The sequence below is a fragment of the Malania oleifera genome, chromosome 5 (assembly GCF_029873635.1).
Source record: "Malania oleifera isolate guangnan ecotype guangnan chromosome 5, ASM2987363v1, whole genome shotgun sequence".
Lineage (NCBI taxonomy): Eukaryota > Viridiplantae > Streptophyta > Magnoliopsida > Santalales > Ximeniaceae > Malania > Malania oleifera.
Genome location: NC_080421.1, coordinates 13471313 through 13543401, shown reverse-complemented (window position 1 = coordinate 13543401; position 72089 = coordinate 13471313). Strand labels below are relative to the sequence as shown.

Sequence of the window (72089 nt, the reverse complement as noted above, 5' to 3'; positions counted from 1 at the left end):
TATATGTTCCCATTTCCACTCAGGGATGTAGAGTGGCTGTAATGGTCTCGTCGGTCTCTAATGCTCAGTTTTCACCTGCTGGCATGTCAAACATTGCGCTACGAACTTGGCGATCTCTTTTTTCATACTGCTCCACCAAAAATACTCTCGAAGATCCCTATACATTTTAGTGCTATTAGGATGTATCGTATACAGGGATCGGTGTGCTTCCTTCAGAATAACTTTCTTAATCTCAGGGTCGATAGGTACATAAATTCTAGTACGGAACCTCAAGGCTCCATCATCTGAGATGCTGAAATAGGCTTCTTGACCATCCTGTACTTTTCCCATAAGCTCTACTAACTTTGCATCACCCCTCTGAGCCGATTTAATTCTTTCTTGTAGGGTCAGCTGCAATACCAAATTGGCAATAAATGCCTAATGAGTGCCCTCTATGAGTTCCACACCGAGCCTTTCTAAATCCATCTGGATCGAATGTTGTATCACCACAGTAGACATTAATGATCCACTAATTTTCAGCTCAAAGCATCATCTACCACATTAGCCTTTCTTGAGTGGTAACTAATGGTACAGTCGTAATCTTTTATCAGTTCTAACCATCTCCTCTGTCTCATGTTTAATTCTTTCTGCATGAAGAAGTATTTTATGCTCTAATGATCAGTAAAAATCTCACACCTACCCCCATAGAGATAATGTCTCCAAATTTTCAGTGCATAAACTACCACTGCTAACTCCAGATCATGGGTAGGGTAATTCTTCTCATATTCTTTCAACTTTCAAGAGGCATGTGCTATCACTCTCCTTTGCCGCATTAGAACACAACCGAGCCCTTTATGTGACGCATCACTGTAAATCACGAAACCCTCTTCACCTAAAGGAATCGTTAACACTAGTGCAGTGATGAGTCGTTCTTTCAACTCCTGGAAACTCTGCTCACATTCGTCGGTCTACTCAAATTTCACACCCTTCTGGTCTATCTAGTCAATAGACCTGACAATTTAGAAAAGCCCTCAACAAACCTGCGGTAGTACCCAACCAATCCCAGGAAACTTCTGATTTCCTGCACATTCTTCGATTGTACTCAGTCTACTACCACCTCAATCTTTCTTGGATCTACTGAAATACCACTCCTGGATATAACGTGTCTAAGGAAGGTAACTTGCTCTAGCCAGAACTCACACTTTTTGAATTGTACATATAGTTTTCTTTCTCTCAGCACCTAAAGCACTATCCTCAGATGTTCCTCATGCTCCTCTGAGCTTTTTGAATACACCAGTATGTCATCGATAAACACCACTAAAAACTGATCCAAATACTGGTGGAATACCCAGTTCATCAAATCCATAAATACTGCGAGAGCATTTGTTAGTCCAAATGACATAACTAAAAATTCATAGTGGCCATATAGAGTCTTGAATGCTATCTTTAAAGCATCCTCTGCTCTAACCTTTACCTGATGATACCCAGACTGTAGATCTATCTTCGATAAAATCTGTGTTCCCTTTAGCTAGTCAAACAAATCATCAATGCGGGGAAGCGTATACTTATTTTTTATAGTCACTTTATTTATTTCCCTATAGTCGATGCACATTCTCATCAACCCATCCTTCTTTCTCACAAACAATACCGACGCTCCCCAGGGCAACACGCCGGGCTGAATAAACCCCTTATCTAACAGTTCTTACAACTGTTCCTTCAATTCTTTCAATTCTGCTGGTGCCATTCTATACGACGCTTTTGAAATCGGAGTTGTCCACGAAAATAGATCAACAGCAAACTCTACCTCTTAATCAGGAGGTAGTCCCGGCAACTCCTCGAAAAAAAACATCAGGAAAATTCCTCACTACTAGGATATCCTCTACCCTCAACTCCCTTTCTAATATCTCCTTCACAAAAGTCAAATATCCCTGACAGCCTTCTAACAACAACCTCCTCGCCTGAATGGCAGATAACAACTGTGGTGAGGTGCGCACACATGACCCCATAAATCTGTACTTCTGCCCTCTTGGAGATCCAAACACTATCTCTCTCTAATGGCAGTCAATACTGGCATAGTGGCCAGGTAGCCAGTCCATCCCTAGAATTATCTCGAACCCATGCATCTACAAAACCACCAAATTAACTGGCAAATACCTCCCTTGAATATAAACTAGACAGTTCCTAAGTACCTTCTTACATATCACTACAACCCCTGTCGACGTAGCTACTGACAAATTGACATCTAACTGCTGAATTTCTAACCCACACAACTTAACAAATTCTTGGGCGATAAAAGAATGAGTTGCCCCTGAATCAAACAAAGTCTTAGCTTTTTTGTAATCCCAAGAGGGGGGGGGGGTGAATTGATATTTTAAAATTTAATCCTTTAGGTCAATCCACTATCAGCAGTATTACACAATCTTAAGGTCAATCTAGTGCATATAAAATAAATCAATATATATATCCAGCGAAAATTAAACTACACAAGTGATTTAATTAAACATGCACGATAAAGCGGTAAATAGAGATGACACCAGAAATGTTATCGAGGTTCGGCAAACCGCCTACGTCCGCGCCTTAGCTCACAAGCATAAGGATTACACTATAGGCTCACTTAATGGGTGGAGTGGCACCTAAATACAACTAGGTCAATTAGCACAGGGCTGACCTCAACGTTTACAACCAATCCTTTCGGACTGGATTACTGCCCCCTCAGGCTACGCCTAGTGTAGACACCTTATTTTTACCCAAACCCAATATTATTATTATTATTATTATTATTATTATTATTATTATTATTTATTTTTGTTATTATTATTATTATTATTATTTTGTTATCATTATTATTTTTAGTATCTTTATTATTATTATTATTATTATTATTATTTTACTATTATTATTATTATTATTATTATAAAAAGAAGAAAAAAACAAAAAAGGAAAGATTTTTAGGGTTTTGGGGGGAGAGAGCCTATTTATAGGCTCATTCTCACAAGCCAAAAGGAGGCAGCGCACAGTTCTTTTTTTTATTATTCTCGTTCTCCCCAAGTAGCCTCCTGCTGCTTCGCACCAGCTTCCGCACAGCCCATGAGCCACAGCAAACACCTCCGGCCAGCCACAGACCACACAACCCCAAGCCATCCACCCATCCGTCCAGCCACCACAGGTGGCCGCCTCTGCAACTCACCGTCGCCCACTGATCCACGCCACCGCCATCGCCAGCAGCCACTAGGAGGACTCTCCAAACAACCACCGGGGAAACCTCCAGTTTCAGGCTATTCCAGCTACTCCAGCGACACCCTATCCTCTCCTCCTTTCTCTTTTCTCTCCTCTTATCTTCTTTCTCCCCTCCTTTATTCTTTAATTCCCTTCTTCTTTTTCTCTGTTCAGGTTGTCTCGCAGCACCGACCAGTCCAACGTCTCCTCATCCCCAGCTCCGACCATCTTCCGCAATGGAACTCCACCAGTCCGGCCACAACCCCGCAGGAGCAGCAACCCAGCAGCTTCCTCCTCCTCCTCGCCATCATAGTAGTCGCCGCTTCCCACCGTCCTCCATCGCTGCCAGCAGCAGCAACCCCCTGCAACTCCCCTACCCATCTGCACGCACACACTTTTACATACACAAACACACACATGTAGATTATATCATTATCATTATTATAAGTTTTTTTTTTATATAATCGTTTCAGTAATATTGATGCTTTTTTTTTTTTTACTGGTATTAAACATTTATTATTTATTATTGAAGGATCTTTATTGTTTGAATTTGTTTTAATATTTAAAGTGTTTTTTTTTTTTTTGCTGTGTTTATTATATGTATAAAATATTAATACTATTGTTGTCTGTTACATTGTTTGTTTTAATGTTTAATATCCATGATATATTTTTCTTGTTATTATTATTGTATACTTTAATATTGTTGTCATATTATCATTGTGTATTTATTTTGCATATTATTATTATTATGTTGCATATTTATTTTATATATATTTTTGCATATTTATGTGATTATTATTATTATGACCTTATATATTAAATTTATGTTATTATTGATTGTATATTTTAATTTTATATTTAATTTGCATGCATAGGTATTATTGTCATTGCCTTAATTATTTATTGGCATATTTATATTATCATTTAACTGTATAGTTTGCATCTTATTATTGTGATCACCTCATATGTTTAGGTGCATATTTATGTTACTTTTACCTACCCTTCTTATTGTATATTTGATTACATATTTATTTTCGTATTATTATTGTATTTCCATCTTAGATTTTGGTATATTTCCTAATTATCACATGTTTCCATATTGTACCCATATATATATATTTGCATAATAGATTATAATTTGAATTGTTCCCATAATTTCACTTGATTTGTTTCCAAATTGTATAGTTTACATGTTAATTATAGGATTAGTTTATTTCTTTAATTATTTCCATATTGTACATGTTATCATTAATTATATGCTAATATTAAGGTAGGTTTGTTATTATTAAAATACGCTTATTATTATTATTATTAATGTTATTATTGCTTTAATTAATACCTTTATTATTATATACATATACATATGTATATTTTTAGATATGTGGTATTATTATTATTATTATTATTATTATGCAGGTATATGTTTTGAATGGGCTGAAAATCTGGAGGAGAATACGAAAGAGAATAAATCTTGTTTGTCTGGGTAAAAAGCTTGAATTCTCTTTTGTACTTAATTCTAGTTGGAAGAATTCTTAAGGATTTTGAAAGACAATAAACATCTCATCCTAATAAAACATATATATATATATATATATATATATGTGTGTGTGTGTGTGTGTGTGTGTGTGTGTGTGTGTTAAAATAGATGTTATTATTACTATTAGTGTACGTATATATATTTGAGTTACGTATTATTATTGCCATATATAAGAGTATAGGTCATTCATTATTATCATACATACATATTCAAATGCTAAGGTAGCGTTATTATTATGTGATATTATTATTAGTATATAATTATTATACTTTAATTATTTATGTAGTGTCATTGTGGTATCATTGTATGTTATTATTACAATATAGCATTGCAATATTAATATGATATTATTAGTATATAAATATTATCATAGTATTATGTTTTCATTATTGTTACTATTGTTATTACTTTTTATTATTATTAATATTAAATATTCTTAGTATTTTTGTTTCTCAGGTATATTCAAATTTTGTATTATGTATTATGATATTTACTCTTATTATTTTATTTTATAGTACTATTTATTTTCGTGTACGTAAATCCCTATGATTTTAATGCTGGGGTATGAGCCTTCGGGCTTCACGTACCTTTAGTTCTGAGGGAATATGTAAATATTTAGATTTTACATATATTTTTGTATTATTTATTTACTTATTTATTTATTTATTTATTCACTTTGCACGTGTATTAATAAATTTACTAAAGGAGTAATTTTAAAGACTTTTTAGATTAACTTAGGGATAATTCTAAATTAATTAGGTACCGTTCGTAAGAACGGGTGCGTAGGGGGTGCTCGTACCTTCTCCTCGAGTAATCGAATTCCTGACTCCAGGTCTGGTAACGTAGACCCATTCTACCCCTAATGAGGTAGTAATCATGTGTTCTAACCACACTAAAAGGTTAGTGGCGACTCCGACATTCCCTATTTTTTCTTAAAAATTAAAATTGATTTTTATTTTGCCGCCCGGGGCACACTTGCGCCGGGACGTCGCGACACCTAGAATACAACAGATGTAAAATAAAATTTGCGTACAAACTATATGCTTCTTAATCAATCACATTTGCACCAATATAATCAACACACTACCAAATAATAAGATATGATAAGCTTAGTTTAGTCTTAATATCTACTCTCAAAGATTAATGCAAATATTGCAATCTGTACGTGAGAGTGTGTATGTGATGGCATTTTTGTGTCATGATAATAGTATCAATCACAATGCAACAACAAAAATCTCAAGCACACTTCAAATATCTTCAACAAATTTTTTTCTCAAAATAAACCACAAGATATATTTGAAAATCGGTTTGTAAAATATTATTTCACAAACAAAATGCAATACGAACTCTTGAGTATTGCAATGAAGATGCAGAACTCACGAGCTCTTAGACGTTTTTCTATGGAAGACTTATTAACAAAGTCTCCTAGAAAAACTTGAAACTTACTCTCAACTAAAATATCTCAATCAACAAAAACGGATGAGAGTGTAAGATGAGAAAGTTTCAAGAACACTCTTACTAGATGATTTTAGCAATAGGAATGAGTAAGAACGAATGTAGGGATCCTGAATATGAGAGTAGGGATTTTTGAATTTTAGAGAGTTTTTTGCTAATTATATTTGCTAATCATTTTCTAATCCATGCAAATAAGGGGGGTATATATAGAAACCCCTAAAATTATAACCGTTTGGGACCTATCCAGAATTTTTGGGAAAGTTTAAATGAGGTTAATAAAAAATAACAGTGTTTTAACCTTGATAAAATCCAAGCGTCCCGAGAGGGTCGGTCGACCAATTTCATGGTTCGGTCAACCAGGGTGCTCAGTTCGGTCGACCAGGACAATTTTGAACTGAGAAGATGGCCGACCAATCTTGAGGCGATTTCCAAAATTCTGAGGTTTGGTGGACCAGACTGAGTTCAGTTGACCGAACTTGGGTGTTCGATCGACCAAGTTAATTTCCTTCTATTAGTTCAGTCGACCAGATAGTTGGGATCTCCCCACGTGTCAGTTTGGTTGACCAAGGCATTACAGCACATTCTGTGGTCGATCGACTGAAGGGTCAAACTGTTGACCCTGGGGAAGTTCGGTTGACCGAGGTCCTCTGTGTATTAGAGTTCGATTGACCGAACATGCAACTTTGGGCATTTCGGTCCTATTCCTCTTATGCAATGTCCTTAATCACATGATAATTAGTTCTAAGTCAATAGGGAACTTTTTCATGCAAAGTTGTGTGTCCTAAGGTCAGTTTAAGGCCTCTAAGGTCTTTTCAGCTTATCTATCCTATCATGCAGGTAAGGCATTACTTATTACAGACCATTGAACTTAAATTATCACTAACCCGAATAAAACTTAATTAAATTACAATAAATAAAAGATCCGAGTCTTTGTCTTCTTCGAGTCCATGTGCACCAAAATGAGCCCTCCAATTGATCCTGCACACAAACTCATCAAACATTAAATACCACAGTGTTTGTCATTATCAAAACAGGGTATGACCTATAAGGTCAACATTCTCCCCCTTTTTGATGATGACAAATACATCATGTAAAAGTGGGTACAACCTTGAAAGACTCCCCTTGACAATATGCATAATGAGAAGTTTAAGGATTAAAGTTCACAAAGTATTTTTCAAAGTACCCAATTTTGCCCTTTTCTCTCCCTTTTGGCAACAGCAAAAAGGGCTATGATTTAAAACATGTAAACAAGGCATTGAGCATAAGTCATTTAAATATGGTTGGAAAAATTTTAGAAATTTTGGTAGCATGCCATTTGAAAATAGGGCATTTTCCCAAAATACCTGTATAGAAATGACCTGATTGAGTTTTTAAATTAACAATTTATCCACAACTATCAACTCAAACAGTTCAGTATGATCAAGACGAAAAACATAAATATAAATATTAAACATGCAAGAGATATAATAGTTATAGATTTGCAAGACACATACAAACTCATAAAGTATAATGCAATGATAGATTTAAAGTTCAAAGTCGTATGTTTTTCTATGTTAAGAAGCTCCCCCTAAGTTTGTGCACTTTATCCAAAAGTTAGGAGGCATCTCTACTATGCATTAGACCTAGTTCTCGTCTAATATGTATGAACTTATCTTCCTAAAGGGGTTTGGTCAAAATATCGGTCCACTGCTCATTTGTGCACACAAACTCAAGGGCCACATCCCTTTTTTGCACATGATCACAAATGAAGTGATGTCTAATCTCAATATGTTTGTTTCATGAATGTGAGATAGGATTTTTAGAGATATTAATTGCACTACTATTATCACATTTTATCGGAATCGTATCGTAGTGCAATCCAAAATCCATGAGTTGTTGCTTCATATAAAGTGTTTGAGGACAACAACTCCCACCCGCAATATATTTTTCTTCGGCTATGGATAAGGCAATTGAGTTATGTTTCTTGGAGAACCAAGAAACCAGAGATTGTCCTAAATAGTGACAAGTGCCACTACTACTCTTCCTATCAACCTTACTACCGACAAAGTCAACATCAGTATAACTAACAATATCAAAGGTCGTATGCTTAGGATACCATAAACCTAACTCTATGGTTCCAACTAGATACCTAAGAATTCTCCTGGCCGCTAATAAATGGGATTCCTTAGGAGTAGCCTGAAACCTAGCACACATGCACACACTAAACATAATATTGGGCCTGCTAACTTTAAGATATAAAAGATCCTGAATCATGCCACGATATAATTTCACATCAACGGGGAACCCTTGCTTATCTTTATCTAATTTGGAGGAAGAACTCATAGGAGTGCTAAGAATTTTACCATCTTCCATATTGAATTTCTTAAGCAAATCCCTAACGTATTTAGATTGACATATGAAAGTCCCATGCTTAGCTTGTTTAATTTGAAGCCCTAGGAAGAAACTTAGTTCACCCATCATGCTCATTCCAGATTCACTTTGCATGCATTTGGCAAACTCATTACACAAATCATCATTTGTTGCTCTATAAATAATATCATCTACATAAATTTGCACAAGGAGCACATCATCATTTTTAGATTTGATGAAAAGTGTAGTGTCAGTTTTGCCACGGGTAAACCCATTTTCCAAGAGCAAACCACTAAGCCTCTCGTACCAAGTTCTAAGAGCTTGTTTCAATCCGTACAAGGCTTTGGACAATCGGTATACATGATCAAGATACTTATGATTTTCAAAACCGGGAGGCTATTCTAAATACACTTCTTCATTTATATAGCCATTTAAGAATGTGCTTTTAACATCCATTTGATACAATTTAAAGTTCTTAAAAGCGACATAAGTGAGCAACATACGAATGACTTCCATTCTAGCAACAGGAGTGTAGGTTTCATCAAAATCTATTCCCTCTTCCTGATTATATCCTTGGGCAACTAGTCTAGCCTTATTCCTAGTTACCACCCCATTCTCATCCTTCTTATTTCTAAACACTCATTTGGTTCCAATAATTGTATGATCATTAAGCCTAAGAACTAGGGTCCACACTTTGTTTCTCTCAAACTGGTTAAGTTCTTCTTGCATAGATATCACTCAAGACTTATCTTCTATGGCTTTCTTAATGTTTTTGGATTCTTCCTGAGATAAGAAAGCAAAATGGCTAACTAGGTTTCTTAAAGAGGACTAGGTTGCTACACCATGTGAAGGTTCACCTATGATTTGATCTAAAGAGTGGTTCCTAATGAATTTTCAATCCCTAGGCAGCTTTTGAACCTCACTCTCATTTTTATTATCTTCAGATGATTTATCAATTATTTCTGAATTTTCATTCACATTGTTTTCAATAGATAGCTTGTCTAAGCATTTTCTAATATCAATATCATCTTCATCATCTTTCTTAGAAAATGGATTAGATTCATCCAATACAACATGAATAGATTCAATAACAGTTAAAGTTCTCTTGTTAAACACTCTATATGCTTTACTATTAAGTGAATAGCCTAGGAAAATACCTTCATTAGATTTAGAATCATATTTCCCTAGATGTTCATTATCTCTAAGCACAAAACATTTACAACCAAAGACACGAAAATAGGAAATGTTAGGTCTATGGTCGTTCCAAATTTCATAGGGTGTTCTATTAAGAGATGGCCTAATTAGAACTCTATTCATTACATAACATGCAGTATTAACTACTTCAGCCCAAAAATATTTACGTAGCTTATGTTCATTTAGCATTGTCCTACCCATTTCTTGTAATGACCTATTCTTTCTTTCTACCACACCATTTTGTTGAGGGGTCCTTAGTGTAGAAAAGTTGTGTGATATGCCCTCCAGGTCACAATAATTTTCTATGCCATCGTTTTTGAATTCAGTGCCATCGTTTTTTAATTCAGTGCCTCTATCACTTCTTATATGAGTGATTTTATAACCTTTTTCATTTTAAATTCTTCTGCATAGCTTAGTAAACTGTTCACATGATTCATTTTTATGTTAGAGAAATAGCACCCATGTGAACCTAGAATAATCATCAACAATAACAAAGGCATATAATTTTTCACCTAGACTTTGCACTGAATTAGGACCAAATAAATCTAAGTGAAGCATTTCAAGTGGTCTAGTGGTATATATGAATTTCTTTTTCTTAAAACTTGATTTTGTTTGCTTACCCATTTGACATGCATCACAAATTTTATCTTTTACAAAATGTGTTTTACGTAAGCCTTTAACTAAATCCTTTTCACAAGTTTTGATAACAAATCCATACTTACGTGTCCTAAACATCTATGCCATATTTAGCTAGCTTCATCTATCACAAAAAAGCATGTAACTTGTTGAGAAGCTAAATTATCAAAACTAGTTGTATACACATTTTCATGATGTTAGGCTGTAAAAAATACTTTATTATATGATTTACTCTCAACAATGCATTTATCATTTTCAAAAGATACTTTATACCCTTTATCACACAATTGGCTAATACTTAATAAATTATGTTTCAAACCATCAACAATCAATACATTATCAATGACGAGAGAAGGTTCTTTACCAACCTTACCTACGCCGATGATTTTCCCTTTTGTGTTGTCTCCAAATGTCATGAATCCTCCTTCCTTAGGAGTGATGGATACGAATTTGGCCTTGTCGCTGATCATATGCTGTGAGCAGCCGCTATCCAAGTACCACTTGTCCTTGGAAGAGGGCGACCTCAAGCATACCTGCAAAAATATCTAAGTAACTGACACTGGTCCCCAAATTCTATTGGGTTCAAATGGGTTAGTTCCTAATTCACCTTTCACTATCCACACCCTTTTAATTTTTACATGCTTATTTCTAACTGGACAGTCAAACTAAATGTGACCAATATGTTTGCATTTAAAACATATCAATTGACACCGAGGATCTTTAGGTGGAATTTGGGAATTTGATTTTTGAGTAAAATGTCCCAAATACATATTAGGTCTTCTCACATTTTTAATACCATTAAATCCAAGACCCTCTTTACTAAGAGAGTTCTTTGGGCCCCAAAGAGTTTTTCAAAATTGTGTTGGCCCTTAGTGAATTTATAAATAATCTTGGAGCTATCCTCCAATTTTCTTTCAAGTTCAGGCATTCTCACATTCTTTTCTTCTTGCCAAGCAGAATGAACAGATTTTCCCATTTCAACAAGCTTTGAATAATTTTTATATTTCTTTTTCAAAAAAGTATTTTCCTTGGTCATTTTATTTAGAAATTTTGTCACATGAATATATTCATATTGCAAATCTTTATAAGTAGTCATGCTATCAAAATTACAATCATCATCATCATAATAATATGAAGATAAGGAATAGGAAGACAATACCTCATCATCATGTGCCATCAAGCATAGATTAGCAACCTCTGAATCACTGTTACTTAGTTTATCCCACGAGGTACCTGTTTTCATGACTTTCTTCTTTTTCCTAGACTCCTTTTTCAGCAACGGACAGTTAGGTTTGATATGCTCGACCTTGTTGCAATTATAGCACGTGAGAGCATTCAATTTTTCTTTTCTTTTACTAGACTCTCCCTTCTCAAATGCAGACTCTCTATACTTTCTGTATGGTCTACTATTCTTCCTGAATAACCTGCTAAATTTTCTAGTAAGCATAGTCATGTCATCTTCAGATTCAGGTTCACTACACTCACTAGAAGTATTAGTAGACGTTTTTAATGTTGTCACCTTTTTCATCCTATTGTGCTCATTCAGTCTCTCATTAATAGCTAACTCATAGGTGATAAGTGAACCTATCAATTCATATAATGACATAACCTTAAGGTCTCTACCCTCAGATATGGCCGTAGCCTTTGCTTCCCAAACTGGAGGCAAACCCCTAAGGAATTTTCTAATCATCTCATACGTAGGATAGGTCTTACCTAATGCATACAGTGAATTAATAATGTGTTTGAATCTAGTGTACAGGGTTTGAATGGACTCACCAGTGTTCATCCTAAATGCTTCATACTCACTGGTCAACATATCAATCCTACTATCTTTTACATCTATAGTACCCTTATATGTGACCTATAGCTTATCCCATATCTCCTTAGTAGATGAACATACCATAACTCTATTAAATTCGTTCACATCAAAACCACAATACATTATATTCATGGCAGTAGCATTTAAACTAACAAATTTCATATCATCATCAGTATATTCCTCTTCAGTCTTAGGAACTCTAGTTTTACTTTCAATTTTCATAGGAACATAGTTCCCTTAGAGACAACTCTCCACACCTTCCAATCAATATTCTGAAGATATATGCGTATCCTCTATTTCTAGAAGGTGTAATTGACCTCACTGAAAATAGGAGGTCATGTGGAAGAGGGTCCCTCAGGGAAAGGGGTTACAGTGTTATGAGTCATCTAGATCTTTTGCAAAATAACTATTAAGTCTAAGCTACTAGGCTCTGATGCCAATTGTTAGCTTTACTGTAATACCAAGAGGGAGGTGAATTAGTATTTTAAAATTTAATCCCCTAGGTCAATCCACTAGTAGCAGTATTACATAAGTCTAAGGTCAATCTAATGCGTATAAAATAAATCAGTATATATATTTAGCGAAAATTAAACTGCACAAGTGATTTAATTAAGCATGCATGATAAAGCAGTAAACAGAAATGACACTAGAAATGTTATCGAGATTCAACAAACCACCTACGTCCCTGCCTTGGCTCACAAGCACAAGAATTACACTATAGGCTCACTTAACCGGTGGAGCGGCACCTAAATAAATCAGATCAATTAGCACAAGGCTGACCTCGAGCTTATTTCAAATATACAGGAAACCTCTAAGGCAAGCATAAGGGTCAAACATGTATCGAACAAGCAAAGAACAAATGACCATCAACAAATTTCAACATATGGCACATTCGGAACTCAACCACTCAAGTAAAGCACTTATGATTTTTACATTGCATATGTGTGTTGGGTTGTGTGTGTAAGATTGATATTGTAACTCCTGTGCACATGGTATGCTCAAGAGTATCTTGCAAGAGACGAGCAAATCACACATGCATATAGTTCATAATAGGTTAGAACATGATTTTGAGTTCACACATGCATGTCCAGTCACTTAAACTGCGTAAGATGTCAAAATGACCTTTAAACGTATTTTATCAAACAAAGACATCTTGAAATTGGCAAAAAATGATTCTGGAGAAGATGAAACCTTTACTTGAACGAAAACCAACTTTGAACTTGTCCACATTCATATAAGTAAAGGGGCTCATCGACAAATACAGGACATTCCTCGATGAATAAATGAAGGGATTCGTCGATGTACACAGGGGAATCGTCAACGAAAATATACCAAGACCACCTAAAATCTCAAAGTGGGTTCGTTAGGTGACGAAGGCACAGTAGTGGTTTATCAACGTACACAGAAAACTCATCGATGAAAATAAATCGAGACCTATTTGAATTCAGCACAGAAGGATCGTCGACGAACACATGGTTTCGTTGACGAAGGCATGAATTCATCAACAAACGTCGGGCTGCTGGTAGCATTTAATGCGTATTAACGGCTACTTTTCAAATTGTTTCATCTTCATTAATGCCCAACGACCCTCCAGCGCATTGCTCGTCCCTTTGCCCTTTAATATGAGTCTTGTGCATTCATTTTTAACTAGTTGAGCACTTGGTGGTTAGGCATATTGAATGAGCATTCATTTCTAGGGTTTTCATTCTTGCTTATACTCTTTTGCTCTTTACTCTTGTCTTACACCCCATTCACAAGAGAGTAGTGTGAGGTCGTGACTTATAATATCAGCTCAAAAAGGAGCAATTGAAGTTGTATCTTATTGTTTTGATTCATTGTGTTGAAGGGTTCTTTGTGAGCCTTTGTAAGGTGACTCTTGGTGAGCACCTTGTTGAAGCTCTTAGTGAGCAGCTGGATTGTAAAGGCTTCTCCGCCGGTGAAGGAGGATTGCTTAGTGGATTTGGGGAATCCTTGAGTTGGTCTCAAGGTGTGGACGTAGGCTTGGTGCCGAACCACGTTAATATCGTCATGTTAAGCTTTTCTTCTCCTTCCTCCTTAACATTGTTTGCTTGTTATTATTTGCCTTAAATATAAATTGTGATATAATACTCTTGCATCTTGTCAAGTTATTTTTGTGATTGTAGAAAAGGTTTTATATCCGCGAAAGACGTCTATTAACCCCCCTCTAGATGCACATGCAAACCAACAAGTGGTATCAGAACATTGCTAGACCTTCGAAGTAACATCTAGAGCGCAAAGATCCAATGGCAGACATGTTTCTCCAAGGAAAATCCCTTGATCGTCCACCCAAGTTCTATGGTGTCAACTATCCGGCATGTAAGGACCGAATGTCAATCTTCATCCAAGCATATGACTACAAAATGTGGAATGTAATCACCGAAGGAGATTACGTATTTAAGGATGACGATGGTGAGATCATACCGATTGGGAAACTCCCAGAAGCTTATGCAAAGATGGATCAACTAAACTTGAAAATGAAAAATTTTCTTTATTGTGTTGTGAACGATGAAGAATACAACTAGATCTGTGGATGCAACATTGCCAAAGAAATGTAGGAGAAGCTTCAGGTAACATATTAAGGTAAAACTCAGGTAAAAAAATCAAAAATTTATATGTTAGTTAAAGAATATGAAATGTTTAAAATGGAAGAAGGTGAGTCGATCACTTCCATGTTCACACGTTTTACACATATAACAAATGGATTGAAAGCACTTGGTAGGGAATATTATATGGAAGATAATGTGTAGAAAGTTCTTCATTCATTACCGGAATCATGGCACGCAAAGTCTACGACAATTAAAGAAGCAAAGGACCTATCTAAGGTCACTTTTGATGAGCTTATTGGATCTCTCATGACTTATAAGATCAAGTAGAAGAATGCTGCAGCTGAAGCAGAAAAGCCGAAAAAGACAATGAACATGGCTATAAAGATAGCAAGCAGGAAGGAAATTATGGAATAAGAAGAAGAGTGCGACAATGATGATGAAGTAGTTCTCCTCACAAGAAGATTTAGAAATTTCTTGCTAAACAAATGGGCTGGTAAGCAAAAGGAGAAAGAAGAATCAAGCATAAGATGTTATAACTGCAAGAAGACGGGACACCGAATGGCTGATTGCCCACACTTCAAAAGCAAAGGCAACCGGATTAGACGAATTGGATAGAACCTCAACCGATGAAGAAAATGAAGAAGAAGTTGCAAACTTTTGTTTTATGGAAAATGAGCAAAATGTGGTAAATTCTAATGACGAATACTTTCCCTCGTATGAAGAAATTGAAGAAAATTGTAGGAAACTTTATATTGAGTTAATTTCTATTAAAAATAAAATAGGCTTTTAGAAGAAACTCATTTAAAATGTAAACAAAAGCAAATATGTTCATGTGATGCTTTAAAAGATGAAAAATACTTCTCTCAAATCTAAAAGAGAAAAACTTGTCAAGAACTCCAAAAATGACAAGGAGACCTTTCAAAAAGAAATTGGAAATTTGAAAAACCAAATTGTTGAAATTCTTCAAGAAAATTCAAATTTGAAAAAGAAAATTGAAGATCAAAATAACATCATTTACAAATTTACAAATGGAAAAGAAAATTTTGATACGTTACTTGGAATCCAAAGATTTGAAATTTTCAAAGAAGGATTAGGGTATGGTTTGTCGTCATCTAAATCAATCAGCTTTGTAAACCTTTGTGCTAAGAGAAGCTCTTTGTCGAGAAAAAACGTAGCACCCAAACCAAACCATTTGCATGCTAACAAAGTTTGCTTGTATTGTGAAAGAAAGGGTCATATGTTCTTCACTTGCCCTTTTAAAGGAAATTGAGGAAAAGGAATGAAGTATGAATGGGTGATTAAGGATACTAACCCCCTAGGACCCAAGGCAATATGGGTACCAAAAAAAATTACTTAGTGTTGTGTGCAGGTTTTCTTGAAGACAAATTCTACAAGGAACAAATGGTTCCTAGACAGCAGTTGCTCAAGACACATGACGGGAGACACCGACAAATTTCTCAGTCTCACCTACAAAGAAAGAAGGGTTAGTGACATTTGGAGAAAATGCTAAGGGTAGAATCATCGGCAAAGGTAAAATAGGTAATTCCTCTTTATTTATTGAAAATGTTGCTCTTGTAGATGCACTTAAGCATAACCTATTAAGTGTTAGTCAGCTGTGTGATAAGGGACTGAATATTATATTTCAATCTACCCAATGCTTGATAAATGATTTGAATGGAAATACTATACTAATAGGTAAGCGTGAATCTAACATCTACACAATTGAGTTTGATGATGTTAAAATTGTGATGTTATATGTTTGGCTCCAACAAATGAAAATTGTTGGTTATGGCATAGGAGGCTAGGTCATGCTAGAATGGATTCATTGCATAGGTTGTCCTCTAAGGAGCTAGTGAATGGCTTACCAAAAGACAATTATGTCAAAGAAAAAGTATGTGATGCATGTCAATATAGAAAACAAGTTAAATCATCTTTCAAAACCAAGAAAATGATATCCACAACAAGACCATTAGAATTGATTCATCTTGATTTGTTTGTACCAAATGATATTGTAAGTATTAGTGTAAAACTGTATGCTTTTGTGATAGTTGATAATTTCTCTAGATTTTCATGGGTAATCTTTCTTGCAAACAAAAGTGATACTTGCAATGCCTTTATTTATTTTTGTAAAAAAATTCAAAATGAAAAAGGAATGTCAATTGTTCATATTAGAAGTGATAGGGGAAGAGAATTTAGGAACAAAGAATTAGAAGAATTTTGTAATGAAAATGTTTATTCACACAATTTCTCCGCACCAAAAACTCCACAACAAAATGGAGTAGTTGAAAGAAAGAACCAAACGCTCCAAGAAATGGCTAGGACAATACTTAATTAACATAATCTTCCAAAATATTTTTGGGCAAAAGCCGTTAGTACAACTTGCTATGTTAGTATTCATGTCATCATCAAATCCAAAATAGGCGAAACCCCATATGAGATATGGAAGGGTAGAAAACCAAACATCTCACACTTTAATGTCTTTGGATGCAAATGTTTTATATTAAACGATAGAGACCACTTAGCAAAATTTGACTCCAAATCCGACGAAGGAATATTTCTAGGGTATACAATGAACAACAAAGCTTATAGAGTGTTTAATAAAAGAACCCAAGATGTTCAAGAGTCAACACATATTGTTTTTTATGAAACCAACCCATATACACCCAAAACAGCAGTTGACCTGGATGATCAAGAGACTACCATGAGAGTTGAAAGGGAACTTGAGCAACCTAAGATAAATGATGAACAAAATGAAAATTCTTAAGAAATAAAAAATGATCATCAAGAATCATCAACTCAGGAAGAGTCTATGAAACTGGAAGAAGAAAATCTAGAACTCCCTAGAGCTTGGAAATTTGTTAAGAATAACCCAACCAATCTCATCATTGGTAGTCCATCCCATGGAGTCAATACTAGATCTCACTTAAGAAGTGGATGTAATCATATAGCTTTCGTGTCCCAATGAGAGCATAAGAACTTTGAGGAAGCTGAAAATGATGAAAATTGGATATTTGCCATGCAAGAGGAACTTGACCAATTCAAAAGGAACAAAGTATGGGATTTAGTCCCTAAACCCAAAAACACTACAATAATAGGCACAAAAATGGGTATTTAAAAATAAGAAAGATGAAAATGGTAACATTGTAAGAAACAAAGCTAGATTGGTCGCGCAAGGGTATAACCAACAAGAGGGTATTGACTATGATGAGACTTATGCCCCTGTAGCAAGACTTGAAGCCATTAGGATGCTGCTTGCCTTTGCCTACTATAAAAACTTCAAGTTATTCCAAATGGATGTAAATAGTGCTTTTCTAAATGGGTGCATCAATGAAGAAGTTTATGTTAAACAACCCCCAGGTTTTGAGAGTTATGCACACCTTGAATATGTATCTAAACTCTCAAAAACTCTTTATGGACTTAAGCAAACACGAAGAGCTTGGTATGAAAGATTAAGCAAGTTTCTCTTGGAAGATGGCTTCACAAGAGGAAAATTTGACACTTCCTTGTTCTTGAAACATAAGGAAAATGATATGCTAGTCATATAGATTTACGTAGATGATATTATTTTTTGTGCTACAAATGAGAATATGTGTAAAGAATTTGCCCAAACTATGCAAGATACATTTGAGATGAGTATGATGGATGAATTAACCTTCTTCCTTAGGTTGCATATAAAACAAATGAAGAATGAAATTTTTATTAATCAAGCCAAATACATCAAGAACATGCTTAAGAAAGTTGATCTTTGTTTAATTTTTGAGTCCAATCCCTATTTTGATGCTGATAAAGCATCATTTTCTTATGTATGTTTTTAAGTGCTTGAGCAGGTTTACTATTCAACACACACATAAGGCAAAAGGGAAATGGAAGCTAAAAGACTTAAAGCTTACTTCAACTAGCGCATTTCATGGGGAGAATAGCAATGAAGAAGAAGAAGAAGAAGAAGAAATTTAATTTTAATTTGTATTGCATTTAATTTTTTATTATTTGGTTTATAATAATGCATACATCTTACATGATATGATTTGAATGCTTAGACAAAACCATAGACTGACCGTAGGGAACCAAAGGTCATAGATAGACCTTAGGACATTGAATTTCTCATCAAAAACCTTTTTCATAAATGTCAAACATCATACAAAAGTTTTGAAATGTCTTTAGGGTTTAAATTGGGGCAAAAACAAGTCTTTGGTCAACCAAAGACCGACCGACCGACCTTGGATTTTTGGGCTTAATTTAAAAACCCAGTCGACCGAATCCTTGGCAGTATAAATGCCTTGGTCGACGAAACAACTCAAAAGTCAACATGTTGACTTCGTTCGGTCGACCGTTCTGTTTTGAATGTATCTTCCTCGGTCGATCGAACCAACATGTTTCTGATCCCCAACTACTTCGTTGACCGAACTCATACTTTAAATTGGCCATAGTCAACTGAACCTCATGAATGATCAACTGAACCTTAGCCATGGTCGACTGAACTTACGAATGGGTCGAAATTGCCTTTGGATGCCCGACCAAAACCTTAGTTCAAAAATGCAACAGTTGACCGAACTTAGTGATATGGTCGACTGAACCTTTAATATGGTCGACCGAACCTCTCAAGTTGGAAATTTTTTAAGGACTAAAACGTCATTAACTTTTAAATTAAACTTTTCCAAAATACCGAGCGTGTCCTTCAACGGTCAAATTTCCTGAAAATCTATAAATACCCCCTCCATAACTCAGATTTGTAACTTTTATTAACCCAAATTTTCTCTCTAATCCATTGTTATTCAAAGTTCTCCCAAAACGTTTTTTATTGCCAAAATCTTTCTTTTGGGGCAAAATCTTTTATACAAATTTCTCCAACTTCTTTCATGCTTTTATTTCAAAATAATTTTATAGGACAGTATTTCATTTAGGACATTTTATTTGCATATACTCTCACTTAACACTTAATCTTTGAAAAATATTTTTGAGAGTATTGCTTAGGTTTTCTCCCGGTTATTTCTTTGATAAATATTTTTGGGAGAAAATTATTTACAGCACAAATATTTGCTTGAGCTTAAATTCCAAAATTCTCTAAATATTCTTTATTTGCAAAAATATTTATATGAGAACAATAATACTCATTTTTCATATATTTTATTTGTACAAAATTATTTGATAACACATTTTCTCTACTGAGCATATTTCATATCATATTAGAGAGAGCATTTTATTAGCTTAAACGTGTATATCTTTGCTTGTATTTTTAGAAGTATTATCTTGTACAAAAATATTTTTAATGTACCAGTTAGGTTCATCCCATTAATTGAATTGGGGAGTCTCAGCCCCGTAAGTGAGACAAGTTGGGCTCAGCCTTATAATTGAGCTAGGGTTTACCTCACCCCGTAAGGAGAGGTTGTAATGACTTATGCTCTGCCCGTTTAAGTGAGTAGGTTTAGTGGAATCCTTGGGGGGTATGCCCAAGGCGGGGATGTATGTTGGTTTGACCGAACCTTGATAACAAATATCGTGTGTCGCTCTTTCCTTATCTCATTTAATTTATGCCCTTTAAATTCAGCACGCGCATGCTTATTCATTTATGGTTATAATTATTTGCATGCACACTTTTATTTAAATGAAATATGCTGCATGTTCACACTTATAACTTAATCATTTTTCATACACGTTATTATATTGAATGAGATATGATATGTGGTGAATCGGCGTAAATGTTTAATTTAGTCAAAATATTTTTAAAACCTAATTCACCCCCCTCTTAGGATCACACCAATTCCACCAGTCTTGAAATGGGAAAATCATAAGAAACCCCCATGAGCATAATAACGAAACTTGATAATGATGAAAAAGGGAAGAATGTTGACCAAAAACTATACCAAAGGATGATTGGTAGTTTGTTGTACCTCACTTCCAACAAACCTAATATTATATTCAGTTTTTGCTTATGTGCTAGATTCCAATCATGTCCCAAAAAATCACATCTTAACGTTGTCAAGAGAATTTTTAGATACCTAATAGGAACACATGACTTAGGGCTCTTTTACCCTAAGAATGCCCCATTTGATCTCACCTGGTACTCAGATGCCGACTATGGAGGATGCAAAACTGATAGAAAGAGCACCAATGGAATATATCACTTTCTAGGACATTAACTTGTCTCATGGTTTTGCAAGAAGCAAACTTCAGTTGCTCTCTTAACCACCAAGGCTGAATACCTTACAGTCGGTAGTTGCTGCGCTCAGCTTTATGTATGAAGCAACAACTTGAGGATTTTAGAGTTTTGATTAAGGGTACACCAATTCGTTGTTACCACACTAGTACCATCAATATCTCGAAAAACCCATGCCTGGACTCTAGGACCAAGCATATTGAGATACGACACCACTTTATTCGAGATCATGTTCAAAAAGGGGACGTTGAATTAGTATGCGTAAATACCGAAGATCAACTGGTTGATATTTTAACAAAACCCCTAAACAAAGAAAGGTTCAGAAAAATCAAGCATGAATTGGGCGTGTGCACGTCCAAGGACCTATCTTTGTTTTTTCCATAAGGAATGCTCTTAGATTAACAAGTTGCAACGGGCTCCTTAAACCCCTTTCTCGAAGGAAACTCTTTCAAATAGGGACCTTATCAATAAAAGAATAAAAGAAAAAAAAAATTTGCTCTTTGTTTTTGAAAGGGTGAGTGAAAATCTCTCTAAAGAACATCAACTTGCTTTTCAATGGCTCAAAACTCCCAAAAGTCAAAACGTAGTAGTTTTAACTAGTCTTGTCGACGAACAAAGGAGAATCGTTGACGATCGGTAAAAAGCCTTTCATCGATGAACACAGGGGATTCGTCGACGATCGGTAAAAAGTACTTCGTTGACGAACGTAGGGGATGTAGTGACCCAAAGAATAATAGTATTTAAATAATAACGAGGGAGAGAAATGGAAACAATAATAGAAGGAGACATCCGACTTCGTTGACGAACGTGAATAACTAGAAAGATTTTCCACAGGGTCTCATCGACGAACACAAGGAGTTCATCGACGAGTGCATAAGAGGACCTCATCGACGAAGTTATGACTCGTCGACGAGATGGCGTGGCTCATCGACGAAGCCCACAGTATAAATAGCCTTAAACTCATTTTAATAAAAAAAAAAAATCAACGCCACTCTTTTCTCTCTTTTCTCTCTTTCTCTCACCTACGACCTCTCCCTCTTCTCTCTTTGATTCTGGCCCCGTCAGTCGCCAGATCGACGATCTGAGGCCAACACGACGTTCTAGGCGAAGTTCTCTTCAAGTCTGTTGGAGCGAATCGTTGGTGAAACGAAGTTGGAATTCATCCCAAATTCAAGGTAAGGTCTTTCATTCGGAATTTGGCTTTCTAGCAATTGTAGAAAATGCTGTAGACGTAGAAATAGTGACATTTTGTTCTGGAGAAAATTATTTTCAGGGTGTCGAGTAGGAAACCCTGCGGGTGTAGGACCCGTCTTAGTAGGGGATTTTGGCAAGAGTCAAGTAAGGGAAATATGCTATGCTAGGCAATTTTACTATGTTTCAATATAAACCATACATTTTTATCAAATGATTATTCACGATAGAAATTTATACAGTTTATCATTTATGTATAATATGTTTAAAATTACTGTGTGGCTTAAGTATATGTGTAACATCCTCAAAATTTTCACCATTTTTTTTGAAAAAAATTACTCCAATACCTACATGTAATGGGCACTCCTATGCAGCGGAAAACATAAATCACATACCCACCATAGCTACATAGTACATTTCTCTTTCCAATGTCAACTACTCAAAATACAAAACCCTACACAAAACTTACCCTATTAACAACGGTGACCAAGTGATCTCTCTCCGCGAGCCTGATCTGCTCGCCTAACTAGCTCACTTGAAAAATGGTAAAGTAATAGGGTGAGTCGACACTCAGTAAGTAGAAATATGCTATTACTAGTGTGTGGCGACTGAGTCATAAATTATAATAATAATATTTAAAATTGCATGATTTGGCAAATCTACAAAACACATGTATAAAAGCTTAAAATGTTTGTATCATCTGAGCTTTCTACCATTCATACTGTTATAACATACTATATACAATGAAAACTATAAATTTGTATACGTATATATATAACTGTGTTCTTTCCCCGGGACTTTGTATGTCATGATTTGACCCCTTATGACAGGGTTGTGCGGCCCATAGGCAGGACTTAACCTAGTCGGCCCTCCAGGTAAGTCATCATACTCTACACTACCTCAGCCCGACCAAACTACATCCACTCCTAAGTGCGGGACTGGCTACTACCTTGTCTAATCGGCCCCCTCTACCTAGTGTACTGGGGAGCTGCATCCTCTCTGAGCACGATTAGACGGTACCCACACACTATCTGAGATATGTGGTTGCACTCTATCTATATATAGCAACGGTACCGTGCCCTGTAAACTATATCTGTCTGTAATATCTCCACAGGGATCTAATACTATATAAGTACATATATATATCTTTGTTGTTTTTATTATGTTTCCAAAATAACCATAACGCTATAATTCTGTACTGTAAATACTGAAAAATCTGAATAACCGTAGGATCTCGATGCTATAACTATATAATCTATCTTTATAAACTGTGTTATGGTATTTAGGAAAATAGAGCATTCTGTAAAAACTATGATATACTGAACTAAATAAAATCTATCTGTTAATCATCTGTGAATAACTATATATACATGCTATATAACATGATATGTTGAAGTACTGTATAAATTTTACATCAGGTAAATATCTACTCAGGCCACACAACATTAAAACATTCGTTCTGTAAACTCTATTAATATTCTTAAAATCCTAGTATAGTATATTTCCCTTACCTATTTCCTACTAAAAATCCCTTACTATAACGGGTCCAACACCCGCAGGGTTCTCCAATCAACACCCCGGAAATCATAAATCCTAGAACAAAACATCAATATTTCCTGGCCTACATCATTTCCTACAACTGTCAGAAGGTCACAAACTGAATAAAAGACCTTACCCTGGGTTGGGGATGAATTCCAACTTCGTTTCACCAACAATCTGCTCTGGCAAGTTTGCAGAGAACTTCGCCAGGAGCATCGTGGTGGCCTCAGATCGTCGATCTGGCAACTGACGGGGCCGAAATCGAAGAAAGAAGGAGAAGGAGCCGTGGATGAGAGAGAAAGAGAGAGGGTTTCGACTGAAATTTTTGCGTAAAAATCCAAGTTTACACTATTTATAGGGCCAAATTCGTCGACGATACACATCACCTCATTAACGAGTCCTTCAGTAAATTCGTTGACGAACCTTACGATTCGTCGATGAAATTCAAAGTAACCCAAAATCCTCGCTCGGTATTTTCTCGTCGATGAAATGGGACCTCGTCGACGAGATCCTGAAGACATTCATTGACGAATCCCTGTATTCATCGAAGAACCCTAGAAATTCTTGAAATTATATTCTCCAAAATGACAAAGTCTACTGCCTCCTTTTGTTAATGATTCAATTTCTCTCCCTCTTTATTATTTAGATACCATTATTCTTTGGGTCGTTACAATATGGGTATAGTAAAGAAACATGTTTTATAGTATTTTTAGAATATACAGCCAGTGGTTATGTTTTATAGTAATAACATAATACCATTATTATACAGTTTTTAGTATCATGATTATACAGTTTCAGTACCATGACTTACAAATTACAGTTCAGTTCAGAAATACAGATGATACAATTATAGTTTATTACAGTGTCATAGTTAATACAGTTATTACAGAATCATGATAAAATAGTTAGTTGTATATAGAAATATATTATATAGTATCAGACCCTGTTGGACCATATAGTAGAGCACGGTACCGTAGTTACAAATATTCAGTTCAAAGTGCAACCACCTATTCAGATAATACATGGTAGTAGGTCAATCGTATAGTGCCCTGATATAGACAGGCTCCCCATCAGATATGGGTTGAGGAGGGCAGATCAGAATGAGGGAATATAGTGGTTTACCCTGGTCGGCCAGCCAGGGTAGATCCTGCCTGCGGGCCGCACAACCCTGTCATGAGGGGTTAAATCATGACACACAGTTATCCACAGGGAAGTTTTCAGTTATTATTATATATATACATATTTACAGAGACATAGAATATACTTATATACATTAGAAGTATTTTAAATAATACCCTAAAATACTGATATGTTAAGCAACATGGAAATGGTGGTGGTCTCTATTACTTGTACTGTATTTACAGATCCAGTTATACATGATTTTATAGAAACAAATTTTCATAATATTGTAACTCATCTGCCACACACTAGTAATAGCATATTTCTTCTTACTGAGCGTTGGCTCATCCCAATTGCTTTAACATTTTTCAGGTGATTTAGGTAGGCGAGCAGATCAGGTTCGCAGATAGAAGGGCCTTAGTATTGCCCTGATATTAGAGTGAGTATTTTTGGGGGTATTTTGTATAACCCTAGGCAGTTGAGGATATTTTTGGGGAACAGTTATATATGTATATTTTGGGAAACAATTACGCACTCTAGTATTGTATATAATTACATATGATTATGTTTATTTGATTTCTGCTTCTCGCTACTTAGGTTGATGATTGAGTTTAAACCAGTGTGGTACCAGAGCATTTTAAATGTTATAGTATATATATATAACCCAGTTAAATAGCAGGTCGTTATAGGGGATTCATCAATGAATTCTGTCAGGGCAACTTAAAATACCAGCATACTAGATTGCTTTCTTCGTGCCCTAACCCTAGCTCTCATGATTTTCCCCCCTTTTCGTCCCTTTGATCTCCATTCTCCTCCCTCCATCCTCGTTGCACCTCTCCTTCTCCATTTTCCATCCTCCTCTAAGCCTCCACAACCCCCGCATGCCCAACACCCTCCTTCAATCTCTATTTCTCCATTCACAACTCCTCTCCCAGCGCACCAGCTCTCCTAGCCATCCAAGCCCTACTCCAACTCTCCCTCTTATGCACTTCTCTAACCCTCTCTTCATCTCACTCTAATGGCACCACGATCGAAGAAGAGAGCCCTCACTTCCTCTCAAATAAAGCCCGGCAAAGGATCCTTTCAAAACCTTCCCACAGTGCAGTCTCAGAAAGCCACAACTGAAGCTGACCAATGCTTCGTATTCTCTAAGATACCCATCGTTAGCACTCCGACATCTCCAAGCGACACATTGTCCATGGTAAGATCATTCCTTCCCCTTTCCTTCAGGCTAACTTCCCCACTATGTTAGACAAGATCAAAGCTATAGGATGGGAAGTTCTGTTCAACTTAGGAGAGCTCGTCTCTGAGGAATTAGTCCGTGAATTTTACGCTAATTTTGTTTTGTCCACTCTTGGTTGTGCAGCGTACCCTACAATTAGGGGGACCGTTATTCGGTTATCCGAACACACTTTCTCTCAAGTCTTGGGTTGCCACTTTTATTTGATTCATTGCCTTCCCAAGGCATTATAACCTACACGGTATGACTGGTTTGATTCACACGAGGCCCTAAAGTTAATCACTAGCGACCCTCATATTCCTGCAGTTGCCAAACCCAAATCTAAAGACCTTACTATTGAATTTCACATCCTGCACCACATGATCACGTACAACTTCTCACCACGGACAGGGGGGCGCAACTGGGTGACTTTGGGTGATATTTTCTCCATGTATTGTCTATGGAATGGCAAATGGATTTACTTGCCAACAGTCATTATTCAGCATTTGGAGGAAAATCTGAAAAGGCAACGGGGGTGTCTGCTGTACGGGCGTCTGCTCTACATTCTTTGATCACTTTGGTTTTATCCGCGTTGACATTCCTAGTATTGGACCCTCTCTGGAGGATACGTACACTGTGGCTACTCTTCGTAGGATGCATTTTGAGAAAAATGAGGATACCAATACCTGGGTGAAAGCCCATGTAGTGGGCAGGGCACCAATGGACGAGGTGCAAGCTACCATGGAAGAGGATGAGGAAGCCAATGAAACTTCAGTTGATCCCATCCTAGAACGCCTGGATAGCATACAGCTCACCATGGCACAATTGGATCAACACAATTGTGTCCGTTTCGACTCTCTTGATGCGGCTATGGCACAACAGGCTAATCAAAATCGTGTCCGCTTTGACTCCATTGATGTTGCTTTAGCCGCCCTCCTAGCCAAGTTGGATCGCCCACAGGAGTAGCTTTTGGGTCGAAACCCCCCTATTTTTTATAATGGAAAAGGGGGAGATGTATATGGTTGTATATGGATGCTAGAGAGAGTAGTACTTTTTTTTTTATTACGATTGATGGTCCTCTTTGTCTTTTATTAAGCATATTGCTGAGTTTGCATCAATTTTGGTGTCTTGATGCAAATTACCTTACACCCTTTATTTACTTTACTTTTGTAATCATAAATGGACTAATACTGAACATGATTGTGATTGAATGCCTTACTGATACTTCTAATGAAATAGTGAACTGCTTGTGATTGAATTGTGAAATACTTTATTTGTGTTGAATGGTAATACTGAACTATTTGTGGAACTACTGAACTGCTTGCATTGAATATTGAATTGGTTCAGGTTTAAAAATATGGAAAAATGTTCTACTTACAAACGGCATGCTGCCAAAATTTCTATTGGTTTTCCAAACATAAAAAGGGTCCTAAAGCACATACATTAAGGGGGAGAAAATGTTAAAACCTTTTAAACATGTATGCATATTTTGAGGGGGAGTATTTTTAAGAAATATTTTTTAAAAGAACACCAATGGTTTGCCATCATCAAAAAGGAGGAGAATGTTAGCCCCAGTAGCTAAAGGTTCTCATTCTAGCTTGTTTTGATGATAACAACCCATTAGTAGTTCTTAAAGTATGCTAACATTTTTCCTCAAGCTCAGTTCAGATATACTGGAAAACTCCAAGGCAAGCATAAGTGTCAAACATGTATCGAACAAGCAAAGAGAAAATGACCATCAACAAAGTCCAACATATGGCACATCCGAAACTCAACCACTCAAGCAAAGCACTTATGATTTTTACATTGCATATATGTGTTGGACTGTGTGTGTAAGATTGATATTGTAACTCCTGTGCACATGGTATGTTCAAGAGTATCTTGCAAGAGGCGATCAAATCACACATGCATATAGTTCATAATAGGTTAGAACATGATTCCGAGTTCACACATGCATGTCGAGTCACTTAAACTGCATAAGATGTCAAAATGACTTTCAAACGTATTTTATCAAACCAAGACATCTTGAAATTGGTAAAAATTGATTCTGGTCAAGATGAAACCTATACTTGAACGAAAACCAACTTTTTACTTGTCTACAATCATATAAGTAAAGGGGCTCGTCGATGAATACAAGGGTTTTGTCGATGAACGAATGAAGGGATTCATCAATGTACACAGGGGAATTGTCAACGAAAAGATACCACCTAAAATCTCAAAGCTGGTTCGTCGACGAATACAAAGGATTCGACAACAAAGGTAGAGTAGTGGTTCATCGACGTACATAGGGGACTCGTCGATGAAAAGAAACTGAGACCTATTTGAATTCAACACAGAAGGATCGTCGAAGAACACATGGTTTCATTGACGAAGGCAGGTGTAAGAATCATCGATGAAGACATGAATTTGTCAATGAATGTTGGGATGTTGGCAGCATTTAATGCATATTAACGGTTAGTTTTCAAATTTTCTTATCTCCATTAATGCCCAACAACTCTCCAACGTATTGCTCGTCCCTTTGCCCTTTAATATGAGTCTTGTGCATTCATTTCTAACTAGTTGAGTACTTGGTGGTTAAGCACATTGAATGAGCATTCATTTCAAGGGTTTTCATTCTTGCTCATACTCTTTTGTTCTTTACTCTTGTCTTACACACCATTCACATGAGAGTAGTGTGAGGTCTTGACTTGTAATATCAACTCAAAAAGGAGCAATTGAAGTTGTATCTTATTGTTTTGATTCATTGTGTTGAAGGGTTCTTTGTGAGCCTTTGTAAGGTGACTCTTGGTGAGCACTTGTTGTAGCTCTTGGTGAGCAGGTAAAGGCTTCTCCACCAGTGAAGGATGATTGCTTAGTGGATTTGGGGAATCCTTGAGTTGGACTTAAGGCATAGACGTAGGCTTGGTGCCGAACCACGTTAATATCACCGTGTTAAGTTTTTATTCTCCTTCCTCTTTAACATTGTTTACTTGTTATTATTTGCCTTAAATATAAATTGTGATATAATACTCTTGCATCTTGCCAAGTTATTTTGTGATTGTAGAAAAAGTTCTATATCTGCAAAAGACGTCTATTCACCCCCCCTCTAGACGCACACCCAGGCCAACACCCGTCATGTCACCTTTCTTGAACACATTCCTTTCTTCTTTATTCCAATAACTTCTAGCATCTTATATAAGTTTGATCTTGTAAATATTGATCCATTTACTTGTGATATTGATTCAAAATCTTCCCTAGTTACTCTTGTTGATTAAGGTGTAATCTCAAGAGGGGGGGTGAATTGGATATTAAAAAAATAATTCACTTAATATTCTTTTGCACACTTCTTATAAGTTTACCAACTACTTCTAGTTACTCAATTATGTGTGAGTGTGGCAATCCTATATATGCATGCAATATACTCAATTTAAATATAACGTGGAAAATAAAGAGTAAAAGGAAGAGAGAAGACAAACGCGATTTTACGAGATTCAGCTGACTTGGCCTACGTCCTCGCCTTGAGCAACCACTCAAGGATTCACTAAAAACCTTGCTCCTTAAAGTGGGACGGAGCTTCCCTTACAAACCGCTGCTTACAAGAGGTACAACTCCCTCCTTATCCACTGCTCACAAAAGGTACAGCTTCCTCCTCACACCCGGTTCACAACCCGAACTGTGTTTACAATGAAATCTGAAAATAACACTCAAAACAATGCTTATAACAAAAGCTTGTGAGTACAACTCAATTTCCTAGTACATTAACATATGATATAACTTGAAGCTCAAGAATGTATGAAAAACGATACAATCGTTTGATGTGTGATATGTGTTAACACACAAATTCGTATTTAATCAAAACTCCTAAGTGAAAATATATTTGAAATGCTTTGGAGTCTACTAGGGTTCTCAATTCACTTTGTAAAGATGCTCAAGTATATTTGAAGTGAGCTATTTAACAAAAATTTGACTTGAATACAACTCAATCAAAAATCACAAAGTTTTCCTTCAAGTTCCAATATTTTAATCAAAGTAGGTTTTTCAATAAGAAGCTCAATGAACAATATATATGAATATGTGTTTATGTACTTCTTGAATTTCAAATCAATCAACCAAGCTAACAAGTTTTTCTCAAAACATGATCTTCCCGAAAATCAGTTTTTATATGTGAATACACACTTAAGATCAAAACCTCCTTCTAATGATAAACACGTAAAGAGATGAGAGATTCTTGAAAAATAATAAATTGACAGATCAAACCTTAATACTGGATCAAAGTTTAGTTGGATGAATGAATGCCCTTTTGATTTCAGTAGAGATTTTCCCAAACAAAGATGGAAGAAGATTGAAGTGCAGAAAATCGGCTCTAGGGTTCAAGTTTTGCAATGAGAAGTATATCTTTCTTGTTGTGTCCCTTAGCTTGTGTTCTAGGGTTTAGATATTCATAATATATATTATATTACCCTTAGAATTAATCTCAGCCGTTGGATCAATAAGATACTTAGCGTGCCTTTTTTAATAAAGAGCTGATTTTTAGGCTTTCCCGTGAGTTTAGGCAACCGAACTCGACTTCAGGCTCCTTAAGTGTCAACTTCAAGCGCCTGAGGTTCCAAGGTCAGGCGACCGAAGAGCCTCGGCCAGGTTCTGTCTTCTCCATTTAATTCTTCAGGAAACTGAACTTAATCTTCAGACAATCGAAGAAATTCTTCAGGCTACTGAGGTTTGAGTTCAAGCGACCAAACTACCCATTCTTTCAAATTTTTATTTCTAATTAAAAATCTGCTTGGCTTCTTTTCTTGGATCTTTCATAAAATATATTTTTCATGATTTTGAAAACATTTCAAGGTCTATGAGAGTTTTCTAATGATGTACATGAAATGCATGAATCTTAAAACCATTCTAAGTTATAATAAGCCTCAAATTAAATCATATGAAAATGTTAATACATGAGTTCTAAATACCCTTTCCCAAGATATTCTTAAACTCTGCCTCTTGCATCTTGATTCCTGTACTCTTTGAGTTTCATGGATCTTGCCAAGATTTGTTAACTTTCCGTGCATGCTTAGTGTAAGTCATGTTCACAAACTCAATGCACAGATCAAATATCAAGTGATTTGTCATTATCAAAACAAGATTAGACTCGTAGAGTCAACAACTCCCATTTCTTTTCCTTGTCCTTCATTTTCTTCTGCAGGTACAAATCCCCCATCCTCCTTGATAGAATCCTCTTCATCTTTCGATCATATGGACCCTGCATATTCTCATTATCCAACACAACTTCGTAAGCCCCCTTCTCATCTTGATTCATATGTTCTTGCGTCTAACTCTTGTTATTTTTATAATTTTGCTACTTTTTTAGTTTCTCTTCATTCCCATTGTGAGCATGCTTCCTATAAGGAGGTAGCTCTTGACCCTCTCTGGCAACAGGCTATGAATGAAGAACTTGCTACTCTGTATAAGACCAGCATGTGGGAGTTGGTACCTCTTACTTCTGTTAAAATGGTAGTCAGATGTCTCTGGGTCTACAAGATCAAAACTAAGTCTGATGGTTCTGTTGAAAGATATAATATCCATTTGGTTACAAAAAGGTTTACTTAAAAATTTGGTTTTGATTATGAGGAGACATTTGCAACAGTTGCTAAGATCACATTTGTACGTAATTTGATTACAATAGCTTCTATTAACCAGTGGAACCTCTCACAATTAGATGTAAAGAATGCCTTCCTAAATGGGGATCTCAAAGAGGAAGTTTATGTCTCCATCCCTTGGTGTTCATCATCATCCAAAGGCAGTATGTAGACTGAGAAAAGTTTTGTATGGTTTTAAACAAGCTCCTAGGGCTTGGTTTGAGAAGTTCTCTAAAGTGCTTTGTTCTTTTGGCTTCCGCTTAAGTGATCATAATTATGCATTGTTTACTCGTTTTACATCTGTTGGACATATTATTCTCCTTCTTTATATAGATGATATGATTTTAACTGGAGATGATACAAATAAGATTGTAAAGTTGAAATCAGAGTTGCACCATCACTTTGAAATGAAAGATTTGGGACCCCTGAGATACGTTATTGGCATTGAGGTAGCCTATTCTCCTAAAGATTATCTCCTCTCTCAGTCTAAATATGTAGTAGATGTCATTCAAAAAGTCCGTCTTACTGATACTCGAACTAGAGAAACTCCTCTTGAACTCAATGTTCATTATACCTCTTTTGATGGGGTTCCATTAGCGGATCCAACTCTATATCATACTATTGTTGGTAGTTTGGTTTATCTTTCCATCACTTGACCAGATATTATATATGTGGTTCATATTGTGAGTCAGTTTATCTCCTCTCCCACTATTGTAGTGATTCCTAAAAAAAAAATTAATTAATTAATTAATAATTAATAATTAAATAATATAATATAATAATATATTATTATAATATTATATTATATATATATGTTTATAACCTGAAGCTTCAGGAAATCAATTTCCTAAATCAGAGAGAACCCCTAGTGGCCGTCTCTCTCTCTCTCTCTCTCTCTCTCTCTCTCTCCTCAACTCACTTTCTCTCTCCTCAATTTCTTGGTGAAACTAGTGTCGATTGAAGAACGGAAAATATACCTGGGTTCCAAATTCAACCGCCAATAATTTTACGAGAGTGTATTCATCATTTGGGCGTCGTACGCATCACTCTTGGGATAAGGTAAAGAGAATAGGTATTGTTAGACATATTTTAAAATATTTGCTATTAAATACGATAATATGAATTTAATTATATTTATATGATTTAAATATATGCTTGGGTTTGGGGATATTTTGGAATTAGATTAAACTGCGGGGATTTGATCATATCAGTGTTTTTAAATATGTTAGAAATTAAATTAAATATGGGAAGTGGATTATACCCTCCTTTTCTTTAGAAATTAACCGGTTAACGGGAGCGTGTGAGTCTAGGGATATTAGGATAGTAATTATCTCAGGGTTAAGCTGATTAAACTAGGGTATGTGAATACATGGATTTGTGCAAACGCCGCAGACACTGCTTTAGGATTCCTTCAGGCATTTCTCTAAGAATCAGGTAAGGGGATATATTATGTCAGGTATTTTCATAAAATTCACTGATTAATTCGTAGTATTTAATTATAGGAATGATATAAATAATTTTTCAGAATATTCAGACATATGAGAATTATGATTATGAGTTATTATATTTTTGGGAAACCGGGTGTTTGAGTTGAGAAAACCCTAGAAGTTGATTTAATATTATTTTTTAGCAAAATATAATCTTCCCAGACAGTTAGCATATTATAGAATAATGCTCAAATTGTGTGGCATGAGTATAAATATTTTACTACAGATATTAGCATGTGAGATTATTTTATGATTACACAGAACAAGCATGATTTGATAACAATTTAAAAAAAAAACTATAAACAGTATAGAAATTATGATATTTTTCAGTATATCGTGATAATATAGTCGGCCTAAATGTCGTGATAATATAGCCAACTTAGTGTCATGACAATATAGTCGGCCTAGATGTCGTGATAATATAGTCGACCCAGTGCCGTGACAATATAGTCGACCTAGATTCCGTGAACATTATTAATATGACAGTTTATTCAAAAATCATGATAAGACAGATTTTATATAGAAATATGCAAATGACAGATTTTAGGAGGAAAAATTTATGTTACATTTGTACTATATGATAGTAAAACCCTGATGGATCATTCATATACAGAGCACGGTACCGTTGCTTACAGAATAGACATCCAGTGCAACCACACTATTAGATATGGTGTAGGTGGATGGATGCCGATTAGCCATAGAAGAGTAGAGTTACCCCTTGGAGTCCAGACCAACTGGGTAGGCAATTGAGCATACAGTTACAGTTACAACTACAGATACAGACATAGTTTGACTTAGCCTGGTAGGCCAGTCAGAGTTAAGTCTAGCCTTTGGGCCGTACAACCCAAATCATGTAAGGTTAATTCATGACTTAGCCTTCCATCTAGGGGAAAACTTTCAGTATTATACAGATTTAGTAGATGATTTACATGTATATAGAAAGTTATTGTGATACAACATGCTTATGTTGAAAAATATGATTTTACCAGATCTATAACAATATAAGCATATATTTACTTGATTTATTAGTTACAGTTATTTATGTATAGATGATTATATACAATATATGTTTATAGCACACTAAAACTCATGTTACCACACACTAATAATAATATATCCCATCTTACTGAGAGATGTCTCATCCCATAATTCAAATATTTCAAGAAATCCAGATAGATCAACGAATCGAACTCTGAGGTAGAGGAGATTTTAGTATTGTGATAGTTAGGGTAAGTGTTTTGGGTTGGGGATATGTTTTGTGTAATCCCTAAGGTATTTTATGGATTTTTGGGGGTGGATATATATATTTGGAGACAGTAGAACTCTGGTATTGTATATAAGTCTTAGATACATTATGTTTTCTGCTGCAGTAATAGTATGTACTTATGAACATGTATATGCTCGGTACCCCATCCTAGGTCCAGGTTGACTGTGTAGATATTATTAAAGGTATCAGAGTATTTTTATATTTATAGCAATATAATTTTTGGGGTGTCACAGTTTGGTATCAGAGCTTTGTATGATAAGAAAAAGAAAAATATAGTAGAAATTTTGGGTCGTGACAATTATGATCCATTGGGTTGCTGTTCTCCGTATCTTTCGTTATATTAAAGGGACATTGTATCAGAGTATATTACTCCCTTCTACATCTACTTTAGAATTTCGTGCTTACTCTGATGCTGATTAGGCTAGAGATCCTACAGACCACAAGTCTACAATTGGTTTTTATATTTTTCTTGGTGACTCTCTCATGTCCTGGAAAAGTAAGAAGCTATTTGTAGTTTCTCGTTCTTCTACTGAGGCTGAGTACCATGCCATGACTTCCACTATTGCTAAAATAGTTTGGTTGCGTTGGTTACTTGCTGACATGGGTGTCTTACTTGCTGAACCCACTCCTATGTATTGTTACAACACCAATGATATTCATATTGCTCATAATTTTGTCTTTCATGAACGCACTAAACATATTGAAATTGATTGTCATCTCACACGTCATCATTCACCTTGGTACCATCTCTCTCCCATTCATTTCCTCTACCATGCAGTTGGCTGACTTCTTCACAGAGTCTCACACTATTAGTCGTTTCCAGTTTCTACTCGGCAAACTCTCGATGCTTCTCTGTGCGCCATCTTAAGTTTGAGGGGGGATGTTAGATAATATATATTTTTAAGTAGGGACACTTTAGTCTTTGTATCATAATTAGGATTAGGCTTATTATTTAGGTAAAATTATATTCAATGGAAATCAGGCTTGCCTCTTGTGCAGCAATTGTATATATCTCTCCTTTCTCTCTCCTTTTGTATTGGATTATGAATTTTAACATGACCAACATTGATGACTAAAATTTTATGTGTATGGGGTTAACAATGACGAAATTATATTTTAAAGGAGAAAAAATTAATCCTAACCCAAAATTTTCACGCTTAAATTAATTTTTTTTCTCTCTCTCCTTTTTTTTTTTTTTTGACAATTATCTTGAACAAATCATGCAAAATAATATGCTAAATTATGATATTATTGTTAAAACTAATTTACCAAATTACATATGTAGCTCGTTACTTTTGTCTAAAGTTGCTCATTCTTATTATTCTTCTTATTATTATTTATTAAATTTTTTTTATTATTTTCGTTATCACAATGAATTTATTATTCTTAATTATATTATTATGATTATTTTTAAGAGATATTAGTGGGTATGCATTTGATATAGTGTTTTTCACATGCTTTCCTGTTTATGAATGAAGGGTGTGGACTATGTTGTTTGGTAATGCATAGACTAGCAAGGGGAATGTTTTTTCCCATCACTCTAAAGCAACATAGATATGGTGAAAATTACAACTACACAACACTCAAACCTAAAATGCACAGATAAACTTTTGTTGTGATTGAACAATATAAATTATTAGGTAAATTTTTTTTTTTTAAATTTAACAAAAAAATATTGATTTCTCTTCTAAGATTTCAAAACTCCAATAAATCTCCTCCAAAGTTTTAACATTTTCACAGACCTTTTTTAACATTTGATTTTTGATACTTACACTCTTAAGAAGGAGAAATTATACAGGAGACCTCTCTTTCACGTGTTTGTGTGTCTGTTTTCTTAATTATGTACTTATTGAAAATGAGTCTCTCTTTGATATTAATGAATGTAGGAACAATTTGTCACATGTCAAATATTTAGGAAACAGACACACAAACACGTGGAGGGGAAGGTTCCCTGTATAATTTCTCCTTAAAAAATAATGTCTTTTTATAAAATATAAGGTGAGAGAAGTTCGTATTTTTTTGAAAAACTTCTAGGGCGTCTATAAAAGTTTTGAAATATCAAAAGAGATTTTTGAAAATTTTAAAATTTCAGGAGAAGTCAATGTCTTTTACCCTAATTAGTATTAAAAAAAATAAAATAAAAAATAAAAAACTTTAATAACGTCCTTATTTGTTATTTTATTCTTTTAAAGTAAGTGCTATCACGATTTAACAAAAAAATTTTTTTTTGGTCAATACTAATGAAAACAACATAGCAAATATTAATAACAATAGCAACTACGCCAATATTGCGACAATCACAATAACTCCAAAAAAAATATAAGAATTCTTATTATATACATACACATATTACAATAATATGCACATATTACAATAATACGCATGATTATAATTACAAATAATTATTGCTATGTAATTATAATTACGATAAAGTCTCTTAAAAGACATCTTAATAGTTTAAACTTGAGATTTCATATTAAAAGTTTCATTTTTTCAAATATTGGAAGAAGTGAAAAAGAATACGAGATGAGAGATCAACTATTTTTCATTGTACAATTCAATCTAATTTCTAATTTAAAAAAAGATAATTACAATAATATGTTAGGACTGGAGGAGCCTATAGGTGGGCTTGATACACATGGGTGAACACCAATTTGACTTAAAAGCTTAAGCCTATTGGGTCTTGATCCCAACCATGTATATAAGTACTCATCATCCACTTGTGAGTTCCAACTGCTCCCCCTTGAACGAAAATTATCTCTCTTATGGGAGTAAGCCCAATTCCCCAACAATTGCTCAAGTGGGTCTTACCTCTTACGTCTTGATTTTATTTGGATCCATCCCAGGCTTAGATGATCCTTATTGGTTTCGATCACACACTTGGTCCTTCAATTATTAGTACGTCAGGAGAATTAGTTTTACGTTTCGACTTTTGACGATGTTGCTCACCCAGAGTTACAAACCGTTGACTCTGATACCACTTGTGAGAATTGGTATTTTGTGTCTCATTTTTATTTATTATTTTACATCATTCCATTGATTTACTTATGGGAATTGGTTCATATATATTTGTATAATTATTTTTTCCAACATTATGAACACATGACAATTTCTTAATTAAGCCAATTACAAGTAAGTGGTAGAAAAATTATATATTATTTAATTAAATAAATTCTTAAAATGATTAATGCATTGAACTTTGTTTTGCAACAAAGAGAGAATATTTTGGTATCTTATTTAAGCACCTACCCATAATGAGAGTTTCTTTTACTAGATGGTAAGAGTTATTATTATTATTATTATTATTTTCTGTACATTTAAAGCTTGTTATTTTTGTGTTAGAAATTTAGAATATAAATTTAGAGAGAAATAATGAGGGGCGTGTCATGTAGATGACCAACTCATTCCAATCCTCAAATGATTTCAACTCAAGATTTTCAAATAAAAATATCATACTCTAACCATAATAATGTTTTTTTACAGGACACAAGAATATATATGTAGTATTATTATCATTACTATTAAAAAAATAAAATACCAAATTATATCAAGTACTACAATTCTTATTTTGAAAATTTTAAAGCAAACAAAATTTGTGTAAAATGTTAATAATTTATTTTCTCACAAAAAATGTGATTTCAAAAAAATTATTTATGTCACCTTTGAATTACATATAAATAATTTTTTAAAAAAATAAATAATAAAAAATTGAATCATAAATTCAATTTTATTATTTCATTCGCACTCCCTTCATTTTAAACATGTAATTTAAAGACTTTTTGGAGGTTTTAAAATCCTTAGGAATCTTTTTTGATATTTGATTTTTAGGATATTAATATTTTTAAAAATTCTTATTATATTATAAAATATAAGAGAAAGATTAGTATGTTTTTTTTTAGAAAAATTCAGCGGAAGTCTGCAAAATTTTAGAAAACTAAAATTTTTTTTGAAGATTTTTAAAAAATATAAAAAAATATTTTATTATTAATGCGCGTAGAAAATGACAATGGTCAATAAATAATGCCATTTAGATGTGTTAAAAAATAATAATAATAATAATCTAGCCCACTAGACCCAAATCCCGAAGGGCGGGACCCATTCTACAATGTTGAATCTGGACCGCCCACGTTTCTAGTGGACCCAGATGCTGGCGTGGGCCACTTAGATCATCGCTCGTTTCTCTGCATGCTTCACCATCTTAGCAACCACTAACCTCAACTCCAATGCAAACAGCAAAAACCTTCGCTCTCTGCTGTGTAGAGAGAGAGAGAGATGGTCGGTCGGAGGAAGAGAGCTAAAACCTCAGAAAATGGGGAACAAGAGAGCAACAATGAGGGAGCCGTTGAAAGCAGAGCAGGTGAAGTCTCAGGGTATGAGGAGTCCAGAGACCGAAGGATCAGAGAGAACATGCAGAGAATGCAGCAACTGGGAATTCTCGACCTCTCTCACAAGCTCAAATCGGACCTTCTACCTTCAAAGCGTCCAAGGCGAAACTCTTCTTCCAAGGACACCTCTCAACGCCCTCCATTGCTGCCTTCTGGGCCTCCGAGGCGCTCTTCTAGGTACTCTTTTCTTTTATCATCATCCGTTTGGCTGCCGAGAAAGAAAATCGGGGTAAACCAAATTTTAAATCTTGTTGGTGTTTGTTGGGAAAATCTCTCGTCCAACTTTAATACCTGTAGCTTTATTAGGTTCGGAGTTTTCCATCCGATTTTTGGCTGGGAAAATGGAGGAAAGGGAAGAATCTAAGTTTTGAATCTTTGGGATCTTCTTGTTTTGGTTTTTAGTTTTTCACTGTGAAGCATCAGGACGGCGGGGTCAAATTGGTGTAGTGGATTTTTGAACCGCGTGGTTGGATTATTTGTTTGGTTGCTGAGAAACTGGAGGAAAAGAATTGAAAATGAAGCTTACGTTTGTTGTATTCTATGCTTTCTTTAATTTTCCCAAATTTTCAGCAACCGGATAGAGCTTTTGTTATTATTGATGATTAATCCCATAAATGACTTCCTAATCTTGTTTAGAAATGTTTTTATGGGGCCTTAGGTTGAAGGATGCGACTCCGGTTAGTTATTCTGAGCAGCCTGTTTCAAAGAAGGAGAAATCAGTGAAGAACATTGAGATTTGTCTTCGAGAAGGTTCAAAGCCTGAGATTTATACGGAAGAGCATGATAAGCTTTTGGGTGAGTGCAAGACAGGTTGGACTCTGTTTGTTGATGGTTATGGCCAGGATGGGAAGCGCATATACGATTCGGTTAAGGGGAAGACATGTCACCAATGCAGGTGATGTTTACATTGCTCTTTTTCCTTTCAAGCTATTGCATGTTCATTTGCTTTGGGAATATATGTCACAGGTTGAATATTCACACCTTTATTAATGGACCGTGCGGCACTAGCTAAAGCACTCTTATTTAAGTAGTCAACTTAGTGTTTACCACAATTCACCAACAAAACACTTCCGTTGTCATTCAAGCAAATATAAGCAGAAGCAATAAGCACTTATGAAAGCAATGACACTTAAGCAGCGAATATTGAACCAACGTAATTCATTATCAACACCTCCATTAACAATGTGTGTCTAGTAAGGGAGGCAAGTAGGCTAAACACGTTGACAATAGTTAGTGAGTCTTACAAGTTAATGAACACTCACCCTCCCATAAAGAGATTTCTATGCTATTCTCACTCTGGCATTAGAAAACATCAATATGACTGAGGAGTCAATACTCCATTTTTTAGCTTAGGGAAAAATTATCTCCGAAAAATAACTCGACACTAGTATTTACATGATGAAAACCCATCCCAAATGCATGAGACAAGTCGTCATAGGCAAGCATAATGCCCCAAACAAGCTTGGCTCATGACGCCATGCTTAACATTCTTTTCTTCTATTTATATAATTTTCTCTCTTATTATAGTGGTGCTATAAGTCACAATTTCAAAAATATGAAGTTTATTGTAAGTGACATGATCATGTTTGCCCTTACATTTCATATCCCTAATGCTTATCATTTTTCCTGATAATAGTTGAAATGCCATTGTTGGATCAGTATTTGTTAAGAGTAGGTTCTAATCTATTTCCTTTCTATTATGGACATAGTACTAGATGATAATGAAAAGGGCATTGCAAGTTGTCACTAGCTGCTTATTTTGAATGCATTGTGGATGATGATGAGAGGCAATTTTGAAAATAATGGAGGAATAGTTGTTGATCCTATTTCTGAAATAAATAGGAATTAGGAACTTGTTGAGAAGGGCATGATGTTGTCATTATCTATTACCATTAATAGAGGCCACTTTGGAATAAAAACAAAAACAGAAGCTGTACACTATTTTTGGGAAAAATTTTCATGGAAGATGTTTTGACCGGACTTTGTTGTAAATGATACAGACTAGAATAATGATTAAAGCAGTTAGCATTGTGTTCCTATTAAATTCCGAGAAACTTGAGAAATGAAATTTAATTCCTAATGTTCCTTATATGTTGATGGTTGGGCTTTTGAAAGAGCCTAGTTATGGAAATATGCACAAAAGTTGCAAAAGAGAAAATAAATGAAGTTTAGAAATGGCAGGCTCTTGCATTGGAAACTTCAAATCTTGAATGCAAGTGCCTCTTTAAAAGTTTCAAGACTTGCACATGTTTCTATAAAGCAATCTCTATTTTCAATTTCCTTCATGTTAGAAATGCTTTGGACTAGATTCTGTCACAGGATTGCAGTATGTGTATGTGTGTGGGGAATATTTTTATAATCTTGAATTTCATGCATTTGCACTTAAGAAAGCGTCAATGCAGAAGTTAATGGTTGATAGCTATATTGAGGCATTCTAGGCCCACAGGACATCTCTCTGATTTTAATGCGAGTGAATTATTATATATTTTAATGCAAGTGATTATCTGAATGTACTACCTGCTATGCATTCTCAGTTATTACCTTCTTCCTCACAGGCAGAAGACTCTTGGTCAGCATACCTGCTGCTGCAAATGCAACTTGGTCCAAGGGCAATTCTGTGGTGATTGCTTATACATGCGGTAAATTATTATGATATCGTTTGACCTCCCTGAGCCATACTTTCATTTCACCCTTGCATCTTTTAGCATGGTGTCTGCTTACTACCTGATACATTTTAGTGCAGAAGAAGATAACTAATTTAAAGATACCATTGAAGTCAATAAAGAGGACTGGAATATTTTCAAACATGTCTTTATGAATTTCCCCATTTAGACAGGGCACTGCAATCAGGTTTACAAAAATCAATGTTTTAAAAGGTTCAATCAAGGCTCGCCTCCAGGCAAGGCATGCCTAAAATGCCTCGAAGCTCAATCTAAAATACCAAATTTTGAGTGTGTGATTCTCAAGTTAGAATTGGCGAATTGGCTAGAAAATTTTAACTACATGTTTATAAGAAAGAAATGTCTTTATATGAGTTGATTTCTAAAACTCTTGAACCTCAACCTTTCCAAAATAACTGAGAGTTGTATCTTAAATCATGAAAATAAATTGAACTTTGTAATAGTATAGCTATCCCTTATCATGATTTATGTCATGAATTCAAGTTAGCAGGCCAACAAGTAGTTTGTAATGTATGTCTATTTTTTTTTTACATTATATTTGTGATTTTGTTAATTTTTATTTATTTAAAAAATTATATAATTTATTTACATTTTTTAATCTAAAAATATTATTCTCAAAAAGCTTACATCCTGACGCCTTAAGGCTTACACGTCACCTCTTAAGGGTTAAAACACCTCGCCTTACTCCTTCGCGTTTTAAAATATTGACAAAAATGTATAAATATAAACATATATGGGAATATTGATGATAACAATTCTGGTTCCGTTTTGTTGTCGTTATTGTTGTAATGCCTGTTCATTGTTGGTGATCTTCGCCTCCCAACTTTGTGAGGGGAATGTGCTAGCCTGTTTGAGCATCTACTGCTTTCCATTTGAAGCAAACATAGAGCTGTAGACTGACCTCAAAAGTGGCAGAGTAACACCTTTGACCAATGGGAACAATTGATTGCAACTTAGATATTTCTTGAGCAATATTAAAATTTTAAAAGCATTTGTCCTCATCACATACCATCTATGATAACATCAATTTCGTTATAATATGTGATGATCAAAACAAAAAATAAATTTTGGAGCATAAAAAATATTTCCACTACAACTATTCTAAAATAACTGAATACATTTTAAGCATTTTCACCACAAATAGTCACAAAACTTTCAAATATTTGTATTTGACCCCACCACATCAATTTGACCGGGGGTGACATCGAGAATTTTCAAAACTCATTAATAACTATAAGTGTATTACCCAAATATTAAGATTATTATTTTACATCTCAGTGGAAAGTGGCTGCCTACAATGATATATATGTGGCTTCACCCTTGGACATCAATCCTCATTCAAAAAAATAAAATGAAGTTAATTGTAAAAATAGTAAAACAAGGATGGGTATGTTGCATGTAACCATCATAACAGAATTTGTTTTGTTGTTAAAAACTTCTTCAGTGATTTTTTTTAATGAGCATAGTGCCATGGGCTGGCAAATTTCCATGGCCATAAGGATTGCCTTTCCCTTGGTTTGCTAGATAACCAATGAAAGCATGTTTGTAAGGCAACAAGACTCCACCGAGCACTGTCCCAACATTCTCATTTGAATGTACGAAGAACTCACGGACCCATGCGATGCTGAAATATAGGCAATGTGACCACTTCTGTTCCAGTCTGGTGACAACTCTAGTCTCACAGGATTGGTTGCTGAAAAAACATTTCCTGAATGGTCCACAAGCATTGAAGGTTGTTCTCACCAAATAGTTCAATTCTCATGTAAGCATGCATAAAATAAGCATTCATAAGCCAAAGCCATATGTAAAGGAGCATCGTACGCTACTTAAGGCAAGCATATGGTGGTTCAATATCCCTTGATAGGTCAATCGCTACAAGATAACCCATGTGGTGCAAATCCGAGCTACATAGTGGGCAAATGTCTCAACCTCTGACTTGAGAGCACTGTGCGACGCAATATCCCGTAGTGTTGTCCATGGCTCCAAATCCTTCATGGAGACCCTCATCTTGAGGGGTGCTGACTTTGTGTGCACCATGGCACTGATTGTGGTAGGAAGTTTACCAAATGCTCTCTCCTCTATAGAGCTTTTGGTGTCTTTCTCACTTTCTTAGTTGGCATAAGGAAAATTAGTGCATTTGAGGATCATACTGCACTTCCACCTATTTACCAGAATGCCACTTGAATATTTCATAATGACTCCTAGGGACCGTCTACAACACTTCCATAACCTAAGAGGCCCCATCATGGTTCACTTGCGTAAGCATTGGACATAATAATTTGAGGTCATCATGCTCCCCTTTACTCCATCTATCTTTGTCCTTGTCGATAATAACTTTGACGAACTTGTGTTCGCACAACAAAATGAGCCAAAGCACTCTTGATCCGTCTCCTCTCAAGTCTCAACCAAAACTCAATGTCATCATCTCTTGTGCAACTCCATGAATACACTTTGCGCCAACATCTCTAGTCCAAATTCAAACCCAAATTTCTTTAAGAAGATACTCCCCGAGAAACACACTCTTTTGAATAATTTGAATCCCAATTCAAAATCTTCCATACCTTCCAAACTCAGATTTGTGTTTCTTAAGCATGATCTGGACATGAATTACTACTTCGCCCAATCATTTCAACATTGAAAATATTTACAAATGCACATTTCTTCCTAACCTCTAAACATCCAACACTTCCTCACAAGTTTGAGTAGTAGATTTTTGTTTCCACCATAATCGTTTTTGTGAGCGGAATTCAATTTCAATATATCTTGAATTCTTAAAATATGTACATCCCAATCTTACAATATATAATACAAACAAAGACTTTAAATAAGGAAACAATCTCCCTACAGAATAATACACAAATTTCTACATTTACTCACTTTCCTAATTTACTCAATATTGTCAAGGATACTCAGGATTTCAACACTCCCCCTCAAGTTGGATCATAGATATTAATAATATTCAACTTGCCAATGCAATCGTCGAAGTTTTGTTGTGCTAACCCTTTAGTAAAGATATCTGCAATTTGTTCTTTGGTGGGTACATAAGTCATACAGATAATTCCTTTTTCAACCTTCTCTTTGATAAATTGTCGGTCCACTTCCACATGTTTAGTCCTATCATGTTGAACTGGATTGAGAGAGATATTGATGGCTGCTTTGTTGTCACAATAGAGTTTGATAGGAAATTTAACCGAGACCTGTAGCTCTTCCAAGAGTTTCCGTAACCATAGTCCTTCACATATCCCCTGCGCAACTGCTCTGAATTCAGCTTCAGCGCTATTTCGAGCCACCACATTTTGTATTTTACTTCTCCAAATTACCCAATTTCCCCATACAAAGGTGCAATATCCAGTGGTTGACCTTCTGTCTTCTGCCGATCTTGCCCAATCCGCATCTGTGAAGATTTCCACTTCCTTGCTTTGACACTTTTTAAAGAAGAGTCCCTTGCCTGGAGAACCCTTGAGGTACCTGAGGATCTTATACACGACATCTAGATGAGTCTTTTTCGGTGAATGCACGTGTTGATTTACAACACTTACCGCAAATGCAATGTTGGGTTTGGTGTGCGATAAGTAAATTAGTTTACCAACCAATCTCTGATACCTTTCTCTTTCAACTGGTATTCCACATTTTTCGACCCTCTTTACTGCTTCAATTGAGGTTTCACTAGGTTTGCATCCAAGCATGCCAGTTTCGGTTAGAAGATCAAGGATATACTTTTGCTGACAGACACTGATACCTTTCTTTGATTTAGCAATTTCCATTCCAAAGAAGTATCACATTTGTCCCAGGTCTTCAACTTCAAATTTAGCAGCTAGGACTTTCTTTAATCTTTCCATATCCACTGTATTATCTCCAATTAGAGTTATATCATCAATATATACTATCAAAATTGTTTTCTTACCATTTTCAGACTGTTTGAAGAACATAGTGTGATCTGATTGCCTTTGTCAATATCCTTGATTTTTAATTACCTTTGCAAATCTGTCAAACCATGCTCTAGGGGATTGCTCGAGTCCATACAAGGACTTCTTGAGTTTGCGTACTCTGTTTTCTTCACCTTTCTTACTGAATCTTGGTGGTATAGTCATGTAGACTTCTTCTTTTAGCTCACCATTTAGAAATGCATTCTTAATGTCTAGTTGCTGTAGTGGCCAATCTAAGTTAGCTACTAATGACAAGAGTACCCGAACTGTGTTTAGTTTTGCCACTGGTGCAAATGTTTCCGTGTAGTCAATGCCTTTAGTCTGTGTAAATCCTTTTGCAACGAGTTTGGCTTTATATCGTTCAACTGTCCCATCAGCTCTATATTTCACTGTGAAACCCCATTTGCAGCCAACTGGTTTCTTTCCACTTGGCAGGTTCATAACATTCCAAGTTTCATTTTTTTTCGAGAGCCCACATTTCTTCCTTAATGGCTTCCCTCCATTCAGGACTTTCTAGAGCTTTCTGAATATTTTTTGGAATTTTTATCTTGTCAAGGTTAGAGGTAAAAGTACGATACCCTATAGACAAAGTTTTATAGGACATGTATTTTGACCAGGGATATAGTGTACATGACCTAGTTTGTTTTCTGACTGCAATGGGTAAATTTATGTCATCATGTGTAGACTTATTAGAAGAAAGCTCATGATCATTGATTACCTGATCAAGACTGGGCGTTGACTCATGGTTGCTCGGAGCTATCACCGGTTCCAACTCTTTTGATTCCTCAAGTATGAGATTCTTCTTGTGCTTTGTTTTTGGCTTTTTGGAGTAAACAAGTGTTTCCTTTTTTTTTTTTGCGTCTCCCCTTGAGTTTAAGTGATCATTTGTATATGGTAGGTCAGGACATGCAATGGGAGACGCAATAGATGGGTCAGGGAATGAAGCAATGGGAGACTCATTAGATGGCACAGATTCAGTAGTAAAGAAATCAAAGAACCAATCTTCACTCCACTTCTGCCCTTGAAGAGAGGGCTTCTGGAAATAAGGAGTGGTTTCAAAAAAAGTGACATCAAGGCTAACAAACATTTTTTTGGAGACTGGGTCATAACATTTGTAGCCTTTCTGCGTAGAAGTGTAACCAATAAAGACGCATTTAATGGCACGAGGTTCCAATTTATCTCGATTGTGAGCATGAACATGAATAAATGCAGTACATCCAAAGATTTTCAGAGGAAGACTGGAGTGGAGTCTAGCGGTAGGAAAATATTCCTGGAATTTCTAGAGAGGAGTTGTAAAGGAAAGAACTTGACTCGGCATTCAATTAATGAGATGTGTAGCTGTTAAGATAGCATCGCCCCAAAAATAGTTCTTTATATTTGTAGTGAACATCAATGCCCTAACTACTTCAAGTATATGTTTGTTTTTTGGTTCAGCGACCCCATTTTCTTGAGGGATATCCACACAAGAACTATGATGTACAATTCCACTTTCTTGAAGATAATTTTCCAAAATATTATTAAAATATTCTGTACTATTATCAGTGCGTAGAATTTGAATGTGAGTTTGAAATTGTGTTTGAATTATGGAATGAAAATTGACAAAAATAGACCGGACTTCAGTTTTATCTTTCAACAAGTAGACCCAACAAATGTGAGTATGATCATCAATAAAGGCAACAAACTATTTTGTATGAGTGCGATTGGGGGAGCGTGAGGGTCCCCGCAACTCACTGTGAATCATAGTGAATGGGCGGGATGGTTTGTATGTGGATTTTGGGAAAGAATTACGCTGGTGTTTTGCAAGCTCACAAACTTCACATTGAAAATCTAAAGACATTTTATTTAAACAAATAGAAGGAAATAAACGTCTTAAATATTGAAAATTTGGGTGACCCATCCTAAAATGTCATAACAAAAGTTTTCTATCTCTAGAAATAGATGTAGAATCACAAATTGCAGTATTATATTGTTCACTCGTATTTGCCTCCTCAAAGGAGTAAAGTCCCTCACACGCCTTAACACTGCCAATCGTCTTTCCCGATGATAGGTCCTAGAAAACACAATGAGATGAAACAAATTTAGCAGAACTGTTAGTATATCTCCCTAAAATACCTTTGTACCCTTGTATGCCTCCTTCTCCTATAAAAGGATGGCCTTGTACAGTTGTATGTACACAAAAAGATTAATAAAGTCTGTATAAATCTTAACATGGTATCAGAGCCAAGTTAAACCTAATTTCTCTTTTTTTCTAAACCTTCTTGCCGCCGCCCACTGCTCCATCTTCTCCGCTTGGCCGCCGTTCCGGACGATGTTGTCGTCATCGTTGGTAGCCGTTCCGGACGACGTCATCGTCATTTTCCCTCTGTTCCCATCTCCCTCTAGTCCAGCGAGACTCTCGTCTCTGCCTCCGTCTGGCGTTGTTTCACGCTCAGCCGGCCGGAGCTCTCTCTCTCTTCCAGTCGCCGTGCCAACACAGAGGGAGAGGCGTCCTCCCCCAACCTTCGACACTTCTGACCGAGCAGAAATGAAAGGAAGCACAAACCCCTGGGGCAGAGAGTCTCTATCTTCCTCGTCCTTGACAACGACACCGACTGTGCAGGCCAACACGCGCGAGCTCGCCATCGTGAGAGAGCCTCTGTCTTCCCCGTCTGTTCTCCCTATGCAGGCCAACACGCACGAGCTCGCCTAGCGAACCAGTTCCTGGTGGGGTGGTTTGGGCTCCAGGTTTCTTCACCATCACGCCGCTCCTTGCTCCTCTGGCCACGCTCGGCATAGGCAATTGAGTCCCCGCAGTATAATCTCGCCTATTGATGGCGAGGGAGCCTTCGATTTCTCGGAAAATCCACCACAGAAGCGGTTCCTTGGGAAGGCTTATAACATCAACGGTTTGGCTCAAACTTGCTCATTGGCCGCATTCTTTCTCTAGCGAAGCACCAATTTTCATCTTTTCCTTGCTCCTTTGGCCGCACTCGGCATAGGCAATTGAGTCCCTACAGTATAATCCCTCCTGTTGACGGCGAGGGAACCTTCGATTTCTCGGAAAATTCACCATAGAACTGGTTCCTTGAGAAGGTTTATAACATCAACGGTTTGTGCTCTAACTTGCTTATTGGCCGCATTCTTTCTCTAGTGAAGCACCAATTTTCATCTTTCAAATTCTGTTAAATTGCTACTTGCTTTCCATCGATCAGTATTATCAATTATTTTTTTTTATATATATATGGTGTCTTTAACTGATGTTGCCCGCCCTATAGAGATTGTTTTGAATGGCTCCAACTACAATGCTTGGGCCCAACAAATGTCAGTTTTTTTGATTGGTCGGCGATTATGGCGTTTTGTCACTGGAACAAAACAAAAACCCTTGAAAACTGACACGCAATCAACAGAAGAGTTTGATGAGGCTCTTGATGAATGGGAAAGTACTCACTGTAAGATCCTTTCTTGGTTTATTAATACATCCGTTCCTACTATTCAGAGTCTACTTCCTAAATTTCATAATGCCAAATTTGCTTGGGATTTTTTGGCCAAACGATACAACTGTGGTAGTGATGCTGCTCTCAAGTTTTAGTTGGAAACTAGGCTTTCTCAGATGCGTCAGGAACCTGGACAATCTATTGCTGAGTTTCATGCTCAGGTTAGTGACATTTGGGATCAGCTTTCTCAAGCTGACCCTGCTTTTTCTGATGAACAGTCGATTAAACTTTTTGCTGCATATCGGGATCGTCGTCTGTTTATATACTTTATGATGCATATCCGGGATGAATTTGAGAATACTCGAGCTTCTTTGTTACATCGATCACCTCTTCCTACACTTAAGGTTGCTCTTGCGGAGCTCATTTTTTAGGGGACACACCAACAAACTCGTCAGGTTCATTCTACCGATATGGTTTTAGCTACTGCTCCGTCTCGTTCCTTTACTCCGGCTACTTCTGCTGTAGCTGTTGCATCTTCTAAACTGCGTCGTTTCAATGGCCAGTGCCACTATTGTAAGGAAGATGGTCACCGTATTTCCGATTGTCCTAAGAAGAAGGCCAAGGATGCTCGGGATGCTCTCAAGGTTAAGGCCTCTTACTCTTCCAAGCCTATTGCTGCTGTCTCCACCAACTCCTCAATTTCTGCTCCATCTTCTGCACCTCCTTTGGTGTCTCTTTCTGCAGCTGACCTTGAGGCAATTATCACCCAGGTTCTATCCCGCACTTCTACTGCCTTATCAGTCTCCACAAGTACCTCTACACCTTGGTTTATTGATTCTGCCTGTTGCAATCATATGACTTCTTATTCCTCTTTAGTGACGCATACACAGTCTTTAACTTCTGTTCCTTTAACTTATACTGCTGATGGTTCACATATGTTTGTTAGTCATCTTGGTCATCTTTTTACTCCTACTTTTTCTGTACCTGATACATATGTTGTGCCTAACTTGTCTCTCAATCTCCTTTCTGTTGGTCAACTTGTTGAAAGTAGTTTGATCTTAACCTTTTCTCACAAAGGTTGTGATGTGCAGGATCCGAAGACGGGCCAACTTGTTGGGACCGGGCGTAAAGTTGGTCGCCTTTTTGAGTTCACATCTCTGCATTTGCCTTGTTCATGTTCTCCTCCGTCCCTTTCTGCTACAGTGTCTTCCAGTGTTTGGCATTCTTGTCTCGGTCATGCCTCGTTGTCTCATGTTCAGTCTTTAGCTTCTAGTGGTTGCTTAGGACATGTTAAATTTGAACATTTTGATTGTATGCCTTGTCAACTTGGGAAACAGAAAGTTTTACCTTTTAATGAAAGTCATTCTTTGTCTTCTGCACCTTTTGATTTGGTTCATTATGATATTTGGGGACCTGCTCCTGTTCTTACTAAGGGCGGGTCTCGATACTTTGTCATTTTTATCAATGATTACTCTCGGTATACATGGATTTATCTTTTGCATGATCGCATTGGGTTACTTAATGCTTTTCATGACTTTAAGAAGATGATTAAAACTCAGTTTGCTTGCACCATTAAAGTCTTTTGGTCTGATAATGCCCTGGAATATATTTCTACCCCTTTCATTGAAGAACTTCGAGAGGCCGGCACCGTCTCCCATCGATCCTGTCCATCCACCTCCCAGCAGAATGGTCGTGCCGAACGTAAGCACCGTCACATTCTTGACACTGTTCGCTCTCAACACTTCTCTGCATCCCTCCTAGAATCCTTTTGGGGTGAAGTTGCTCTTACCGTTGTTTGCACTATTAATCAGGTTCCAACCCCTACTCTTTCCAATAAATCTCCATATGAGGCTCTATATGGAAAGGTACTTGATTATTCTCTTCTCAAAGTCTTTGGTTGTATTTGCTTTGTTTTGCTTCCACCTCATGAACATACAAAACTTGAACCTCGTTCTCGTCTATATTGCTTTCTTGGTTATGGCATTGAACACAAGGGTTATCGGTGCTATGACCCCATAGCCAAGTGTCTTCGAGTCTCTCGGCATGTTCAGTTTTGGGAACACAAAATGTTCGCTAGTATCTCTCCATTTTCATCTGATTGTCTCTCATACTCCCCCAATTTCACTGATCCACCCCTCGATCCCTCTCCCGTTTTCTCTTCTAATGCAGGTTCTGCTAGCTCATCAGGTGATCCCTCTGCGTCTGCTGCTCCCGAACCTGGACTGTCTGATGATCCTGCCGTCGCTTCCACACCACCTGAGTTCACTGATTTGGATGTCCGTCGTTCTAGCCGGGTAAGAGCACCTCCTACCTATCTTAGTGACTTTCACTGTTTTTCTACTCTTGACTCCTTTCACGAGCCTCATAGTTATCGCGAAGTTTGTTTTGTTCCTGTTTGGCAGCAAGCTATGTCTGAAGAACTTGACGCACTTCACAAAACTCATACTTGGGACCTGGTTGACCTGCCTCCTGATAAGACTGTAGTTGGGAACAAATGGGTGTATAAACGGAAAACAAAGTTCGACGGTTCTGAAGTACGACATAAAGCTCGTTTAGGGGCAAAGGGCTTTACTCAGGAATATGACATTGATTATGAGGAGACATTTGCCCCCTTTGCTCATATTACCTCCGTTCGCTCCCTTTTGGCTGTTGCCTCTGCTCGGCGGTAGCCTTTATTTTAGATGGATGTCAAGAATGCCTTCTTACATGGTGATTTGGCTGAGGAGGTATATATTCAGGCCCCTCCTGGGCATCCTCATTCTCCTGTTTAGGTTTGTCATCTTTGCCGTGCTTTATATGGGCTTAAGCAAGCTCCTCGTGCTTGGTTTGCCAAATTCAGCTCCACTATTGCCCAACTTGGGTTTGCCTCTAGCCCCTATGATTCAGCTCTTTTTACCCGTCACACTAGTATTAGCATCACTCTTCTACTACTTTATGTTGATGATATGATCATTACTGGTGATGATACTTCTAGTATTCATGAGCTTAAACAATTTCTGTGTCGGCAGTTTGAGATGAAAGACCTCGGTTCTCTTCGCTACTTCCTTGGCTTAGAAGTGTCCCCTACCTCTGATGGCTACTCCTTGACCCAACCCAAATATGCCTCTGATCTTCTCACATGTGCTGGCCTCACCGATTGTAAGATAACTGATAGTCCGCTGGAGCCCGATATCAAACTCCGTCCTACTGATGGGGAGCTCCTTCTCGATGCCACTCGTTACCGACAGTTTGTCGGGAGCTTGATTTATCTCACTATCACTAGACTAGACATTGCCTATGAGGTGCACCTTGTTAGTCAGTTTATGTTGGCTCCTTGGCCTGTTCATTATGCAGCTATTCTTTGCATCTTACGATATGTGAAGGGCACCTTATTTCATGGCCTTTTTTTTCCTCTCACTCATCCTTGACGTTACAAGTTTATTCAGATGATGATTAGGCAAGGGACTCTACTGATCGTCGGTCTACCACTGGTTTTCTTTTTTTACTTGGTGACTTTCTTATCTCTTGGCGGAGCAAAAAGCAAATTGTTGTTGCTTGCTCTAGCACCGAGGCTGAGTATCGGGCTCTTGCTGATACTACTTCTGAGCTTCTTTGGCTTCGTTGGCTTCTCCAAGATATGGGAGTTCCTCAGCCCTCGAACACTTCGCTTTATTGTGACAATCATAGTGCTGTCCAGATCGCTCACAACAATGCCTTTCATGAACGCACCAAACATATCGAGATCGACTGTCATTTTGTACGTCATCATCTTCAGGACGGGACACTTTGCCTCTTGTCAGTTCCTTCGGCTGATCAGTTGGCTGATATCTTCACGAAATCCCATCCACCTGGTCGTCATCGTGCTTTAGTCTACAAACTCCAGATGTCATCTTCGATACCACCTTGAGTTTGAGGGGGGATGTTAGTATATCTCCCTAAAATGTTCCCTAAAATACCCTTGTATGCCTCCTCCTATAAAAGGATGGCCTTGTACAGTTGTATGTACACAAAAAGATTAATAAAGTTTGTATTAATCTTAACAAATTAGAATCTTTTGTCAACTGGTTAATGGATAACAAGTTGCAAGATAGCTTAGGAACATGTAGGACAGATTTTGAAGTTATAGAATTAGATATGCGAATACTTCCTTTGCCAGCAACAGGTGATAGAGATCCATTTGCAATTTTTACTTTCAGATTTCCAGTATATGGTGAATAGGATGAGAACAATTGATAAGAGTTAATCATATGATCAAATGCACTTGAGTCAATTATCCATGGTGATTTGTAATATAGTATTTAGGGTTGACAAAAAATTACCTCGGCTAGAGAATTAGTGGAAGACTGACCTGATGTTTGAATTGAGGAAAACATTTTATATAGCTGATCCAACTGCTCAAGATTGAATACACCACTTGGAGTGGTATTTTTGGTTTTTTCACCTTGTGATTTTTCAGTTGAACTGTCAATAGTAGCCTGATACCCACGATTTTTTTGATATAATCTCAGCTTCCAATTTGCAGGCTTTCCATGAATCTCCCAGCAGGTATCTTTTGAATGACCTGGCTTTCGACAGTGCTCGCTCCATATTTTACCTTTTTGTGATCTTTGCCCAGATCCCGCAGGGCCTTTTGATATAAGGGTCGAGATGTCAGGCCCATTGGGATTCGGCTCATTCCCATTTGTACTCAGATTTTGGACGGACAGGTCTGGCCCGATACGATCTCCTTGGGGCCTCAGCATCACTCGTCTCTTGCTCTCCTCCCTCCTTAGCTGGGCGAATACTTCTCGGGTTGAAGGCAAAGGTCGCCGGCCGAGGATTCGTCTCCGCACGTCGTCCAAATCTCGGTTGAGGCTGGCCAAGAACTCGAAGACCCATTCGTTTTCGAGCCTCCTCCTGTATCACGTGTTGTCGCTGGAGCACTCCCACTCCTCTTTGATGCTCAGATCGAGCTCTTGCTCTGTGACATCTCTATCGCCTTGCCTCATCTGCCACAACCAGGTTTTGATTTCGAAGATTTTTGAATAACTCTCGACATCAAAGTAGGTTTCACGAACGGTGTCCCAAACATCCTTCGCCGTAGGCAAGAACGGGTAGATTTTTCTGATCACTGGCTTCATTGAGTTGACGAGCCAAGCCGTGACTATGGAGTTTTTGGACGTCCATTTTCGCAAGGCGACAGCATCGGTAAGGTTTGGTCTCCTCCGTTCGCCGGTAAGGTAACCCAGTTTCCCTTTTCCTTCAATCATCAATTTTATAGATTGAGCCCTTTCACGGAAGTTTTTTCCGTTCAATTTCTCCACTGAGAGTGGAAAGGCTGTATTGTCTAGCCCATTCAAACCCCTAGCGGATGTAGCCTTCGAATCCCCGTCTGGTTTTCCAGAAGAGGTCGACCCTCTGTTGGTGCTACTAGCCATCGTTAGCTAAGGTTGAGAAGCCCTAGCTCTGATACCATGTAAGCGGGATTCAATTTCAATATTTTCTTAAAATATGTACATCCCAATCTTACAATATATAATACAAACAAAGACTCTAAACAAGAAAACAATCTCCTTACAGAATAATACACTATTTTCTACATTTACTCACTTTCCTAATTTACTCAATATTGTCGAGGATACTCAGGATTTCAACAGTTTTACTTAACAAAGCCAATGCCTTTCCTTTTATGTCATTCAAGCCCATAACTCAGAGAAGATCCCTAATTGCCGACCAAAGGACACGACCAGAAATGCCATTTAAATGATGTTTCACTTACCATAATCTTCCTCCAATTCTCTGACACTAGCTACTTGAATGCAGGGTTTACTCACCTCTACAATCCACAAGGAATTCAACTTTGAATCCACCTAGGGACCAACCATCCGAACTTTCATCCTTTGTTGTTGAGACTTCTACATGGTGTACCGTGTACCAATAAAAGTTTGTTCACAATACCATTCAAGTCTTGTTCACAAACTTCGAAACTCAAACATCAATTCCACATCCTAATTATGCTAGTAATGCCTTTTTGGTATTTATGCTCATGTGCCAATGTTTGTACTCAAAATTTCTGGAGCTCATTTCCATCCCCCATATTCATGCATTTGTTGTTGAACTCTATTGCAATTGCCTTCTAATAAAGGTTGCATGGCATCTACCTACGAAAATAACATAAGGCCCTCTAATTAGTGACAAATCCCTTCAGCCAACACAAATTTAGTGCCCTCTTGCAACTAAATTTGAATGCCCTCTGGCAAAGGTAAATCTCAAGGCCCTCTGGCCAATATGGACAGATGTCCATCCGTCATTTCTCCAAATGCTTTAGTCTCATGACCATATCCCTGCTAAGTTTCAGACCATTGAATCTCCATGGGGTACCAAATTCGTTTAAGCAATGTATGTGGACTTTTGTGTCGGCACCCTAAGTGTTCCAACCAACAATGTGGTAATCTCTAAGCCCCTCAATTGTGGCTCTAGGTTAGATGAGCAAATGTTTTCACAGTTGTTTGTATTCAATAGATCCAAGAATATCACTTTTGACATGAATACAATGCTCTGAAGATTAATGAAAATATCTTTAGCAAATTCTTCTGAAATTGTCCGTCCCCTAAGATTTAACAATTTCGCTGCTGACATGGAATATGGGTGTCTTAGGAATCTTGTTAATCACATCTTTGAACTGAAGCACCTACAAAATAGGAGAAACCTAATTGTTGCCTCACACATGCATTGAGGGTGTTCTGATTCCCTCAAAGTAGCATAATGAAGGCATAATTCAGCCAATTCACACGAAAACACAGGCAATAGAGATGAAATAACCAATACACACCAAAGGGTGGATCGATCATTCCATAACTCAATGTCAGTTTTTGAGCTTTAATTGTAGAGTTGATGCTAATAGTGTTAATCTAGTTCCATGCCACAAGGGAGTTACCTGCTTTCATACTAACTGTCACAAGCTGGCAAAATTCCATTGCCACAAGGATTACCTTTGCTTTGGTGTTTTGAAATTTGAATAACTAACGGAAGCATGCTCATGAGGCAACACGACTCCACTAAGTTTTGTCTCTGCTTACTTATCTGAATGCATGAAAACAATCATAGAACCTTTTGGTGGTCAGTTGCACTTGATGTGACAACTCATGTCCATACACTAATCATGACAAACATATGAAGGTTTGTTATAAATTAGCGGCCCAATTGGTACAAGATGACCGCCTGGTGGGAATCTGATCTGAGGGGTATAATGTATGCACATCTCAACTTCTCGTTTGAGAGTATTAAGACACAATATTCCATGGTGTCTTCCACAGGGCTCCCAATCCCACGTGAAAGCTCAAGAAATCCCCTCATGGATGCCTCGAGCTCGCCCCCAAGCTCTCTAATTATGTGCTCACTTAGTGCCCACGGAGGGTGATAAGTTTGAAATATATGGAGTAAAAATCAATGGCAATAAACATTTATTTCCAGTGCCCAAATTTTCCCATCTTATTTATATAGTTTTTTTTTATTTTCTGTGGTCAATTTTTTTTCCTTCTTTTATTTTTGGTAGATATGGGGAGAATGTGACAGAAGCCAACCAGAATCCTAGTTGGATTTGCCCTGTCTGTCGTGGAATTTGCAACTGCAGTTTATGCCGGCAAGCAAAAGGATGGGCACCAACTGGCTCTCTCTATAGGAAGGTTAGTCTTCCAACCCTTTTTTACATTTTTTTAATTTTCAACTAAATTTATTATTTTTTTTCTTGGAAAATTTTGATGTTAGACTTTTGTTTGTCATATTAACTACCATAGCTCAGAAATGCTTGTACGGGGTGCGGTCATTGTTTCACCTAAATAAGATATTCTAAATTCAAATGCTTAGGGCCCGTTTAGTTGTGGAGAAAAATTTTTATTTTCTATTTTATTTTTTCCAAAAAATTACAAGAAAGTTAGCTAATTTTACTTTTACAATCTTTGTATGAAATAAATGAACAATAATAAATAGTTTTGACACTATTTGCTTCTGGAAATAGATTTAGTTTCCATTTTTAATTTTTCAAATAATTGCAAAAATACTACCTTGTTTTTATTTTTCCAATTTAATATTGAAAAATTGAAAAACATATTTTTATTATTTTTCTAGATTTCTAACTGTTATTTTGCATATGGGAGCATGTAATTCGGATTTTAGACTTTAATTGTGTTGACTATGTATAGTGTTTTTTCTAAATCCATTCGAATTTCAATTCAAGCCTCAAAATCCTTTATCCCATATATAGAAACAAAATTTAAAAAACAAGTTGTCTTTTCTGTAATTATTTTGAAATCTAGGAATAAAAAATGAAAAAATTGTTTTGGACATTTAAACAAACTCTCTATTTTCTACCTTTTTAATATGAATATTGAAAAACTAAAAAATAAGCAAAAATTTTTATATTTCTTTGGAAAACTAAAAAACTGAAAATGGAAAATATTTTTCACAACTAAACGGTCGTTAGCTTTTTTCTTTTTCTTTCCATGTATCCCATTATTTATTTGAGCGTGCATATGGAAGAGAAAGGAGGGTGGGCTGGTTGCAGTAGCAGTGGATTTGCTTCAAGCTGCAGAGTGGGACTCGTGGTAGGGGATTTCTCATGAACTGTGATTTCTGTTTCCTCTCCAGATTGCAAGGTTGGGCTTCAAGTCAGTGGCCCATTATCTCATTCAAACTCATCGCAGTCAAACAAACTCAGAGGATGCAAATGCTGACAATTTGCTTTCTGCAGAGAGATCTCAGCTTGTTGAAGATACTGATGGACATTCCTCCCCGGAAAACAAGGTTCTCTGCTCTGATGAGGTGCCTTTGACAGAATCTGGACCTGATCACAATGGTAGCAAAGATGATGAGATGGGGGATGAAAAGGAGGTGCTTTTGTTGGAAAATATGTCTGTCGGTGTCTCTGGTGCATCTGATGAAGACGATAAAACTGCTGTTGCTAATGCTGATGAGTTAAGAGAAGAAGAAAAGATTAAGCACGGTAGTAGCTATTCTGGATTAAGAATTGACTCGTAGAGAAGGCTCTGCTCAGGTTGCTCATGCCCCCAATGTAGCGTGAATGTGGAATGATCAACACAGTTTGGACAGAATTTTTGTTAGCAAGAGCTACTTAATAGTGTGTGGCTGAATTACAGATCTTGACGACCAACACAGGCACGTGTGTGCAGTCTCTCGTTTTGTTTTGTTTTGTTTTGTTAGTTGGGGAGGCAAGGTGGGTGTTGGCCGAAGGTATTGATTTGTTGAGGATGCAAGATGACATCGTATTGTTATGCTTGAATGCTTTCTTGACATTATTGGTATTTCATCTGTAATCTGGTGCAGTTAGGTGTTATTTTCCCCTTCTCGAGGGCCATAATTGAGTTAAATGATGAGCAGCTGCACATATGGTGGTGAACAGTGTTTATGTATACATTGGGGCAACTTGAATAAAGTTCAGCACATACATATACTTCATCTTATTCCTTCAGCATACAGTTCACGTACAGATGATCGGTATCATTGTACTGTATTTTTAGAAAGAAAAAAAACTGGGAAAATTGACCAAAATATTTTCACTATAAAATACAGTCAAATGATGAAGCAAGCTGTTAATTTTTGATTGGCACGAAATTAAGCTTGTGCTACAATGATAAAGTTATTTTTGGTTTTAAGCATTGTAGCATAGATGTTCAATCTCGATTAAAATAATAATAATAATAATACTAATGGTCCAAATGACCCCAAAAATAAGAAATAAAAACCTTCCCTTCAATGCTTCTTCCAAACAAGGTTACATTCAGATGACCAGGCATAAACCCGTCATTTCACAACTACGCCTGAGCCCAATCTAGAACTAGTTCAACTCAGCTTTTGGATGTGAAAGAAATATTGTAATTATACACAAGTGCATTGACACAATTTTAATGGAGAGCCACAGGGTGCAAGCATTTTTCCTTGGGTGATGGCTTATATAAGAGCTGGTGAGCATGCCGAATGACAATTCTTTTTTTTCAAAGAAATAAGCAATGACAACAATTGCAGGTATCACCAAAACTTTGGAGCCTCTACTATTGTAGGTGAATGTGGAGCACATAGCTAAGGATTGTGCTATTTTGGCTTAGTAAAGAGGAATTAGGAGGATGTTTTCGATGCACTCTAGTGGTTAAAGCTTATGACTTCTATGTTGAAGAAATCATGTTCGAATCTTTGGATTAGTGGGATGAGTGATGGGCTATCTCTCATTGTGTGACTCGAAGCCTAAACTTTCAATCGATCAAAAAGAAGATAGATGTTGAAAAAACCCCAAAAGACTTTCAATCACAAGAAAAGCCTAAATTTTAATTGCCCATAAAAGAAATTTTACATTATACACATCCCATCGAGGTGTGTATGGTAACACACCATATTGCAATTTTAAAACTTTAAAATCAGTGTGGTTAATGAGAGATTTGCAATGAAAAACTTGCTTGAGATATGTATGGGTGTTAATAAAATTGATTTGCAAGTTTCGATAAATGAAATTTGAGCAATTAATATTCATATAAGTTGTTTTTATATTACTTTATTTTTTCAAGATGACATTGAGACATCTCAAATGTCAAAATATGTTTGTTTAACAATAGAGAATCCCATTACAAATTAATCGTCTATCTTAGGAATATCTAATGCAACAATTCTCGTTGGTGTCTATGCAAATACAAATTTAATCTTATAAGAAATTGAATAAAGGCATCTTAATTAATTGATGGTTTGTCAAAAAATTGTTCCTCGTTTTGAGCTACACATGAGGGGTTGTTTGTAAATGTAACAAATTAAATTATTTAATATGATTGAGAGACAGGAAGAATTTGTAAATGTAAGAAATTGCATTATCTAATACTAGCTTTTTTGGAAACTTGAAATTATTGTCTTAGTTAATTTGCTTTGAATATTTTTCTCTCCTAACATGTTGTTTCTTTAAATAGATCACTACAAAAAACTTAAAAGTTATTGTAGAAATATCTCTAGCAAATTTATAATCTTATCTTGTGAATTCAAATTATTACTTTTCGTATAGTTTTTCAAATAAGGGAAAATATTTTGAATTCAATTATTGGTAGGATATTTATGTGAAATATCTTGACTAAACACCCAAACCTTTATTTATAACCAAGGTTATATATATCATTTTCCTTGATTTAATGTATCTTAATTAAAACTTCAGTAGATGTTGTGTAAGAACCCGAATCGTGATAACTGGGTTTAAATAAATAAGAGAGGGGCAAATTGGGAATTTGGTACATTTCATCGACAAAGCCATATTTCGTAGACGAAGCCTTTGTTCTTCTCGTCGACGAAATTCAGAGACTTGTTGACGAGGAGAAGCCGAGGAGTTTTGGAAATCGGGAATATCAGGATTTGTCGACGAGGCCATCGATTCGTCGACGAAGTCAGTGAAAGATTCGTTGACGGGAACACCATTTCGTCAACGAAGTTCCCCGGGTCAAAGGGCTATAAATATCATTTTCCTTTACTTCCTCACTAAGAAACTCAAAACGTATCTCTCTCTCTCTCTCTCTCTCTCTCTCTCTCTTTAGAACTCTCCCTACTCTCTCTCTCTCTAGATTTCTTCACCGATTGTTGTTGGAATCGAGAATCTGAAGTTACCACGAGGATCGTGGAAGGATTCTCTACAACTTGTACGGATCGAAATCTAGTTTCGGAGATTTTTAGGCTTTGGCAAAAAATCGAGGTAAGGCTCGGTTTTTAATTCTGATCCAATAGTTTTGTAGGAAACTGTCTTGTGAACATATTATGTACTGTGATTTGTAGGTTTTGGAAGTCGGTTCGCTGTTTAGGGGCCTTGGAGTTTGGGATTTGTTTTTTAGGAAAAAGGTAAGGGAAACTATGTTTATATTGGTTATTTTTGAAATCGGACTCGATGAAACTGTGGTTCACGGTTTTGTGTGTATTTTGGCTACTCATTTGGGGGGATCTAATGGGGAAAACTATGAGTTTGTCATTATTACAGTTTTGGGAAAAAGGGGGCGACGGGCTACATCCCTGGTTTTGATGAAAACCTATATATATGTTGATTTATACTTTGTTATTGGGATGATCGTGCCTTGACTTTGTTTAAACTGTATTTGTTTGGAAAACCATGATTTAGATTACCAAATGAGTGTAGTTTGTTTGATTATATGAGCATGCATGTGTGTGTGATGTGTAGAAATGCTAGTAGGAACTAGGTTTCGAAATGATTGCAGGTACTGAGAGTGTCCGGCTCTATATATCCGGCTCTATATCCTAGGGCGTGAGCCTATACCGGTAGATCAGGCCGAAGGGTGTGGATCCAGCAGTTATGCGCTAGTACGATGTCATGGGAGTCGGGGACTAGCCATGTGCCGGTGGTGTCATGTTCGCGGGTTGGCTACGGGCCAACGCCGTATGTCACGAGCCAGCTTCGGGCCGAAGGGTGCGACGACACCAGGATTACTAATCATGTGTATGTGTATGTGTGCGTGTATGCACTGTGGAAATTAGTACTGAAATGCATTTAACTGTGTGAATGTTGTATCATGATAACACTCAAATGCCACAGACCGATATAACCTGTGTTCTTCCTTACTGAGAGGTGTCTCACCCCTCCTATACGTACATTTTTACAGGTCCTTTGAGTAACCGGAACTAGTGTCCTAGTGTAGGGAGTGTAGTGGCCGGTGTACTGCATTTAACGCTTGGGTAAGTGTTAGGACTATATTTTGGTGGGTTCCCATTTTGGGATGTGTTGGGCACCCAATTTGTATGTATTTGATAAAGCTATGTTCTGCTCTTATATAGACTCTAGTATGGTACTGTATATATGGTTATAGAATGACCTTTTTCCGCTACGTATATGATTGTGTTTGGATGTGTTTAGGGTGCTTGAGAACCCCACGAGGTCGAACCCTCATCCTAGGTATTGTATCTGTGAATGTTTTATTGGATATGGGGACAGGTTAGATTACATTTTCACCCGTAGGTCCCATTTCGGGGTTCGGGGCGTGACAGCTTAGTATCAGAGCTAACCAGGTTACTAGATCTTATAGACTTGGTTAGGTTTAGTTATGAGTACATACCAGAGTATAGGATGTGGATATAGGTAGAGTTGGTTGAGGGTTGTTCGGTTGTTAGACCGGGATTTGTTGACTGTATTCCGTGTTTTTCCTAGGATGACGATTCCAGTAAAAGTAGGGCAGATCATTGATGACTTTCATGACGATGTGATAGGATAGGCCTAGACCTAGCAGGGAGTAGTTAACACAATTAGTGTAGATCATCGTGTTAACTGTATGTGTTGTAGGAATACTGATAGATTCCTATTGTGTTGTAGAATGGAGCCCAAGGATAATAACATAGGAAGTGGCTCCGAGGAGACTGCGAGTGATGAGTCTTCTTCTGTGCCTCGAGGTTTGACGAGGCAAGTGTTACGGGAGATCAGGATGAGTGTGAGGAGACGCGAGCACTCTCCTACTGCTGTGGGGTGCACCATTGAGAGGTTCACACGCATGCATCCTCCGACGTTCTCTGGGGGACCTGACCCGACGATAGCAGAGGATTGGGTGGAGAAGATTGAGAGGATCTTGGAGGTCCTGCACTGCATGGATAGGCAGGGAGTCCTTTATGCCACCTTCCAGCTATCTGGGGAGGCAGGTCGATGGTGGACTTGCGGTGAGTTTGCTGGAGAAGCAGAGGGGTGGTCCTGAGGAGATGATGTGGAGCCATTTCAAGGAAATGTTCTTTGACAGATACTTCCTGGCTTCCGTACGCGATGCGAAGGCAGATAAGTTTTTTGTGCTGACTCAGGGGAGTTTGACGGTGCAGGGGTATGCGGCTCGATACATAGAGTTGTCCTGCTTTGCACCATGTATGATCTCGAGTGAGTATGAGAAGACTCAAAGGTTTGAGAAGGGTTTAAAGAAGGATATCCACAGACTGGTGGGTATGCTTCAGATCCACGAGTTCTCGGTGTTGGTGGATAAGGCCACGGTGATTGAGACCGGTATCCGAGAGGACGAGGTGGATCAGGAATCAAGGTAGAGGACAGTACCTTCTAGTTCTCAGACAGGATCTCGTCAGGGATCATGGAAGAAGAGGAGCAAAGGCTCGGGTTATCATCAGAATACCGAGCGCCAGGATTCTCAGATGAGCCAGACTGGTGGTCGTTGTACCAAGTGCTTTAGACGGCACAAGGGTGAGTGTCGGTCTTTTGATGGTAATTGCTATAACTGTGGTCGACCTAGTCACATGGCTCGTGATTGCCGAGCACCGAAGCGAGATATGCCTACATTCAGTGGGAACTGAGGGAGCAATCAGATACCTTTGGGGACCATTCAAAGGAATACAGCTCCAACCAGAGTATAATCTCTTACTCCAGTGAACGCTAAGCATACAGGTAATGTGGTGGCAGGTACCTTATTATTTCTTTCGAATAAAGCTTCTGTTTTGTTTGATTCGGGTGCAACCCATTCCTTTGTATTTGTGAACTTTGTGGGACGGTGTGGGGTTGAGACCCGAGACATGAATGAGATGTTATTTGTTACTACGCCATCTGGGAGTGTATCTTTCTGTAGGAAGATGATGGTAAACTGCTTAGTGGAAATTCAGGGAAAGCTGTTACCACGAATCTTGTGGTACACGACATGTCGGGGTTCGATATCATTCTGGGGATGGATTGGTTGTTCTCCAGTTATGCTGTGATCGACCGTTGTAGGAAGATAGTAGTTTTCAGACCTCCTGGGGAGCAGGAGTACGAATTCGTGGGATCGTGTGTGCGTCCAGCGCCACAGATTCTGTCGGCACTACAGGTGAGGAGGCTACTCTTGGACGGATGTCAGAGGTCCCTAGCTTGTATGAAGGAACCGCCGTGGGATGAGTTAAGACTCGAAGACATTCGAGTAGTCAGTAAATTTTCGGATGTGTTTCTAGATGAATTACCCGGTTTACCTCCAGATCGTGAGGTGGAGTTTGTGATAGAGTTGCTGCCCGGTAAGGCACAGATCTCTAAGGTTTCGTACTGGAACTTTGGGAGTTGAAGGAGCAGTTACAGGAATTACTAGATAGGGGATTCATTCGACCCAGTGTTTCGCCCTGGGGAGCTCCAGTACTGTTTGTGAAGAAGAAGGACGGGTTGATGCGAATGTGTATTGATTACCATGAGATTAACAAGGTAACTGTGAAAAATCGTTATCCTTTACCTCGTGTAGATGATCTTTTTGACCAGTTGCAGGGGACGCAGGTCTTTACGAAAATCGACTTGCGGTCAGGATATCATCAGGTGAGGGTTAGAGCGGAGGATGTAGCGAAGACTGCTTTCCGGACCTGATATGACCACTATGAGTTTTTGGTCATGCCTTTTGGGTTGACGAATGCTCCGGTAGTGTTCATGGATCTGATGAATAGGATTTTCCGTGAGTATCTGGATTGATTCGTAGTGGTGTTCATTAATGACATTCTGGTATACTCGAGGAGTACGGAAGAGCACGTGAAACATTTGAGGTTGGTGTTACAAATTCTGCGGGAGAAGAAGTTGTATGTTAAACTGAAGAAATGTGAATTATGGTTGAGTTAGATTGCATTCTTAGGCCATGTGGTTACTGGGGATGGTATATCAGCTGATTCTAGCAAGATTGAAGCTATGGTCGATTAGGTAAGGGCGAAGGATGTGCAGGAGGTTCGAAGTTTTCTGGAACTGGCAAGTTACTATCGTCGGTTCGCAGAGGGTTTCTCTAAACTGTCTGGACCTATGACACGATTGACCAGGAAGGGAGTCTAATTTGATTGGACCAGTGATTGCAAGCAGTGTTTTCAGGAGTTGAAGCACTGGCTGGTTACTGCTCCAGTATTGACCATTCCTTTGGGGGATGGTGGATTTGTGATTTATAACGACGCGTATCTGAAAGGCTTGGGATGTGTGCTTATGTAGAAAGGTAAGGTAGTGGCGTATGTTTCTCGGCAACTAAAAGAGTACGAGAAGAATTACCCTACACATGATCTGGAATTAGCTGTTGTTGTGTATGCACTGAAAATCTGGCGACACTATCTGTACGGGGTGTAGTGTGAGATCTTCACTGACCATAAGAGCCTCGGGTATTTCTTCACACAGAAGGAGTTGAATATGAGGCATAGACGGTGGCTAGAATTGATTAAGGACTACGATTGTACGATTAGTTATCACCCGGGGTAGGCTAATGTGGTAGCCGATGCGTTGAGTCGGAAGTCAGGACCTTTGGTTGTATCTTCGATTGTAACTTAGTGTCACATCAGACGGGATTCGAAGAGCTCAAGTATAGAGTTGGTAGTTGGTGATTATCAGGCTTATCTTGCTGGTTTGGTGGTTCAGCAGACTTTGTTTGAGCGTATAAAAGTCGCGCATGCTAGTGGGTTAGGGAAAAGGTACAGCAGGGACTGACTATGGAGTTTAACATCTCCGAGGGAGGTGTGTTGAGGTTTGGGACCATACTGTGTGTTCCGAACGATGATGAGATCAGAAGTACGATTCTAGAGAAGACGCATCGTTCTATGTATACGATACATCCTGATAGTACAAAGATGTATCAAGACTTGCGCGAGACCTTCTGGTGGTTTGGTATGAAGAGGCAGATTGCTCAGTTCATTGAGCAATGTCTGACATGTCAGTAGGTGAAAGCTGAACATCAGAGGCCGGCAGGGCCTTTGCATCTTTTGCCTATTCCATTGTGGAAATGAGAGCATATTTCCACAGATTTTGTGACGATTTCCGCCAGTACTTCATGGGCAAAATGCTATTTGGGTGATCGTGGATAGATTGGCGAAATATGCCCATTTCATACCGATGAAAGTTGGTTATCCTTTGAGTAGGCTAGCAGAGTTGTAGGTGCATGAGATTGTGAGAATGCACAGAGCACCGGTGTCTATAGTAACGGATCGGGATCCGAGGTTTACTTCTCAATTCTGGATGAGCTTGCAAGAGGCATTGGGGACGAAACTTACTTTTAGTACAAGGTTCCACCCCCAGACTGATGGATAGTCGGAGAGGACGATTCAGATATTAAAAGATATGTTGTGAGCTTGTGTGTTAGACTTTGGTGGTAGCTGGATACAGTTTATGCCACTTGTAGAATTCGCTTATAATAACAACTTCCATTCTAGCATCGGGATGGCATCGTTCGAGGCTTTGTATGATCGGAGGTCTCGGTCTCCTTTGTGTTGGGATGAGGTGGGTAAACATCGGGTGTTAGGACCTGAACTTGTGCAGCAGACATCTGAGAAGGTGGGTTTGATCCAGGAGAGGATCAGATTAGCTCAGAGTTGGCAAAAGAATTATGCAGATGTTCTCCGCCGTGAGTTAGAGTTCGAAGTGGGAGGTAAGGTATTTCTGCGTATTGCTCCGATGAAAGGGGTGATGAGATTTGGGAGGAAAGGCAAGTTGAGCCTGAGGTATATCGAACCATTTGAGGTACTTGAGCGAGTGGGTCCGGTAGCCTACAGGGTTGCATTACCTCCAGCACTTTCGAGGGTCCACGATGTGTTTTACGTATCCATGTTGAGGAGGTACGTGTTGGATCCTTCACATGTTATTAGCTATGATGAGTTGGAAATTGGAGATACTTTAGCATATGAGGAGATACCTATTCAGGTTCTAGACCATAAAGTTCAGAAGCTTCGTACCAAAGAGATATAGTTAGTGAAGGTATTGTGGCGGAACCACGAGGTTGAGGAAGCTTCTTGGAAACTGGAAACGGAAATTCGCCGGAAGTATCCACAGTTGTTTTGAGCACTTGTACATGATCCTATTGTGGGTTGGGATAGGTGGTTAGTCATCAGGAGTGCGTGTGTATTGTGAACTCTTGAGACCGTTGTATATGTAACCACGGTATTCATCCGCCATAAGTGAGGGTATGTATGTATATGCGTATAATGGGGCTACGCTGTAGTGGTCGCTAGTTTTCGCTTGAGTTGTGTCTATGTATTCGATTGTATGTATAAGTTTGTGAATGAGAGATCGCAAATTTCGAGGACGAAATTTTTGTAAGGAAGGGAAATTGTAAGAAACCAAATTGTAATAACTGGGTTTAAATAGATACGATAGGGACAAATTGGGAATTTGACATATTTCGTCGACGAAGCCAGATTTCGTCGACAAAGCCTGATTTCGTCGACGAAGCTTGATTTTGTTGACGAAACCTTTGTTCTTCTCGTCGACAAAATTCAGAGACTCGTCGATGAGGAGAAGCCGAGGAGTTTTGGAAATCAGGAATATCAAGATTTGTTGACGAGGCCATCGATTCGTTGACGAAGTCAGTGAAAGATTCGTCAACGAGAACACCATTTCGTCGACGAAGTTGCCCAAGTCAAAGGGCTATAAATATCAGTTTCCTTTACTTCCTCACTAAGAAACTCAAAACATATCTCTCTCTCTCTCTAGAACTCTCCCTACTCTCTCTCTTTCTAGATTTCTTGACCGATCGTTGCTGGAATCGGGAATCTGAAGTTACTATGAGGATCGTGGAAGAATTCTCTACAACTTGTACGGATCGAAATCTCGTTTTGGAGATTTTTGGGTTTTGGAAAAAAATCGAGGTAAGGCTCGGTTTTTAATTCTGACCCAATAGTTTTGTAGGAAACTGTCTTGTGAACATATTCTGTACTGTGATTTGTAAGTTTTGGAACTCGATTCATTGTTTAGGGGTCTTGGAGTTCGGAATTTACTTTTTGGGGAAAAGGTAAGGGGAACTATATTTATATTGGTTATTTTTGAAATTAGACTCGGTGGAACTGTGGTTCACGGTCCTGCGCATATTTTGGCTACTCATTTAGGGGGATCTAACGAGGAAAACTATGGATTTTTCACTATTACAGTTTGGAGAAAAAGGGGGCGACGGGCTGCATCCCTGGTTTTCATGAAAACCTATGTATATGATGATTTATACTTTGTTATTGGGATGGTCATGCCTTGACTTTGTTTAAACTGTATTTTTCTGGAAAACCATGATTTAGATTACCAAATTTGTGTGGTTTTTTTGGTTATATGAGCATGCATGTGTGTGTGATATGTTGAAATGCTAGTAGGAACTGGGTTCCAAAATGATTTCAGGTACCAAGAGTGTCCGGCTCTATATCCGAGGGCGTGTATTTATTGCCTGCCACGTAGGCAAGAGTGTCCGGTTCTATATCCGAGGGCGTGAGCCTATACCGGCAAATCAGGCCGAAGGGTATGGATCCACCATTTATGCCCCGGTACAATGTCATGGGAGTCGGGGACTAGCCATGTGCCGGTGGCACCGTATTTGTGGGTTGGCTATGGGCCAACACCGTATGTCGCAAGCCAGCTTCGAGCTGAAGGGTGTGACGACACCAGGATTACTAATCATGTGTATGTGTATGTGTGCGTGTATGCACTATGAAAATTAGTATTGGAATGCATTTAACTACGTGTATGTTGTACCATGATAACACTCAAATGCCACACACCGATATAACCTGTGTTCTTCCTTAATGAGAGGTGTCTCACCCCTGTTGTACGTACATTTTTACAGGTCCTTCGAGTAACCAAAACGAGTGTCCTGGTGTAGGGAGTGTAGTGGCCAGTGTACTACGTTTAACGCTTGGATAAGTGTTAGGACTGTATTCTGATGGGTTGCCATTTTGGGATGGGTGGGGCACCCAGTTTGTATGTATTTGATAGAGCTACGTTTTGCTCTTATATATACTCTGGTATGGTACTGTATATATGGTTATAGAATGACCTTCTTTTCGTTGTGTTTATGATTGTGTTTGGATGTGTTTAGGGTGCCTGAGAACCCCACGGGACCGGACCCTCATCCTTGGTACTGTATCTATGGATGTTTTATCGGATACAGGGACAGGTTAGATTACATTTTCACCCCTGGGTCCCATTTCGGGGTTCGAGGCGTGACATGTTGTCTTAGTTAAATCTTGTAGGGTTTTGAATGCAAAAGAGAAAATAATACTTTGCGGGATTTTTTCGTAGACAACTTATGAAGCACCATCAGTTGTTTTTGAAAGTGCCTAAAAGAATGACTAATTGTTGAGTTAAGATATAAAAGCTAACTAGCATTCAAATGTTGGTGTAGACATGCAATAGAATTAGTTTGTTCAGTGCAGAGATCTTCTTAGACATCTCATTGAATTGTAGAAAAAAAAATATCATCCATTTATTCACTCGTTCTCCTCTTTTCTACTGATTTGAGGAGTTGAGTTGAATAAATTCTTTTTTGAAGAGAGAGTAAATGCTACATCGAGAAGTATAGATTTTGAATTTTGGATTTAAATTTAGGTGGATTTGAATAAATTTAGGTGAATTTGAACAGATTTTAATATAATATTATATTATATCATATCCAAATTCAATACAAATTCAAATTCAAGGCGTCTTCAAACATGGGGTAAAATTATTTTTCCTACTTTTTAATTTAGTTCTTTAATTTGAATGTGCTAGCTTGTTATTTAAAGTATTAGATTGTTAATGAGTACATATACATAAAATATCACATGACACCGAGTACATGAGACAAAATTGAAAATGAAAGATTGAACATATGATTCTTAAAATTGGTGCAATTTGGCATGATTTCGAAGGTTTACAGTATGATTGCGATAAAGGGTCCTGACTTGCATAGTGAGATGTTTGGTACATAGTTTCTAGTCTGTGCTTGGGGTTGTGATCAATCGAAGCTAGAAGGGGTGTTTTGCATCCTTGAACAATTTTCTTTGACATTGATTCTCCTAAACTAATCATTCTCAAAGATGAACTCATTATCAAAGGTTAGGATAGGGTAAGAAATTTTCTTTTTCTTTTTTGGTATTTCTAGAAACCCACACAAATCTTGAGAGTTAATGGAAAGTAACTCATCTTTCCCATTGCAAGTTCCTAGCTCCCATCCCATTAAGTTGAAGCTTGCCCTCATGTTGTTAGCACACCCTAAATTGAAATAATACTCATTCAATTCACACATCCTCTTAGATGCCCCTAGACAAAAAAAGAAGAAAAAAGGATAATCAGACATTCAAATGTGATTGATGGTAGAGATATAAATATGTAGAATGCTGTGTTTATGCATCCCATTTCATCTTGCATTAGTTTGGCTTGATAATACCAATTAGCTCTTGCAGCCATACATGTGGTTTATGGATCTATATATGCTGAATGTAGATTTGATTGAATAATTTATGCTAATTCACCCTTATATTACTCAACTTCCTAAAATCTTTTCAAGATTGAATGTTAGCTGTTTAACATAATTAATCTAACAAAGCACATTGTCAAAGCTCAGAGTATCTAGCTTTTGAAGTAATATAATACTATTGTTTCAAATAAGCCTCACTGTTTAAATTCATACGGAAGGTGTTTAAACAACAAGCATAGAATAGAAAATTTTTATTCAAATCATTCCTAACCTAATCTTTCTCTTCTTCTTGGGAGCAGTTACTCCATGTTGATTACGCATCATCCTCATTATTTTTAAACAAGAAGTAAAAAATGAATACATGAAAAATTAAGAAAAAATTTATTAGAGGCTCATACTTTTTACCCAAAAAAGAAAATTAGAGGTTCACCATCAAGAACTCCATTGAAAACTAAGAACATACATAATGTTTATATGAATATTAAGTTGAAACGGTCATTTAGGTGATCTTCAGCGACTTGCCACAACCAAAGTTCTTCCTTTCATATTTCCTCTTCAAACAAAATTTCTTCCAATTGAAATCTCCCAAAAGCAACGAGCCATCCACCATAGATGCCAAAACTTCAAGACGGAAGTAAGAATCATTTTCTTCTTTCACTCACTTTTTTTATGCCCTAAATTGCTCCCTCTTTAGGCGCTAAAAAGATTTTGGTATTAGATCATGAGGCTTGTGCATTATATTGACTTAGAGTACTCATGAGGCTTTGAAAGCCACATTTATTAATGATGTTACCTAAATATCTTAATAAATTCTTGCATATCATAATCAACCATGCATTTCCGTACTTTTTATTAGCCTATATTTGTGTCATCAAATATTTCTATTTTGAGATCTCATACCTTTGTAAAAATTTAATGTCCATGTATGTTATCAGACTAGAAAATATTTTTCCAATTATATTTATTTAATAGAATTAACTTGATTTTATCTATGCTGTAACATAGAAAGATTTTTTCTATAACAAGCAAACACATTAACAATTGAACTCCTCAAATAAAAATACTAAAATTTATTTGGTGCGCCTTCTAGAATGCTATTATTTTAAAAAGTTTCCTTTCTAGGATGATAACATTCCTTAATTTTATCTTCTCAAAAACAAAATAATATTTTTTTAGCATCCTTCCATATACAAAAGCCTATGGGCATTGAAGAAGAATAGAAAGGTAGTGCTATTAAAAAATTAAAAAGCATCTTTTTTTTATTTTTTCCAATTTAATATTGAATTTTTTTTAAACAACATTTATTTTATTTTTCTATATTTCTAACCCTTATTTTGCGTGTGGAAGCATGTAATTCGGATTTTAGACTTTAATTGTGTTCACTATGTATAGAGTTTTTTCTAAATCCATACAAATTTCAATTCAAGCCTCAAAATTCTTGATCCCAAATATAGAAACAAAATTTTTTTTAAAAAAAGTTGTCTTTTCTGTAATTATTTTAAAATCTAGAAATAAAAATGAAAATTTGGTTTGGATATTTAAACAAACTCTTTATTTTTTACCGTTTTAATATGAATTATGAAAAACTAAAACATAAGCAAAAATTTAAACTAAAAATGGAAAATATTTTCCACAACTAATATTCTTATATGAAATTTCGATAAACGAAATTTGAGCAATTAATATTCATATAAGTTGTTTTTATATTACTTTATTTTTTCGAGATGACATTGAGACATCTCAAATGTCAAAATATGTTTGTTTAGCAATAGAGAATCCCATTACAAATTAATTGTCTATCTTAGGAATATCTAATGCAACGATACAAATTTAATCTTATAAGAAATTGAATAAAGGCATCTTAATTAATTGATGGTTTGCCACAAAATTGTTCCTTGTTTTAAGCTACATGCGAGGGGTTGTTTGTAAATGTAACAAATTAAATTATTTAATATGATTGAGAGACGAGAAGAATTTGTAAATGTAAGAAATTGCATTATCTAATACAAACTTTTTTGGAAACTTGAAATTATTGTCTTGGTTAATTTGCTTTGAATATTTTTCTCTCTTAACATGTTTCTTTAAATAGATCACTACAAAAAACTTAAAAGTTATTACATAAATATCTCTAGCAAATTTATAATCTTATCTCGTGAATTCAAATTATTACTTTTTGTATAGTTTTTCAAATAAGGGAAAATATTTTGAATTCAATTATTGGTAGGATCTTTATGTGAAATATCTTGACT

At 37.0% G+C, this 72089-nt stretch overlaps 1 protein-coding gene across 1 annotated transcript; it reads left to right on the top strand.

Moving 5' to 3' along the window:
- The first annotated feature begins 38522 nt into the window (after positions 1 to 38522).
- On the top strand, positions 38523 to 58163 carry LOC131155627 (uncharacterized). Its single transcript, XM_058108881.1, has 5 exons — positions 38523 to 38893; positions 39375 to 39611; positions 41272 to 41355; positions 56250 to 56379; positions 57341 to 58163. Exons 1-5 carry the CDS (start codon positions 38604 to 38606, stop codon positions 57728 to 57730), a joined length of 1131 nt encoding a protein of 376 aa, XP_057964864.1. The 5' UTR covers positions 38523 to 38603; the 3' UTR covers positions 57731 to 58163.
- Positions 58164 to 72089: the final 13926 nt, after the last annotated feature.

What these genes read in the sequence shown, in the direction of transcription:
- LOC131155627 (XM_058108881.1), top strand. Translation starts at nt 38,604, where the DNA reads ATGGTCGGTCGGAGGAAGAGAGCTAAAACCTCAGAAAATGGGGAACAA. An exon ending in CCTCCGAGGCGCTCTTCTAG is followed by an intron (nt 38,894 to 39,374) that starts GTACTCTTTTCT and finishes ATGGGGCCTTAG; the next exon opens with GTTGAAGGATGCGACTCCGG. An exon ending in CTGGCTCTCTCTATAGGAAG is followed by an intron (nt 56,380 to 57,340) that starts GTTAGTCTTCCA and finishes TTTCCTCTCCAG; the next exon opens with ATTGCAAGGTTGGGCTTCAA.